At 35.5% G+C, this 54,757-nt stretch overlaps 5 protein-coding genes across 8 annotated transcripts; 4 read left to right on the forward strand and 1 right to left on the reverse strand.

Annotated features, from left to right (window-relative positions):
• Nucleotides 1-7,328: 7,328 nt before the first annotated feature.
• On the reverse strand, nt 7,329-10,679 carry LOC106382055 (ubiquitin domain-containing protein DSK2b). The gene is made up of 8 exons (XM_013822016.3): nt 10,111-10,679; nt 9,063-9,800; nt 8,700-8,941; nt 8,512-8,625; nt 8,303-8,358; nt 7,947-7,978; nt 7,728-7,817; nt 7,329-7,621 (listed from the first exon to the last, which is right to left on the reverse strand). The coding sequence occupies exons 1-8, from the start codon at nt 10,343-10,345 to the stop codon at nt 7,473-7,475; spliced, it is 1,656 nt and encodes a 551-aa protein (XP_013677470.1). The 5' UTR covers nt 10,346-10,679; the 3' UTR covers nt 7,329-7,472.
• Nucleotides 10,680-14,472: 3,793 nt separating this feature from the next.
• LOC106382056 (troponin T) lies at nt 14,473-15,856 on the forward strand. Its single transcript, XM_013822017.3, has 2 exons — nt 14,473-14,745; nt 15,474-15,856. Exons 1-2 carry the CDS (start codon nt 14,530-14,532, stop codon nt 15,663-15,665), a joined length of 408 nt encoding a protein of 135 aa, XP_013677471.1. The 5' UTR covers nt 14,473-14,529; the 3' UTR covers nt 15,666-15,856.
• Nucleotides 15,857-23,460: 7,604 nt separating this feature from the next.
• Nucleotides 23,461-24,906, forward strand: LOC106382058 (homoserine kinase). The gene has a single exon (XM_048751193.1). It carries the CDS (start codon nt 23,532-23,534, stop codon nt 24,645-24,647), a length of 1,116 nt encoding a protein of 371 aa, XP_048607150.1. The 5' UTR covers nt 23,461-23,531; the 3' UTR covers nt 24,648-24,906.
• Nucleotides 24,907-27,048: 2,142 nt separating this feature from the next.
• LOC106382059 (mitochondrial phosphate carrier protein 1, mitochondrial) lies at nt 27,049-29,789 on the forward strand. Of its 4 annotated transcripts, none has more exons than XM_013822019.3 (7): nt 27,049-27,270; nt 27,393-27,536; nt 27,845-28,194; nt 28,275-28,318; nt 28,971-29,185; nt 29,286-29,410; nt 29,494-29,789. In XM_013822019.3, exons 2-7 carry the CDS (start codon nt 27,396-27,398, stop codon nt 29,546-29,548), a joined length of 930 nt encoding a protein of 309 aa, XP_013677473.1. In that variant the 5' UTR covers nt 27,049-27,270; nt 27,393-27,395; the 3' UTR covers nt 29,549-29,789. The 4 variants fall into 4 exon arrangements, with proteins under 4 accessions (XP_013677473.1, XP_013677475.1, XP_048607152.1 ...); XM_013822021.3 differs by having other exon boundaries at nt 27,054-27,270; nt 27,396-27,536; XM_048751195.1 differs by having other exon boundaries at nt 27,059-27,270; nt 27,365-27,536.
• A 697-nt stretch (nt 29,790-30,486) lies between these two features.
• Nucleotides 30,487-33,708, forward strand: LOC106389461 (calcium-dependent protein kinase 6-like). Its single transcript, XM_048751194.1, has 8 exons — nt 30,487-30,798; nt 31,025-31,782; nt 31,900-32,043; nt 32,247-32,399; nt 32,485-32,600; nt 32,682-32,849; nt 32,934-33,158; nt 33,239-33,708. Exons 2-8 carry the CDS (start codon nt 31,080-31,082, stop codon nt 33,347-33,349), a joined length of 1,620 nt encoding a protein of 539 aa, XP_048607151.1. The 5' UTR covers nt 30,487-30,798; nt 31,025-31,079; the 3' UTR covers nt 33,350-33,708.
• The last annotated feature ends 21,049 nt before the right edge of the window (nt 33,709-54,757 follow it).

Here is a 54,757-nt window from a genome sequence, read left to right on the forward strand (position 1 = left end):
GAGTAGATCGTGTAGCGGTTGAAAACTTTCTCCCTTCAATGAATCCAGTGAAGATGGAGAGGTACGCGAGCCGCTTGCGATCTTCCCTGGACCAATCCCCGCATCTCTTCAGTGCTGCTATTATCTGATCAGTAGTTGGCCCAGCTTCCAGATGAACTCCCAGCATCCCCCAGAAAGAAACCATCTCTGGGGTAACGTCACATTTTGGTGTCTCAAGGTCCTCGATGTACTCGCAGTTTAGACCAGTGAGGTTTTCAAACTCTAACAGTGAAAACCTCAAAGGTTCTGGACCAACGAGAGACCACATCTCATACTTCTTCTTAATGTCCAGCTTGAAACTGAGCATGTAGTGAACCAGCCTTGAAGCCCAACCAAATCCCTGCTCCTTGAACTTGATGAAAACTCCCAAACTCGACTCCTTGAGCTCTTCAAATTCGTCATCAGTAAGAGCTTTCCTAAGAGCAGTATGCAACTTGCTGTTATCCGTATGATACGAAATGCTATTGTGGGCTTCTGGCTCTTCCCCTGATGTGTATAACCTACGGGGGAGTTCTGGAATATCCATCCTTTTTGTCTGCAAAATAATCAAAGACAACAATATAAGTCCAGACGACTTAGTAGACGACTTAAATTACTTACAAGTCTTCCAGTCGCAGAAGGAGTTGGAGTACTCGTCATTGCGGTTATAGATCTGAAAAAATAAACGTGAAACGGTGAGAATGAGTAAATTGATAGAGACAACGTTTTATGTTCATCTTTTCCTCGAGATTGATGACTTAGCGGCGTTAGGGTTTACAGAGAAACGGCGCTAAGGTTTACAGAGAAGAAGCGGCGGCGCTAGGGTTTAGAAGAAGCGGCGGCGCTAGTGTTTAGAGGAAGCGGCGGTGAGAACGTTGGTGACCACGGTGGCGAGGGCGACGGTTTGTTCGGAAATAGTGGAAGCGGCGGCGCTAGGGTTTAGAGGAATCGGCGGCGCTAGGGTTAGAAGAAGCTGCGGCGACAACGGTGAGAATGAAGTGAGATAGATAGCTGACGTTGAGAACGATGGTTTGTTCGGAAATCGTGGGAATTCGAAATCGCCTTTGAGAGAGAACTGTTAGGGTTTCTGAATTTCGCGAAAAATGAAACAAAAAAAAAAAATCACCTTATATATTGGGTAAATAATCCGGTTAGCTTTAAAAGTACATTGGTAAACTTTAAGGTTTGGTCCGGTTTAGACGACTTATTCTGGCTGATAATGTACAACAGACGACTTAATATTTAGTCGTCTGTTTTCAGACGACAAAATATTAAGTCGTCCTAGACCCTAAAATGAACCCCTAAACTAAAATGACTAGATTAACTAACTAACCACGTTATAAAATCAAATTATACTTAAATAGTGTTTACTATACACAGAAATGAACACGCATAAGTAATTTTAAAAATTTTCAAAAACGGTTTTAATGCTTTCCAAAATCTAACCCTAAGAACACATACAATACTACAACATATGTTGATGAAACATAAACTAAAGAATATCATGACTCACTACTTTCACTCATCTATGCTGAAAACAATTGAAATTTGTTATATCTTAATTTATACCTCCTAAGACATATGTTAATTACATAATTCCCATTTTTCACTTATCAAAATATTTTTTACAAAATTTTTAAATTATGTTTAAGACTAACTGTCCAGACGACTTTCAGTTAAGTCGTCTGGACGACTTATTTTCAAGTCGTCTAAACAGACGACTTGCGAGGGGTAGAAACGTAAAAAAAAATTCCGTTTTTTTGTTTGGTCACAAGGGGATAGTTGTAATTTCAATAGCCTTTTAGGTTACTTTTGCCTTTGACCCAAGTTGGGGTATTGTTTTGGTTTGACTCCAAGTTTTGAGTCACACTTGGCAATTCTCCCTTAATAATATTCTAGTGTATGAATTAAATGTGAACCATATCATGCAAAGTGAAGTTTAAAACAAAATTGAGCAACGATGTAGTAAAGGTAGTAGACATGCTCTAGTCTCCAATCGGACACTAACACATAGCATTCTTAAGTAATTTCATATCAAAAGTGTTAATGGCTACATTTGTCTTATATCTGATGAATATGTAATTGGACACATTACAAAATCTCTAAAGGGTCACGCTTAATCAAATGACTCTCAATGATCTGGGAAGCCGTCGTCGTCCTTGTTTATCGTAAGATTATTCTCTGTTAGTCGCGTCCAGGACATGACCAAACCAAAGGCCACTGAACTTTTTAAATAATCTTCACTTCCTTTATAAGACTTAGTTACATGTGTAAATATTGTTAGTTGAATCCTCGTGTACATCATATATTTTAACATTATATACACATCCTTATCGCACGATGTATGATGTATCTCTCTCTCTTTCTCTTTCTGTTTTTTCTTTTTCCTTTTATAATAAGGATAGCTTTCGGATCAAAATCTGGATTAATCCCGAGACATGGACAAAGTCGGATAGTGTTGGCATTTTCCGATATCTTTAGCGACAAGAAAAAAAGACAAAGCGATGTTCATAAAACAGTAACCTCGATCGATCCTTAATCTTGACCCACGTATAACCAATCTTATACTCATTCGAAGCTAACCACTGGATCATGCGCTCTTCGTTGCCTCTCTCGTGCCTATTTGTTAATTAGATATGTGTTAAATTTTCTGAACTTCCAACTTAGAACCAGTTGACGGTAAATGGAATGGATTAAATTACTGTTTTTAAAAAAAAAAATTTGATGTGGAATTTATATTGACACACTCTTTAGAAATTAAAAGGTTATGATCCATTCATTGCTACATAATTATATACCCTTAAAAAAAACGGAAAAAGCCTAGAGAGAAAAAAAAAAAAAGTAGCTGCTGCTCCTTCGACATGGCTTACACAGCATTGGAGCCGGATCTCTAGTTTTCTTTTGTAGTTTGATCTGTCTTTCCCTCTTTTCATCATCAGTTCCTCATGTCTTCTTATCAGATTTAGATTTTTAGGGTTTTGATTTACTTTAGATTTCTAGATCTGGAGTTGTCGATCTCTTAGAATCCGGTCCAGATGTTGTTGTTTTGGGTTAACCTTGTCTGATTGCTTCAGCTTGGTCTGTGTTTCATCATTTATTTCATCTGATGTTTGTTAGTTGACAGAGAAAGCGAATATGAGGCGTCTTTGGTGGTTTTTACTGTTTGTCTTCTGTCTGGGTTCAGCAACGGTGTAAGTGGAGGTATGATGGTGGCATGGCTGTGTGTGGTGAACAGAACATGCCTATTGTTCTTCAGAAGTTTCAAGTTTCTTGTTACCTCTCTATCTCTCAGTCTTAAAGGAGTCCTTCTCGCGACCTTTTAATAAGTTTGTTCCGGTTGTTCATCTGATTCGCTCGTCCCTCGTTGGCTTCTGGTGAAGCAGTATAAGGAGGTTGGGGTTTTAGGCCTTCCGATGAAGGTTTCGCTGGAGGAGGGGGCTTTAGTTTCTGGTGCTGGTCTCTTCTCTTTGTGGAGTTTCGTGTTAGGCGTTTTGGTTCTGGCTTGGTACCGTGAACGGTGGGTTCAAGTATGTTTGGTCTTGTGTGTGTTGTGTTGGCCACCTCTTCGCTTACTCTCTCTTGTGCTTGGTTGGTTCTTGGCAAGAGTGCCGGCAGTTCTAGGATTGTTTGACTTACTGCTATTTTTCTTCTCAAAGATTGTCTACGGATTCTGATGTATGAATGTAAGGTTTAATTAAATGATTGCTTTAGTTGTTGTATGTGTTGCCTTTTGTTTGGGCTCAGGATTACTTTGTATGGGCTATGTTTCTGGGGATGGTAATATGTATCCGCCGGCCGTTGAATTTCAACTTGTATGTTTAAGTTTCATCAATCAAATTCAGATGGGGAAAAAAAATTATATACCCTTCATCGAAATAATAGTTCTTCTAGTCATTAATATTGCAGACCACATCGTCGCATCCGAGAGCACAAGCCACTTTTCAACCGAATTATAAGAGCATGTGGATCGATTATTAAGACATTTGACAATGTTAAGTTTTATTGAATTTCAACTTAAAACCAATCTATGCTATTATTTGCGAAATAAATTTTAGCAATAGAGCTCTCACGTTAAAAGTTAGATCGGTTAATAAATATATTACCCTTAATGAATTTATATATAAGTAACTATATAATCAAAACGAATTTTTATTTATAATATTAATTTTTATCTTAAAACATATTTTTCAGTTATAAATTTAAATAAGATATAAAACTCTCATGTTAAAAGTTAGAGCGGTTAATATTTATATTACCTTTAATAAATTTATATATAATTAACTATATAATCAAAACGAATCTTTATATATAATATTAATTTTTATCTTAAAACATATTTTTCAGTTATAAAATTTAAAATAAGATATAAAACTATTTAAAATAATTAAGCGGTTAAAGTCATTGTTACCCTTAATGAACTTTATATATAATTAATTATATAATTAAAAACAAATTTTTATTAATAATATTAAATTTTTTAAAATAAGATAATTTTTATATATTGTGTTGTTATCTTAAAATTTATTTTTTCAATTATAAAAGTTAGAAAATAAAAAATAAACAATCTATAATTAAATATTAATCAACAAAATTTGTATAAATATATTTACTAAAATATTTTTAATATGTGAATGTTTTCTTTTAAAATTTCAGCACAATAATAAACATATATATTTTATTTAAATTTACGTCATATATATATATATATATATATATATATATATATATATAATTTGATATTTGATTTAATGTTTTTGAAAACATAAATAATAAGTTATCATGCTGATTTTTGAATTAATAAAATATAAACTAATATATATTTGTAAAACGATTAAGCCCGCATGTGCGGGCAAAACATCTAGTTGGTGTTAATTAGAGTGACTCAAGTCTTTACATACTACTTTTCTCCTATTAAAACTCATGTAAGAATTTACATTAGGGTTGGCAATTTGGAAGACCAGTCAGGTTTCGGTTCGGATTCAGTTGGGTTTCGAGTGAAATTTTCGTATATTATAAAAGTTTGGTTCGGATTTAGGTATTCAATGAAATTTTAAAGTATTTTAAATACTTATTCAAGATTAAATTCAGATTTAATATGAATATTTTCTGAAATTCTGAATATTTTCATTTTCCAGGTATTCATTCGGGTTCGGATCTGATTCAGAAAAAAATCCATGAAAAATGATTTGGTTCGGTTTAAATTCATTTTTATCGGACAGAATTCAAGGATTCTATTTATATGCCCACCTTTACTATTCCAAGTGAGTATTTTTTTTTTGTCAACCAAATTTCATTATAACAGCCCAATGGGCATGTTTATAGAAGTCGGGCTTTAAGACATCGAGGCCTAATAACAAAATTATAATTTTACAAACGTAAATCCATCGTGAACCGACTACTCTAGACCTAAGCAAGGACATATATTGAAGTCGCCGGCACCGCTCTACCGTTTGGAATACTCCTCCGCCTTGATGGTCGTTGGCAACTATCCATACTCAGTTTTAGTGCCCCAGTCTTCCCGATTTTAAGATACTTCCACCACAACCGTGACCTCCTAATCAAAATTGCTCTCTTTCACCGTTGAATTAATAGCAAAGAAGCCTTAGTCTGCTTGAAGAAAGTTCATTCGTTGGACCGCCATAAGCGCCAACTCTTCTTGAAACTCCTCCGAAGTGACCGCAGAACTCCATCAAACCCAACCAATTCCCAAACAGAGATGCTTTCCTCAAACGCCATATAAGGCTATAATCAACAAAGAAAGACTGATTCCCTTGAAAATTAGTTAAAGTGAAACGGTGAAAACAAAGATTCCGATTCGTTGGCCATCGGGATCCAAATAAAACAAGTGGAAAGTAATCTGAACGTTCTTCGTTGAAGAAAGAGGAGTTGATTGAAGATCAACTTCAACGAAGAAACAAGGAAACACAAAAAAAAACATCGCCATAGCGAAGTTATTAGATCCGCAACGAAAAAGAAATTCGGCTAACCGAAAAACATGGATCTTTATATTACAAAAAACAAAACAAACAAAAGGGGTGGCGACCGGCGGCGAAATTGCTCGCCGGCCACCGAGCGCAACTTTAGATTAGTTGAACTTAAGTATTAAATATGCTTCCAATCTTTTGATTTTCATAAATTTTTTTTGATTTTTGGTAAATTCGTTCATTTCCTCCTCGTTCATAAAAGAAAACTTTTTGGAATAAACTTAAATTATAATGGAAGAAATCAAGGGCAAATCTCTAAAATAGCATCTTTCTAAGTTTATATCACAAAAATAGCACTCAAAAACTAAAATGACCAAAATAGCACATTTCTAAGTTTATCCTTTGAAAATTTTAATTTTTTTATTTTTCAAAATTTGAAATCTTATCCCAAAAACCTCATTTCTCAACTCTAAACCCTAAACCCTAAACTCTAAACCCTAAACCCTAAACCCTAAACTCTAAACCCTAAACCCTATCTAAACCCTAAACCCTAAACCCTAAACTCTAAACCCTAAACCCTAAACCCTAAACTCTAAACCCTAAACCCTAAACCCTAAACTCTAAACCCTAAACCCTAAACCCTAAATCCTAAACCTCACCCTTTAACTCTAAACCCTAAGTTTGTGACTTTTGATAAAACATTAAGTGTTATTTTTGTGACTTTTGACTTTGAGTGATAGTTTGGGAACAAAAACTTGATTTAGTGCTATTTTTGTTTTTTTCTCACAAATCAAGTCAAATCAAAAGTCAAAACTAAACTTTTTGTTGTTTGATTCGGTTTCATTTTGATTACCCACGATATTTATCCCAAAGTGCAACAAAACCTCATTGGAATCTCTAACGATTAAAAACGCATCACAATGAACTCTATAAGATGGACGTAAATGGCCGTGTTCGTTTACATCTCGCGCGACCTGCGACATGCGACTGCGATCAGTCGCATGTCGTTGTTCGTTTTGCTGTCGCGTAACATGCGACCTACGATTGGTCGCAAATCACAGGTTGTTGTTCGTTTTGATGTCGCGCGACTGATCGCGGGTTCCCATTTAAGTCGCCCGAAAAAACAGCGACTAAAAATTAAGAAAATTTTGATCGCGCGACTGGTCGCAGGTCGCAGGTCGTGCGATACGTAAACGAACATAGTTTTAGTCGCAGGTCTGCGCGACACGTAAACGAACGTAATCTTAGTCGCAGGTCGCGCGACACGTAAACGAACATCGCCAATGTAGTCATTCCAAGTTCCGAAACATGTTGCAACACAACTCAAATAGAACTGAAAGATGGAACAACGACGACCCAAAATTATCTATCCACAAGTTTCACAAATCCTATCATAAAATATAGATTTATAAGAATTTCATAAATATCATCATCATTACTGAAACACATTTTCAAAGGCTGTTTATTCTATAATCGAGAGAATACGACAGACATGGATGAAACGAGACAAATCAGTTCACGAACCTTCTGCTACTGGCCAATACTTCCCAAGAGTCGTTCTACAGCAGCGTTAACGTTTCCATTGGTTGCAAGCAAAGCCCTTATGTTCTCTGCTCTGTCATAGAATCCCATTTCTTGCAGCTGTTGCAACTGAGTCGCAAAGCGTTCTTCAGGAGGAACTGGGAATCAAACAAGAAACATATGCTTCAATTGGTGGAACCATCTCAACAGATGCATAATAAAACCAAAATAGAAAATGGTATCACTCCAGTGAGTGAGTCTAACCATTGGGTTGGTTCGTGCTACCCAGGCCACCAGCACCAAGACTGCCAAACATATTCATCAATAAATCCAGCCCTGCGTTATTGCCTGCCCCTATAAACATTGCCAACGTACTCAATAAGCTACAACATTAAAATAGAAGCAAAGTACAAAAAATATCAATACTAAGTGAAATAACTAAAGGCTTTATACTTCAGATACATATAATATCTATAAGAGTACCTGCTGCAGCAGCACCAGTTTGCCCCGGATCCCTACAGAGAAGATGTATTGGGAACACAAGTACGTAATTAATGGAAAAAAAAAAGAGATATCAACAGCTTCTGTTGAAAGGAAGAGCCAAAACGAAAGAACAATGTTTATGTTTCTATTCAAGTTTATTTTCAACAACTGAAATGCTTTACAGCCCTTGCTAGCGGTTACCAAATGTTCATCCTAGTAAAACATACAAGAGTTGCTTTGATGCATCACTCATAATTTTATCCATATCATGCTTGATATTAAGATCGTTCACACTATTGTCTAAACACAATACAACCCAAAATACAAGGAATCCATGTAAATGCTTTAACACTTACTGGGTGGTCGTATTCCTATTCTGAGAGAACAACGATTGCTGTAGAGTCATCATTTGCTAAAGACCAAAAAAAACAATCAATAACATTAGGCTGAAGAAACTTCATCATTTGATAATTGCATAGAGATACAAAAATGAGAAATGTTTCTTTGGAGAGACAATATTTTCGAAATTCAAATGCATAAAGACAACATAAGTGCCCCAACTGACCTGCATCATCTCGGGGGAGCTAAACTGACGAAGGAAATCTGGGTTCTGCATCATTTCCCTCAACTGAGGATTCGAATCTAGCATGGTTCGGAGCTGTGGGTTGAGATTCATAAGCTGAAATAAAGGGACACCATTAAAATACATGTTCACAACAGCAGCAATGTCTTAAAGTTTCTAGGTCTTCTTACCTGGTTCATGTATTGTGGATTGGAAAGGACGCTTTGCATCATCTGGGACATGGCTGGATTTTGCAATATCTGGTTCAACTGAGAAGCATCTGGAGTGGCACCAAGTGGTGAATCCGCTCCAAGCATACCCAGTCCACCAAGGCCTCCAAGACCACCAAGTCCACCAAGACCTCCAAGTCCACCAAGGCCAGTGCTTCTTGTATCCCCACCAGAATTTGTAGTTCCAGGGGCATTCGTCTGGCCTGTCAAGTAGCCCCACAATATGTTTTAATAAATTAGGAATCGAACCTAAATTAGAAACAAGCAGCCAAGTAACTTCTTCATAAACAACTAATAACAAAGGATGAGAATGAAGTTTCTTACCAGCCGTTGCACCCCAAGGATTAGGAAGTGGATTTGCATTCGGAATACCATTTCCTGTCCCCGTTTCAGCATTTTGTGTCGTAGAATTATTAGAAGCAGCATCGGTAGTAACCCCTTGGTTACCAAGGAGAGCAGCAAACGGATTAGAAGCCGCATTGCTTCCACCGTTCCCAGGCATAGTAGTGGCATTCATGAGCGGTTCCTGGACATTCTCATACATACGCCTAAGATGGTTAAACCCCTCAGGCATAGACTCAATATTACTCATAGCCCTATCCGTATTCCTCATCATCTCACGCATCAGCTCCGGGTTCCTCGCCGCTTCCAAAGTCTGCCGAAGTATGCTGGGGTCATTGAGGACATGACCGAGCTCAGGGTTGCGATCCACAAGATCACGCATCTGAGGGTTGCTCATGATCATACTCCTCATAAACTCAGGGTTGTTCATTAGACTCTGAATGGCTGGTTGGTTCATCATATCTCTAATCATGTTAGGGTTCTGAGCTAGCTGTTGCTGTGCCTGCTCAAGATCCGGAAGACCAGCTCCGAATAGTCCAGACATAGCGTTCCCACCACCCAGAGGATTGAATCCAAGACCAGGGATTGAGCTGTCGTTTGAACCAACACCTCGAGTAACACCAGGTGCAGTGGTTTGGGTTGTAGCTGGAGCCGAGGGTGGTGGTGATGATGAAGGCGCAGAGCCTCGAACCATATGAACGGTGTGATCAGCCTGCAAACCTAGATATACATAAGGGAAGGATCATGAGACAATCATTTCAGACAGAACATAAATGGAACATTGTATCCATCCAATCTAATTGGGTCATTCCAAGATTGAAACTTTATGCGATTTCAATAAAATTAAATCCACAAACCAATTAAAATCCATATGAACGGTGTGATCAGATAATAGATACTGAGACCATCATTTCAGACAGAACATAGCTAAACATCCATCAAAATGTAATTGGGTCATTCCAAGATTGAAACTTTATGCGATTTCAATAAAATTAAATCCACAAATCCTCAAGAAGGTGAGAAACCCAACCATAGCTGAGAAGCGTCTGATCGTCTTTGAGGATCCGACCCTTGTAAATCAGACGCTGCTGATTCGCTGGCACTTCGCTGTTCTGAGCCACCAGCTCTTTGAAGGCCTCCACCGTGGAATCAAGACTCGTGCTCACGCTAAATTTGGATCCGTTCGAGCACCTCACGTTCACGGCCACCACATCTCCTCCGTCACCAGCAGTCTGCGGCTTACTCGAATCTCCTTCTCCACCCATTTCTAAGTTTTAGATCGTCCGCGAAATCGATCAATAGCCCTAACTCTAGGAAGAGATCCGACGAAGAGGAGGAGAAGAGTCGAGGAAGCTCTTAAAGTCGGTTTGGGTAGATTTCTTGAGGAAAGGGATATAATTTTTCCTTTTCTTTTTTTTTTTGGTCGAATTAGAAAAGAGAGAGAGAGAGAGAGAGAGTATGGAGAATTGATGAGAGTGACGTAACGACCAATCAAATGACTTCGGTTTCAGAGAACGTTTCCACTAGAACCGCTCCGGCCGGGTCGGATTCAACATTCAGCAAAAAACCAGATTCCTTTTTTTGATCCGAATCTGAGAGTACAAGCTTGGTCTGGTCTGGCCGGGTATTCGGAGGCCTTGGGTAAAAACCAATCGGATCCGCAAGTATTTCCCCACTCTTATCGGTTCTACTTGTTATTTTATCTTTTTGGGTCAAATCTGTTCTACTTGGTTAAGGTTTCAATTTTAGAATGAGAAAGTCACCAAAAAAATACCAGCTTAATTTCCATTTGCTATAACAATACCTTAACTATTTTGGTTTTCAATTAATACATAATTAATAGCCGATTAATACAAAACTTTTGAAAATCGAAAGTTTTACACCGCCAAACTAATGACGTCAAACCGTTAAAACATCGCTAGTTTAGTGGTGTAAAAATTTTGATTCTCAAAAGATTTTTATTAATTGTGCATCGCAAAATAGTTTGGGTATTAAACAATAAACTAAAATAGTTTAGTTATTTTTATAGCGAATGAAAATTATGTCAGGTATTTTTTTGGAATTTTTTCTAAAGTTTTAAATCATTAAATTAATGACATCAATGATTTATGCAAAATCAATAAAACTGTTGATTTTATTAACCATGTGAGATATAATTTAATTTAGTGAAAAAAAAAACTAATTTACAAAATGACCAGGTGTTGTGCTTGATAAGCAAGACGATTCAAAAGTATATGATGTGTTCGAGATCTTGTCAAGTAGGTGATAGCTATTAAGTTTTAACTATAGTTAGAGTGGAAAACAATCTCTTGTATATTAAAAAAAAAACATTCTAATAAATGCATTTACATTATAATAAACATGTCGCAATCTCACAATAATTTGATAATAAGTATGTTAACGCGTTCACACTATATTCATAAATGTGTTCACACTATGTATTTTGCGTTTTTTTAATATAAAACTCACATACATGGTTCCAATAAAACTCTGGATTTTTTTGATTCTAATAAAAATAGATAATGAATCAAAAGCCAAACTATATATATATTATTTTTATTGTTTACGGATAAAGTTGAACAAAATATTCATAAATTTTGATTTGATTCATTATATGTTTTGATTTGAACCAAAAAATCTGGATATCCATAACTCTACGAAACAAATCAAATACTAAAATACAATATCCAAAAAGAAGCAAATCACAAATACCAATATTTTTAGGACCTGATATCTAATTCGATTTGTTATATGCATATATATACATATATGTAAAGAATTATATATATACGTTATATATATTATACTTTATATATTTATATATTTGTAAACTATTTTATATATTTTTTACATACACATACATGTGCACCTTGATGTGAGCACCTTGTAACTAAATATTCACCACAACTAAAGTATCTAATATTTTTGAAAGTTGAAATATTTTTTCTTAATGCTTCTTTCACTACCGACCAATTGTAGTGAAATGATTTGTCTTAATATTTTTTTTTTTTATTAAACTATTATTTGTTTAGAAACTATAATATAAAACTATTGGTTCGACATGACGACTATCTAAAATTCACAACATAAAAATAAACAAATAATATTAATTTTCAGCTCTTTTTGTTTGTTTTCAATATACATTAGTTTCTTGTTATGTATGCAATGTAATATTCAATTTTATTTTCATCTCTTTCTATTCGTTTATTTAATTTCGTATAAGAATTTTGATTTTAAAAAATTTAGGTATTAATTTGGTATCAAAACATAGATTGGGTATTAAACGGAGAACCAAAATAGTTTATGTATTTTATAAAAAATGAAAATTAGGTCAAAGATGAGAACTTTTTCTAATTAGAAACGGTATTTAAAAATTATGTTTAATGGGTTGACATTTTTAACTTAGCAGTGTAGTTTTTTTTATTTTCAAAATTTAATGTATTAATTGGCTATCAAAAATATGTAGTATATTAAACGGAAAACTAAGTAGTTTAGATATTTTTATAGCAAATGGAAATTAGGGAGTTTCAAAAAAAAAAAAAAAAAAAGCAAATGGAAATTAGGTCAGATTTTTTTTGGGGATTTTTACTTTTAGATTTTTTAATACTCATAATTTTTTTTCATTGGGTATAGTTTAGTTTGGCTATTTAATACTCAAATAATCGAAGTGTACCAATATATATATATATATATATATATATGTGTGTGTGTATGTATCTATCCAAAAATACACATGAAGACCTAATTATATATATTCAAAACTCGACAATATATTCCAAACACCAAAAATATATTTTAAAACCGAAAAACTAAAAACTATTTAATACATATAACTAGATGTTTCATCCACATATATAGGAGGCGATTGGTTGATATAACAAGTGTCTTTAACTTTAATTTTATTTGCAATCATAAAATTACCAATCATGCTTTATATAGTTTTCAAAAGTCAAGTATAAATAAATAAAGTTGTAACAATCCTTTTCTAAAGTATTTTTAAGTAAGGTGTAGAAAAAAAATGTTAATGTAGGAATTTCTTTCTGTTTTTATTCTTTTCTCATTTAATTTTTACAGTTACATCATATATAAATGTATCAATAAATTATACAGACTAAATTATCCATAATTATATTTTGGACGATCTCCTAATCTCTGAGATCTCCTAGTAAAGACCGAAACATATTTGATGCAAAACGGTTGAACAAATGTGTTTACATATGTTCAATTCAAGATGATGATTTAATGAGGGATTTGACCTTAGACTTGCACAGTGGGCAGAAGTACTATGAGGTTCTTGGCGTTGCTCTATCAAATGCACGCTTTGAAAGGGTTCACACTTATAATGAGTGCGGTTTAGCCATTGATCATGGCGAACGGTGGATTTCCTTCAACATATCCCACTTTGGGTCTAGATCAGTAATATCCCAATGTCCGTGAAATGGTGACATTGGGATCTTTGGTTGTCAAGCATGTTTCTTCTTGCCATCAACTGGATGACATATTCACTAAATCTCTTCCCACAACAGTTTTATCTTCACTTCGGTTCAAATAAGGTGTTGATGTGCACTTACACCAAATTCGAGCAGAGATATTAGACAATCAACACCAGTGGTTCAAACAGAGAAAATCAATTCAGAGAAATCGAGCAAACGATCCTTTACAACAGAAGAGAAAGGAAAAGGCCAAGGTTGCTTACAACATAGAACCAGCCAAGTCACAAAAAAAAAACACCAAGCACAATCAGTTAAGCAGTCAAAACAGCCAGCAATGGTCACAGGCGGATATGCTCTTTAAAGGCAGAGTACCTCAAAATGCAGTGACTACGGCTTGTACTAGAGAAGTGTATGCAATCGAACTGTCTTATCCATTTGCAGCCCTCGTTTGTGAAGATGACTCATGATCATTACACCTGTCCATCTAGCTAGGGCTTACACTCTTTTGAATAAATAAAGACGCAATGTAATCCAGTAAACATTAATAAAACACATTTACAAATGGCACTTGAGGGATAATCCTAATACGATGAACCCGCAGTTCGATTCCGTTGGCCACTAAAGAATTTATAAATGTCGGCATCGCTGTGATCCACAGATTAGTCGGTTGACTTCGATCGCGGACATAACATTTCATCTTCTGTGTTTCAAGGTCTCTCTTTATTCCACGGCTCTTCATCCACTGGATACTAACGAACTGGTATATTTGATCCCCTTCGAAAGCTCCTTTTAAACTTTACAACCCAAGACACTCAAAAGTATACGTACGAAGGCACGGCAAACGAATTATATGACTTGTGTTACTATCCAGTCTGTTAAGTTCTTTTGGGTCGACAAAGCGTAGTATTAATGGGCCGTACAGAATTTAAGCCCAGAATCTGATAGGCCCACGAAGAAGCATAAAGCTTTTATGAAGCTTGACACGATAATTCTTGGTTGGTGGAAAATCGATTCCCATGGCGTCGCTTGGCTCTGCAGGGTTGCTTTCTTCGATACACGACTCGTGTTCGCTTGTTTGCTCCTCGTCGCGTGCCCTTGGTTCCTCATCCGCCAGCTGGCGTTCTTCACCTGGCAATAGGAAGGGTAGAAAATCGAATAATCAGCTGCAAGTTGTGGCTATGGCACCCGAAGAAGAGAAGCTCACTCGTCGCAATCCTCTAGATTTCCCTATTGTAAGTTCCCATCAGTTAGAATTTGGATCTTTCCCACAGTTTCACATTTCAGTTCGCCCTAACATTCGGTGACCGAGAATAAAGAGGAGTTAGGGTTTTAAAGTAGCTATTGGTCGAACTGTTGTGCCATGGTATGATTATTGCCATTTCCTCCATATTTGTGTTACACCTCCATGTTTCTATTACATCGACCTCTTACATTTGTCTGATAAATATAAGAAAACTATATTGGGGAGCTTAAACTATGTTTCTATTTTGAAGCATTTTTGAAATATAATTCAGTTTCATGTTTGTAGGTTTTCAGTTCTGGTTGCATAATACTGTGTTTCAATTTTATTATAAATGAGCTCACTGTTTGGTTATTTCTTTGTCTATCAAGTGTTAACAGTTATATCATTTGTTCTTTGTCGGTGTAAAAACTCCCCCTATTCTTGTTTCTAAAGTGATAGTTAATATTCATCATTTCGTTGCACTGCTCCAGTTGTATTAGAGTGTTATGTAGATTCTTAGTTATAAGGAATCAGTGTACATTCTTTCTCTGTAGTTTTGGTTATGAATACTTGAGAATCTACATGTACGTTAAGAGCATGTTCTTATCGGTTCGAGGATTTGTTCTTGACATTCTCATAATAGAAAATGACACTTGACTTGAAATGCATGCTCCTTTGTTATCTTCTTTAAATTTTTCCTCCATAACTGACGTTAATTTGATTGTGATCTACTGTTAGGAGTGGGAGAGGCCTAAACCTGGGAGAAGGCCTGATATTTTCCCCAAGTTTAGCCCGATGAAGACACCATTGCCACCGCCAATGCCTTATGATCCTCCAGCAGAAGACGAGGAAGAAGAGGAAGAGAAGAAAGAAGAGGAAGAAGAGAACCCTGACCAAGAAGAAGAGGAACAACCTGAGAAGCAGCAATAGATTTCTTATAGTTTGGGAGAAAATAAAAAGGGTTGGAACGTCGAGATCTAAAGAGACTTTCTGTTTCTGATTTTTGTAGTGTTTTTGGAGGAGAAAAAAAGGAACTCATGGTTCTCGTATTTAGTTGTTAGTTTCAGATCTCATACTCATGTACACTATATTTCGTGTAATAATGTCAGTTTTGTCTATCATTCGCAAGTGTATCGAACTTGTTTGTAACTTCGTGCCTAGAAAATGTATCCGGAAGGGTAGAAAATCGAATAATCAGCTGCAAGTTGTGGCTAGAAAATGTCAATTGTAAGAATGTCAAAATAAGTCTAAAAGAAAAAGGCACTCTAACAAGTTTTGTTGTTGATCAATCTATATATAATAGCAAGCCCACAATTTGTGTCCGGTGACATCACCTTTTTTTTATAGGAAAAAAAAATTATAATCTAACGGTGAAGTTATTTAATGGATACAATTTTGTATTAGATGAAGGGTATGACATCATCGAGTCATTTTAGCAAACAACGTCTTCTTCATATCTCTTCAGAGGCGTCCCCTAAATTGCAAAAATTATCTTCACTTAACAGTTGTATCTTTTCACTCTCAGGGTTTCACTGGAACGTCATCATCTTCCTTTAGGAGTTATTTGTTTTCTAAATTTTATATATTGAAGAGATTGTATAGTTTTTCAAACTTGTTTCAAGTTTTCGATGGTTCTCTCTTCTGCTTCTTATCTCCATCCGTCTCCTTTTACATTCAAACCCGTTAGTTTTTTTATGGCAGCAGATCTTTGTGTCTATAGCCCTCTCTGTTTTAGAGATATTTTCAGATTCAGATTAAGGTATTGCTATTTCTCTGTAGTTTGCTTATTATTAAATTTATTGTTCGAGTTTCTCCAATTACCAATATTTTTGCTTTGATACCCTCTGGTTCATTGTTTGATTAGTTTCTGAAGATGTCTTTGGTATCTTTTCAGAATCTTAATTTTTGCACCTATATATAATAGATGGATGGAGTGTATATTCTGGTGTTTTAAAATCTTTCTGATACGTGAGGAGGTATTTCTTCAAGAGAACCAGAGGACATACAAGTGAAAATTACTAATCAAACAAGGAATCAGAGGAGGTATGTCTTCAAGAGAACATTTTTTTGGTACATTATGATTGTTAGTATCTCCACTCAAACATTGTTCTTTAATTTTAAATATTGATCGTGTGGAAATACAAACAATCAGAAAATATATCAGCCGCATCTCCAGAGTGCGCTACCGCCGACTACGGCTTTGCTGCTGCTTCTTAGATGTCCACACGATCAGTATTTTTGCTTAGTTGTCCTATGGTTCATTGTTTGTTTATCATTTCCCTTAATCATTGTTCTCCCATCCAATTTTATTGTCCTACATCTTTTTGCGTCACTTACTGTGGTTTTTTTTTTTGTTATGGAAACAAGTGACTCCCTCTCCAATTTTTTTCCTTGTCTGTTTTCACCACTACCAACTGTCACACTCTCTGAACTTTTCCCTTGTCTTCACCACACCGTAGTCTTGATTTTTCTCTCGCCATCTCTTCTTTTATACGGTCTCCCAACCCACTAATATCCTAATTTACCATGTGGAGTTATTTAATATGAGAAAACATTTTTTTCTTAAGAACTTAATGATCTTCTTTAGTACCGTTTCGCCAAATCAAAAAGGTAATTTTCTTGACCGAATCATCGTTGAAACACAAACAAAAGTAATATTTACAACTCCTAAACTTGTTTCATTTAACAAGAGATTCAAAGAGAAGGGTTAAGATTTTCTGTCCATATGAAGCTGATTGTACCAAGTTTGTTTTGGTCGTCGTCCACGTTAGATAGAACAGATGTGATATAACTGGTTGCATAGAGTGTAGATATGTTTAGTCTAACGAGAGTATAAGATGTTTTCTTCTCACCGAACAATTAGGGTTTATTTCGCGCTTTGGGACCAGATTCAGTCGGGTAAGTGCCTCCTTCCTTTCGTATCATCTGTACATGCGAGAATATTGGTCTTACTGATAATAATTAGGTAGGAGAATTTACTTCTGGTGTATCGAGAGCCTCTTAAATTTTCGGCAAAAGCTGTCTTTAGTCCAAATCATTTTCTTTTGTTATTTTGTTGGTAATCTTAAGCTCAGGGGGAAGTATGGGTTGACTTTTGAAGTTTCGAAGAAACATGTTCACAATTTATGTTTGAATGCCAAGTCTACAGAGATGTGTGTTGAAAAACACAAATATTTTTTGCAAAAATCTTATCAATAATTAATACGAGTGTCTTTCCTTTAATATTTCTTTCTTGATGTTAAACATCTACGTTTATTTCAATCTGTATAACATCTATGTTTATTGCAATCTGTATAACATCTCATTCAAAGATCATATTTTGAATCTACTCAAATTGATTTTTTTATATAAAATTTTATATCAGGCAAACAAAATATGCCAAGAAAAAAAAAATCAATATATTATTTTTGATGAAATTTCAAATTTATTGATCTATAAAAAAATGTTATTTACAAACGCATAATGCTTTTAAATAAAAGAATAGCCTTAGTGTGGTCTGGACATTAAAGTGTGACTTGGAACCATCCTCTTATTAACCCCTCAAATTTGTGGCCCGGTTTGTATCTGAGTGAACACATCCGATTTCTGACTACTTTATCTATGCGTCGTCGCAATTGATCAATAGAGGTCCAATTCTGTTGATGACGCCGTGCATTTCTCTCTCGCCATATGTGATACACTATAGTTTGGAATATCATCTTTGCAAAAATGTAGTCGAGACTCTTCCCTCCCATTTGCTGCAATCGGTTCACACTCCAGATTAATATTTCTTCCCGCAAGCTATCGTTCCAAAGGCTCCCAGATCGTGTATGAGTATGGACATGCGAAGAAGAGATGGTCTCTTGTTTCATCTCTCTCCCCACAAAGCTCACAACCCTGCATTATACCCCATTCTCTCATACGATCTTCTGTTGACAGCCTGTTCCGGACAGCTAACCAGGTGATAAAGAAGTATCGAGGGACCCCTTGTGCGAACCAGACCATTCTGCTCCACTCCGTTTTAGTTCGCTTAACTCTGAGTTGATCCCAAGTCCTAGCAGCTGAGAAAGTAGGTCTGTAGTCATCATCCCCATGTTTTCACATTATAATATTTCTTCCTTTATTAGGTGAAGGGATGCAATTGCCAAGATACTATCGTAAAGATCATGGAATCTCCGGCTTCTCCTTCCTCTAATGTTCCACTCATTACCTGTCACTGCATCACAAACCTTGGCATGTCTCAGTACACCCAGATAAGTGGTGCCAGCTGCTCCTGTGACATCAATAAGTCTCCCCTTAACTAACCAATCATCAAACCATAAATGATTTGTCTTGCCATCTTTAATGTCAATTCTAAGAAACTCACAAGCCACATCTCTTAACTTCAAAAATCAATATATTTAAAAGAAATGAAAAATTGTAATTCAAAATTGCAGATTTTTTTTTTTTTGGAAGCTTAAGTGAATAAGCGAAACCATTTAAATGAATAATTGTAATATATATACGAAAATTTGCGAAAGTTCAAGTAAACCATTGCATTCGTTATTAACTAATGTAACAGTTGTTGATCGATTTTTCACCATTTGATAACAGCCATTGCAGCATGATTAAACATTTGCGCTCTTTTGTTATTTGTAATTTCAAACCGGTTTGTAAATATTGCTGAACCACACGTATTGTAAAAATATTTTCCAGTTTAATTATCTATTATCTCCCAGCTTGAAGGTATAGGAAAATAATAGGTTGTTAGTTAACAAATACATTTCATATTATCTCTCAGCTTTTTTTTTTTGATAAACCCTATCGGCTGATCCGATCGGTCTCGGGAGGAACACACTTAGTGCTACAGAGTGGACTGGCTACCACACTGCCTAATCCGAGTTTGGAATACCTTCCGACTAATGCCAGAGGATGAACCGATCATCTGTTACGATCCACCATGTAAACCACTTGGGCCAAAACCCAAGCCTAGACTAACCAAGTGATGTTAATTTCAATTTACCTAAGGTTTTAATTGGTAACAATCGGAGCCTATCTATGGGAAAACAAGAAAGGATACTGTTTGAGCAGCTTTGACTTGAGTTAAAATCAGTGAGTATTCCACTTAGATCTTACCAAATTTTAATAAGACTAATGCAATAAAAGATGATATGTCTTCTCAGCATGCTTCTTGTACAGCACAAATCTTTGTTCAATCCCGCATTTTTACACTGGACGATCAACGTTGATGAGCAGAAAATCATATCTCTAACATCATATGATCACATCATGAACAAATCACGTGTGGTTATATTTTCAATAGATAGGAGATTGTTTTGGTGGAGACATTGTGTTTTTCAAATACGTAAACAAAAAATAAAATAAAAAGAAATATAAATGTGATTAAAAACCATCTTCGACAGTTTATTATAGAAATATTTAAAAGTTAATTGATAATATCTAATAATTTATTGAACTTCACCATAAATATAATGTGAGAGTGCCGTATAAAATGATTTTAAAATGGTGTAGTAATTTTTTTAATTTATCTTCCTTATACAGTTTATTTTACTTTTGTTTGAATTTCTATGATAGTTTATCAAACAATTGTAAAGTTTGAAACTTAATAAGGTAAATATTTTTAAAATTTTATATTACAATATAATTTAGTAACTAAATGTGGTGAAGTCAATGAAAAATAAGATTTTAAAATATAAAATTTTAGCTATTGTATAAAAATGAAACCTATCTCTAAACTGAAAAAAAATACATTTAGAGTTCATATTAGAAATAGACGAGATTGGTTCTTAGGAAAATTTAATTTAATTTTCTAGGTTGATACTCCCTCGTTTTGTTTTACATCACGTTTTCGAATAATTTTTTTGTTTCTACATATTTGACGTTCTCAGAAAACAATGTAAATTATAGTGACAAAAGACTGCTTTGCCCTGTATTTATTATATCTCATGTGTTTACGATACAAGGTATTCAATTAATATATTCAATTAATAAAAGATATAAAAGATAATGGACTGAGTGTCTTAATCGGTGTGCAAATCTATATAACGTCAAATAAAGAAAAACAGAGGGAGTATTACATATGTGAATTGTTTATGTAGGGTTCATATCAAAAATAAAAGCATATGTTCATTGAAATAATTTAATCTCGTTCTTTTTTTAATTATGCTTTTCTTTTTTTGGTCATCTATAAAAATAATAATAATAATAATTTAAAATATCTTATCTATGGAGAACTCTATGCAACATATATTTAGTATTATAATATTTTATATTCCTATTATTTTTTGCCTAATCATAATTTATTCATTTCGTATTTTTGGATTAGAATACGAGGGAATCTCACTTTTAATGTCTCATCATTCTCTATAAATTTATTTAGTTAAGTGTTTTAGATTATTTTATTTTAAATATGAATTACTTACGATTTACGAAAGAATTGAGATTAAAAAATTAAGGCTTCTATTCATCTATGCACATCTCTTAAAATAGCCTCTTCATTCCCTTAATTACTTTCAACACAACTTGTTCTTCTAAAGTTGTCATTTGTCAATTATATATTGGTAAAACTATCAAATTGTATAAAACTCTATACTATTTGTAAGGCACTTTGTTTCTTTTTTTTTAACGACTGGCACTCTTCCGTTTCTTTAACATAATATACTAACATTAGTCGTCTGCTATTTGATTCTTATATTTTTATAGATGTAAAGATTATGCCTGAGACTTTTATCCGAGATCCAGATTCGATCCAAGATTTTATCCGGATCCGATCCGAAAATCCGGATATCTGGAGGGGCCGAATCCGGATCCGGATAGTAAACTGTTGGATCCGGATATCTTAATTTTTTAGTCCGGATATCCGGATCCGTAAGTTTTATTAATAAATATTTCAAAAATAGTAATACTTATATATAAAAATTAATTTTATTTAATATATTTTCATTTTTATAATAGTATATATAAATTTTATGTAAATTTTGTAATATTATACATAGAAATAATTAAAAACATTATATATATTTTTATTTTTTAATTATTGTGAATATTTTATATATATTAATATTATTTTTTTATTTATATTCAGGATCCAAATCTGGATCCGGATATCCACCGGATATTACAATTTTTACAAGGATATCTGACACCCGGATATCCGAGAACCCCGGATCCGAATAAGGATAGTAAAATTATGGATCCGCCGGATAAGGATCCGGATCCGGATACCTTAAAATTGCCCGTATATCCGATCCGTCCAGGCGTAGTAAAGATATACATTGTAATAATATTCCGGTGGAAACAAGGTCAATACTGATTGTTTACAAATTGTTATTTTGGTTTTTGTTATTTTGCATTTCTTATTTTTAGTATTTAATTTTGTCAATATTTGTTCATAAATTTTTAGTTGATCTGTATTTTAAAATAAAAAAGTAATGTAAAATTAAAATAAGTAAACTTTAAATAATTCATATTAATTTCGTATATGTATATTATATTTCAGATAAAAATATATAGTTAATAAATGTGGGAAATAAATAAAAAAAATAATATTTTTTAGAAAGTAAAAATAAATAATTCTCTCAAATAACTTTTTTAAGTTTTTGTCACAAAAATATCTCTCAAAAAAATAAAATGACCAAAATAGTCTTTTCTTATTTTGAAAATTTTAATATTTATTTTTTATTTTTAAAAATTTGAATTCATCCCCTAAACTCCACTCTTAACTCTAAACCCTAAATCTTAGATTAATTAACTCTAAGGATATAAATGCATATTTAGCCTTTAATAAAACATATTTTGGTTATTTTCCTTCTTAAAGAGTTATTTCTCTGAAAATAAACTAAAAAAGTTATCTAAAAGAATTTTTCTTATATATATTTTATCAAAATAAATAATTTAAATTTTTAATAAAAATATTAATAGCTCGCGCGGATGCGCGGGTTTGTTTCCTGAATTAGTTTCTCATGAACCACGAAACATAACATTATTCTAGAGAAAAACATAACGTATGCTATTCAAGAAACATTGATCATGCATGCATGATCCTTGTCCCCCCCATCCCCCACCCACCTTTCCAAAGTCACAGCGGTTAGGTGGGCAGTTAAGAAATCAGAATATAAAAGAAACTAAGAGTTGTTTATAAAAAAAAAACTAAGAAGAACAAAGATAAAGAAAAGGTGTAGAAAATCATCTAAGTGCTTTCTCACACACATTTGTGTCTTTTACAGTGTTTTGGAGTTCGGTTTCTTCAAATAATGGGGGTAGCGGATTGCCAGTATTGGCCACCCACATGTAGAGACGTGGATATTCTCTCATGGAAATTGTGTGTGGGTAGCAAATACAGACAATCCGTTCTCGCCGTGGTGGCCAAATGGAATCATTCACGTCTTTTCAGGATCTTAATAATCCGCTGAAGGTTGATTCATCTGGGACTCGGATTATTTACGTTCACCAAGTCCGGTTTAGAGGTTTTGTGTGGCTAAGCCGTTGAGTTCTGAATCTGATCTCACTCTACTCTAATCTCTACGCCTATCGTTTGAACCAAACCAGAACCAAACTAAAAATTTTGGTTTTTGATTTATGTTTGGTTATTGGTTTAAACCGATCAACAAATTTTCAAATTAACTTGGTTATGGTTATCTGTTCAGAAATTGATTGGTTCAGTTTTTTTTTAACCAATACGATTCATACCAATTTTTTGAAATGAAAAATAACCAAAATTGCCCAAAATCAAGTAAATTTATACCACTAGTGGTCACGTTTCTTATTCATCTCTGGCTTAGCTTGTTGTTGCCCTCACTTACTTGTATTCCTTCATCAATGGCCACCAATCTCTCCTTCCATTCTCCATCCAAACCATCTTCCCATTTCCAGCTCAAACCCAAACTATCTCCGCCGTTATTCGCGAAAATCTCCTCCTTTCGATGCAGAGCCTCCGTACAAACCCTCGTCGCCGTCGAGCCGGAGCCCGTTTTCACCTCCGTCAAAACTTTCGCGCCGGCGACCGTCGCTAACCTAGGCCCGGGCTTCGATTTCCTAGGCTGCGCCGTCGACGGCCTCGGCGACCACGTGACTCTCCGCGTGGACCCCTCCGTTCGCGCCGGCGAGATCCTTATCTCGGAGATCACCGGAACCGCGACGAAACTCAGCACGAATCCTCTCCGGAACTGCGCCGGAATCGCGGCGATCGCGACGATGAAGATGCTAGGGATCCGATCTGTCGGGCTGTCGTTGGATTTGCACAAGGGGCTTCCTTTAGGAAGCGGTTTAGGTTCTAGCGCAGCTAGCGCCGCCGCAGCCGCCGTGGCGGTTAACGAGATCTTCGGCCGGAAGCTAGGGAGGGAGGAATTGGTCTTAGCCGGTTTGGAATCGGAAGCGAAAGTCTCCGGTTATCACGCCGACAACATCGCGCCGGCGATCATGGGAGGGTTCGTTCTGATTAGAAGCTACGAACCGCTTGATCTGAAGCCGTTGAGGTTTCCTTCGGACAAAGATCTCTTCTTTGTCCTAGTGAGCCCTGAGTTCGAAGCTCCGACCAAGAAGATGAGAGCTGCGTTGCCTACAGAGATTCCGATGGCTCACCATGTCTGGAACAGTAGCCAAGCGGCTGCTTTGGTCGCGGCGGTGCTAGAGGGAGACGCGGTGATGCTCGGGAAGGCTTTGTCGGCGGATAGAGTTGTGGAGCCGACGAGAGCTCCGTTGATACCGGGGATGGAAGCTGTGAAAAAGGCGGCTTTGGAAGCTGGAGCGTTTGGATGCACGATTAGTGGAGCTGGACCGACGGCGGTTGCGGTGATTGACGTGGAGGAGAAAGGAGAAGAGATTGGAGAGAAGATGGTGGAAGCTTTTACGAAAGTGGGGAACTTGAAGTCTGTTGCTTCTGTGAAGAAGCTTGATAAGATTGGTGCTAGGCTTGTCAGTAGCATCTCCAGGTGATGTTTGAGATATTCATATGGTAATAAAGATTCTAAATTTAAACTTGTACCCACTCAAGAGAGAGAGAGAGAGAAAGTATAGAGAGGGCATTGTAAAAATGTGGGCGTCATGGGACGTTTGGGTTCTTACTTTCTTCTGAGACTTTGATTTTAGAGTGGGCATTGTAAAAATGTGGGCGTCATGGGACGTTTTGAGGGATTGGATGTTCAATGATTTACAGGTTTGTGATTTCAAATAAAACTTTTGCAGTTTTCGTGTATTTGGAATATATTGGCTTACGAGTTAAGTTTTGGTTCTCGTTTCAGTTTCTGTTCTGCAATTTATTTATAAAAAAGTTTTGAACTTGAATCTATGAGTATTCTTTAAAATATGCAAAAGCAGACCGTTGGCAACACTTCTGGAGTTCTGGTCTTTGGAATGCGATCAATAAGTGACATTGTCACTATCAGGCCTGATCAATACAAGACTAGAGAGCTAAACGACCTGAAGTCACAGATCACAGCTTTGGACAGGGCCGGCTCAAAAATTTTTACGGGCTCGGGGGCAAAATAAAAAAAGTGACCCTTAACAAATAAATTGAAAATTTGATATTATGGGTACAAGGTAAAATATAATCCTTTTCCTTTGAAAAATAAGCACAACCATAAAATAAAACAGTCTTGCTTCTTTTATAACTTATTTTTTCCTGATAATGAGATTATTTGCTTCTACAAAACCTTCAAAATATTACGTTCAGCAGGCCTTCTTTCAAGGTCAAATTAATTTCTAAAAGTTAAGTAAAATGAAAAGCACACGTGGATTTAAGAATCAAAAATTGAATTGATGAAGCTTAAACTGAAATGGATACCTGGAACAAGAAAACAATCCTCGGAGGTTTTAGAAACGAAAAAAATATTTTGCTCTACCCGAAAAAAATCAGTGATCTTTAAACAAAAAAAAACAGGATAGTAAACAAAATATTATAGATCACTTAGAGAAACTAATCAACTATGCAAGAATCCTTGAAGAATCAACAATTTTCAAATCTTTTAAAATTGTATAGTCACCGGAAATACGAACAATTTTTTTTAGAAGAGAAGAAGACTCTTGATGAAATATACTCATGCTTAAAAAAATTCACATTATGGTAACTACTTTTAATGTTGATTATAATATTTTAATATTAATTATAGTTTGGTAAAAATTTAAACAGATTAACATAAGTAAGATTTTGTTTCCATAAAATTAGATTTTTAATTTTCGTATTTAATAATTTCGTTTTACTAAAGAGTTATATGTCTAGTTTACAAAAAAAAGTTATACTACAACATTTAAAATAAAAAAATTACGGGCCTCTTCCAGCAAATGGGCCATGGACGGTTGCACTGCTGGTCTCTGGTCTTCAGCCGGCCTGGCTTTGGAATGTGATCAACAAGTGACATTGTATCATGTGTAGTGAACAACAAAATAGGCACCAATTGGCATGGGCGTTCGGGTACCCGTTGGCATTCAGATCGGGTTTTTTGGATTTCGGTTCTCTTTTAAAACACCTCCTAGGTCCTTTCTAGTAAATTCGCAAGTATGGGTCGGGTTCGGATATAACACATCGTGTTCGGGTCGGTTTTGTATCACATCATAGAACTCATAAAGTAATCATGTATCATTCGGATTCGGGTTATATCGGATCGGTTCAGATATACCCGAAATAAAATCAAAAATTTAAATGCAAAACATAAGAAATATATACTTATTTATATATAATTAAGTATTTAAGGTAGTTATTTAAATTTTAAATACTTATTGTTAGATACCATATCAAAATAAATATGAAATTGAATATTTGAAGTATATATTCATGTTTCATATAATTATATTGTATATTATTTTGGATATTCGAATCGGTTTTTGTGGATATTTTTTCGGATTTTTCTGTTTTTCGGGTTATCCGTTCGGGTTTGGTTAATAACACTTCGGGTTCGGATATGTTTTGTACCACATTACAAGATCCATTCGGATATTTTTTACATTTTGGACTGGGTACGTATCGGGTTCGGTTTAGATTTCGGGTTATGGATTTTATGCCGAGGCCTTGGCACCAATGTGTGTTCTTTTCGATATCTTTGTATTAAAATCTGCCCAATCTTATTGTTCCTTCTACATAGTTGATTAGTTGAGCAATTTTATAAAGAAAATATCTAGATTTTGGGATTAGGTTTACACTTTTACTTCATAAACAGTATCTAAAAAATATTTAAAATCCAATTGTGTGATTCCACTAATCACACTATAGTCAAAGCTGATATTATATTGGTATCTCATTATTTTGATCTATGATTATTTTCGTAAACAGTGCAGATCTAAAAGGCCCATGGAAAGCCCAACTGGAGAGAGGAGTCGTTATTAAATTCCGGCAACAGTAAGCAGCGAATCATCTGTGCGCCGGCATGGAAACCTAAATAGAAATCAACTTCTTAACACAAAAAAAAAAAAAAAAGATTCGATTTTTCCGCCTAAACCCGTTGCCGAAAGCATGGAACTTTCTTTTCTAGAATTAAAACAGAGCGTTCTGTTTCCTTCTGGGCCTTGTCTTTAGCGTCCGTGAGACGTGGACAAAGGATCGCCATCAGACACGAGAACCCTCCACGTAAGCTCTTTCCCCTTCCTCGTGACGTGTTTCTTCATTTCTGGGTTTTGGGGTTTCCCCTAGAAAACGCCAATGAGCAACTTTTTTTTCTGAGGGCTCACGATTCGAAACGGTCATTATAGAAGATGACAAGTGTCAAGAGGAAACTAGACGATGAACTGGCGTCTCCTTGGTTCTACACCGTTTGTACCATGGGAGGAATGCTCAGTGCTGGAACAACACATCTCGCTATTACCCCTCTTGATGTCCTCAAAGTCAACATGCAGGTTCTTGATTTGTTTCTCTGCTTCTTGATTTCTTGATATGGGTCTTGACCTAATTTGATTTTTGATGCTAAAGATTCTTCAGTCTTGTGTGCTCGAATTGGATCTTCATGATTGAACAGTCTCACTCTTTGTTTCTTGAAATTGGTAATTTGGTAATAAGTCAATTTAGTTTTGAAGCTAAAAATCTCTAATCTTGTTTATTGATCTTTGTGTTGTGTAATGATGTTTAAAACTGCTATTTTTGGCTAGCTTCATTGGTTCATCATGATTGAACAGTCAATGACAGATCACACACTCTCACTTTGCAGGTGAATCCTGTGAAGTACAACAGCATTCCCTCAGGTTTCTCCACACTCTTAAGAGAACATGGCCGTTCCTATCTCTGGAGAGGTTGGTCAGGGAAGCTCTTAGGCTATGGCGTTCAAGGCGGATGCAGATTCGGACTCTATGAATACTTCAAGAGGCTTTACAGCAATGTCTTGCCTAACCACAACAGAACTTCCATATATTTTCTCAGTAGCGCTTCTGCTCAGATATTCGCAGATATGGCCTTGTGTCCTTTTGAAGCTATTAAAGTTAGAGTTCAGACGCAGCCCATGTTTGCAAAAGGGTTGCTTGATGGGTTTCCAAGAGTATATAGAAACGAAGGTCTTGCTGGGTAAGCCCTTGTTCTCAGAATCATTTTGCTTGGCTCTCACTTTGTGTTTGTTTTTTGAGTCTTTATCTCTCCAAATGCAGCTTTCACAGGGGGCTTTTCCCGCTCTGGTGTCGCAATCTCCCATGTAATACATATTCTGCTTTACTCTCTTCGTGCATTGCTTCACTATTTCATTCTGAATATTACCACCTCTCTGTGTCAGTTTGAATTTATTCTATTTTAGACATTAGCTTGAAGATATGAGACAAATATTTGAGCTATGGATGCACATTAGCCTTTTTGGTAAACTTGGTTGTGTTCTCTACCAAAACAGTATCTTATAATTTAGGCCTGCTGTTTCGGTTAGTTTTGTTTTTTTCGGTTTGGGTATTTTTCGGTTTCGGTTAATTAGGTTCGGCCACAATCCCACTGAAATTAACCGCAACTAATTCGGTTCGATTTTTCATTATTTTTGGTTTTATATATTTCCGAAAATAAAAACTTTTTGGGGTTTTGGTTAGATTTCAGTATATATAATTATATTAAAAGTCTGGATAGTTGTGGTTAAATTTGGTTATTTTTGGTTAGTTCGGTTCAGTTATTTTTGTTGATTTCTGTTATTTTCCGTTTTTGGTTTTTCATTTTTATTTTTTTGAAATAGCAAACCAAACCGAAAACCGAGTTATTTTGAAAATCATACCGAACTCAAAACCGTAACCCAACCAAAATTCGGTTCGGACAAAATCTGCAGGCCTATGGTGATATTCTTATTGATTATGTCTCCTATGTGGTTTCAGTTTCTATGGTGATGTTCTCAACGTTTGAGCAGTCAGTGGAGTTTATATATAAGAACATCATCCAGAAAAGGAAGCAAGATTGCTCTAAGTCGCAACAACTCGGTGTCACATGTCTAGCTGGGTACACTGCTGGAGCCGTAGGTACAATCATCTCTAACCCCGCTGATGTGGTTGTTTCGTCTCTCTACAACAACAAAGCCAAGAATGTGTTGCAGGTAGACTCTTAACCATCATTTGATAAATCAATCTTGAAAATCCATTCCACCGAGAAAGTATTCTTGATTGACATTTTGCTTACTGCTTGATGAGCTTCAGGCTGTGAGGAACATTGGGTTAGTTGGCCTTTTCACCAGGAGTCTTCCTGTTCGAATCACCATAGTGGGGCCTGTCATAACCTTACAATGGTTTTTTTATGACGCCATCAAAGTCTTGAGTGGATTGTAAGTAGTCTTCTCTCCAAATTTTCATATTAGAAGCTCTGATTGTCATCTAACCAGTGATTATACGATTGTTGAAAACGTAGCCCTACAAGTGGAGGAGTTGAGAAACCGGTGGATGCAACTAAATTAGCAGTGTGAGGCTTAGAAGAGTAGATTTTTCATGTCAACTTCAGAACCAGAAACTCAAAACATATTATTATGTAAGATTGTTATGCAAGTAGATATCATCTTGTGAGTGTGTCGTGTAGCGGTTCAATGACCGTTTTGATCTGTTTTTTCTTTCACTGCAAATGCATTTGTTCAACCTCTGGATTTGGATTGTAAGTAAAGTGCCAATAATGATATTTTTGAACTTATATATTGGTTATGTTACGGACCATCTCGGCTATCAAAAGAAAGATTTGAGAGAATACTAAACTCCTCTTCATTCATTAATGTTATAGTGCTAAATAGATGTTTGTGTTAGAAATGATTAAATGAATAAAATTTTGGTTGGATTTATGAGTTATCTTCTACGATCTAGATCCGTAATAACAATGTTAATACTGTGCATATATTTATATTTGTGATAACATGAATCTATCACAATTAGGTGATGGTATTATTTCTATATTTTGTATAATAAGTATGTATAATTTGACTTTCTATAAAAAAAAGGGAATGGCAATAATTATCTAAGGAAACAACTGTAGTCCGAAACTAAATTCGTGGTCACGTGCGGAGACATGCGATCATATAATCACTAGCCGACAGTGACATGTCTCACGTCTCTGTCATTCATTGTAAGAAAAGAGAGGATGATGCAAAAAAGGCAAAAAGTGACAATCTTGATCAACCAATCTGAAAAGTCAACATAATAAGTCTTAATTTCTCTTAAAATCAATAGTCGTCAACTGTTTCATTTTGTTAGTTGTTAACTAACTCTTAACTATATGCATCTAACAATAGGTATTATTGTAGTTAAGCTAAGTTGGGCGTTATAAGCACATTCCAACTCTAATAAAGCTACAACGTTTGGCTTATAAATCATTCTCACAAAAATAACTTTTCTTGTTTACAAGATTAACAATTTTAAATTCGCTACTTTGCAAGTTGCAACTATCATTAGACCCAGATGATTAATTAATAATTAAATGGGAAACGAATGAAGAAGGTGAGACGAAACAACGTTTAGGTGATGAGCACTAAGACCCTCTTTCCTCGTTTGCACCAACCTCTCTCCTCCATCATCATAACAAATCCACAAAAGAATAAATCTTTACACTCTGATTGTTGATTCAACGCATCTGCTTACCCATTCTCTCAACAACAGTAATTAGAATTCTTAATCTTAATCCTCATCCTCTGTTCTGCTATTTTGGTACAAGATCCTCTGTTCTGCTATTCAGGTACAAGATCCTCTGTTTTTGTTATGTTTCTTTTTATTATAGATTCCTCATTTATTTTTTCTTTTGATTATTTTTGGTAAATGGTCGATGAACAAAATTTTATGATTTATGATGCTTGATCTGATGTGGGTGATCTGATCTCATTCCAAGTTCGAAGCTTCTGAAAAACATTGCTTCTCTTTTTTTTGATTTGGGTTTCTTATCTATTTTTTTTCTCCATTAATAGTGTTTGTTGGATGAAGAGAAGAAGAAGAAGCTGAAAATTGTGAATATAAAGTTTCATGGGCAATTCATGTCGTGGTTCTTTCAAGGACAAAGTCTACGAGGGTAATAATAGCCGTCCCGAGGAAAATTCAAGAACCACCACCAACGATCATTCTCCGACCGCAGAACAAGACTTCCCCAAAGAAGATTCGAACAACAATCCAGCTCGTGTAAAAGAACCTTTTATACGGCGTAACATGGACAATCAAGCTTACTACGTTCTTGGCCACAAGACTCCTAACATCCGCGATCTATACACCTTGAGCCGCAAGTTAGGACAAGGACAATTCGGGACGACGTATCTTTGCACCGAGGTCGCCACAGGTGTTGACTACGCTTGTAAATCTATATCCAAGAGGAAACTGATCTCCAAGGAAGATGTTGAGGATGTTAGGAGGGAGATTCAGATAATGCACCATTTGGCGGGTCACAAGAACATTGTTACGATCAAAGGAGCTTATGAGGACCCTTTGTATGTTCACATTGTGATGGAGGTTTGTGCTGGTGGTGAGTTGTTTGATAGGATTATTCAGAGAGGGCATTACAGCGAGAGGAAAGCTGCCGAGCTGACCAAGATTGTTGTCGGTGTTGTTGAGGCGTGCCATTCTCTTGGTGTCATGCATAGAGACTTGAAGCCTGAGAATTTCTTGTTGGTTAATAAGGATGATGACTTTTCTCTCAAGGCCATTGATTTTGGTCTCTCTGTTTTCTTCAAACCAGGTAATGTCGTATCTTGTTTAGTGTCAAAGCATCTTAGGTAAACTGTAGAGCTTGATCTATAGAGTTTTCATTTTGCTTTGCCTAAATGTGTTATTTATTTATTTATTATAATTTTAGGCCAAATATTCAAGGATGTAGTTGGAAGTCCATACTATGTTGCTCCAGAGGTTCTTCTAAAACATTATGGTCCAGAAGCTGATGTGTGGACTGCTGGTGTTATTCTCTATATTTTACTAAGTGGTGTCCCTCCCTTTTGGGCAGGTATGCGTTACGCTAAAAATGTGCTTCTCTTAATTCCATAAACTAGATTTTTTTTTTGAATTAATGTTAAATTGATTAAAAGTGAAAACTGTTTTTTTTTCCAACTTTATTCCTAGAAGATTTCTATATCTTTCCTTACAAACTTAGATCACCATATAAACTAGGATTTCCTGAAGTTTGTTTTTTGTGTGTTTTGGAATCAGAAACACAACAAGGAATATTTGATGCTGTCTTGAAAGGGGATGTCGACTTCGAGTCAGACCCATGGCCTGTTATATCCGACAGTGCTAAAGATCTGATCAGCAAGATGTTATGCTCTAGACCCTCTGAACGCTTGACCGCTCATGAAGTCTTGCGTGCGTATTCATTTTATCTTGAATGAGTGGTAACATTTGTTTGGCAACCACACAATATAAGACTATATATCTATCGTTTGTTCAGGCCATCCATGGATCTGTGAGAACGGAGTTGCACCAGATAGAGCACTTGATCCGGCTGTTCTGTCTCGTCTCAAACAGTTTTCTGCAATGAATAAATTAAAGAAGATGGCTTTAAAGGTGACTGAGCTTTGTGTTTTGGAACTTCGTCTTCCACATTCATTTGAGATTAACTAATATTACTTAATTATGGTTAATCAGGTGATAGCTGAGAGCCTCTCGGAAGAAGAGATTGCAGGTTTAAGAGCAATGTTTGAGGCAATGGATACCGATAACAGCGGTGCAATCACTTTTGATGAACTCAAAGCTGGATTGAGAAGATATGGCTCAACGTTGAAAGACACTGAGATCAGAGATCTTATGGAAGCGGTAATAGTGCATCCTTTTATTATACACTACTTCATGTCGCTATATAAGACAGGTAATGACAATAGTCTTGTTGTTGTATCTTAGGCTGATGTTGACAACAGTGGTACAATAGACTACAGCGAGTTTATTGCAGCTACTATCCATCTGAATAAACTAGACAGAGAAGAGCATCTTGTCTCTGCGTTTCAGTACTTTGATAAAGATGGAAGTGGTTATATTACCATTGATGAGCTGCAACAATCGTGCGTCGAACATGGGATGACCGATGTTTTTCTTGAAGATGTAATCAAAGAAGTCGATCAAGACAATGTAACGCTTTGATTCTTCACATGTTTTTGTCTTCACATGTTTTGTCTCTTTTCAAGCTGGCATGTTCTTTTTTGTTACAGGATGGAAGGATTGACTATGGAGAATTTGTTGCGATGATGCAAAAGGGAAATGCTGGTGTTGGGAGACGTACAATGAAAAATAGCCTAAACATCAGCATGAGAGATGTGTAGGCACATAGACAATACATATCTGTCTTTGGAACATTTTCTCGGTGAGGAGGCAAATGTTTCCACGGAATCAATGTTTGCAATCTTCAATCATAGAGAAGGCTGAAGGGAAAACTGGATTCATAGGTGCAAGAAGGCAGCTTAATCCCTTGAAGGTTTGAGTTTAAAATGTAAAAGAAAAACAACTGTTTCATCAGTAGCTGGGAGACTGTTTCTATTGTCTCTCTGTTTTGTTTGTTTGTAACGATTGTTAAAAGTTTGGTGAGCTTTGTTTCATCTCCATTGTTTAAAGCTTTGACCAATTTTAGGGTTTTGAGAGATCAATCATCTTCAATCTAATAACAAGTGTGAGTGTTATATAAGTTGTGTGATTTCTAAAGCATATTTCTAATTTAATTTATGTAACGACACGGCAACGAGAGTAATATAAAGTATAAACAGTGTGCTTCAAGCCGAGGTCTACAGCCGAATACACAAAACATATACCTATGAACACACAAACATATTACATGCATATGCATGTATGAAAAGAACAATAATTGAATGTGGAATATTATAGAGCTAATAAGTCTCAATAATGTCATCAAAGTGATGTCTTGGAACCAAAGTTCAAGTTGTTCGAAACAGATCAATCATACGTTTTCTCCCAATATGGTTAGATTGGAACGTGACAGGGAAACCGGAAACCCGTGTGCTCCCACTGGTTAATAATCTACTGTAGCATGTTATACTCTTCACGGTTCTTCACACTATATCATTGAATTATTTTATGTTACCTTTCATTTGGTATATATTCCATAAAATGGTCAAATTGAATTCACCCTTATACAATATATTAAAAAAAGGAATATTATTAACAATTAACCTTAAACATCCTACTATATATTAATTGAGAACTCACTTAATTGACTTTTGCTTAGATGTCATTCATACGTAAAATTTAGAATTAATTATCTTAATTTGATTGGTTGTTGGTATTTTTTAATTTTCATTTATTTAATTATAATTTTAAAACGGAAACTAATCCTAGAACTACCTAACCTAATCTATATTACCATATATACAATTAAACATTTTAAAGATAGAAGAATTAACATAATTTGTTTATAGAAACAATTCAATATCATAAATTACATTATAGAAATTTAGAATATACATATAATACATATGATATGATAAAAATAATTATAAAAACGATTTAAAAAATATTTCTTTTATAGTCGATACAATAAATCATATATTACAGAAAAATAATTAACCTAAACCTAATAATATTTTTATACTCACTATATATATATATATACTTTTCTAAAAAAATGATTAGTTTTGATACTTAATATAAACTTAATCTTAATACTTAATATTAATGTGAGTATATAAATAATTAACCTAAACCTAATAATAGTTTTGATTATTATATGATTATAATAAAAATGAATCTCACATTAATATTAAGTATATATGTCTAAGATAATGACATCATGTTATTTACATTTTAGATATTATTTCCTGATATAATTAGTCAATAGTATTTAATTAAAATAGGTATGTATTAAAGTAACTTTCTAAAAAATGGAAGCAATACTTTTAAGAGATAATACTTTTGAATAAATCAGTGTTTGTAAAGAGAGTGTGATGATTGAAGAGAATTTAAAGATGCATGTTTTGGTTAACCAATTTTGAGTGTTATGTTAAACACTAAATCAAAAATGTGTGAGAAATTGTGATTTGACAAAATTATGGAAATTTTGTAATTTTTTTACTTCTGAATAAAATAAAAATGGTAGAAAAAATAATGCGAATATAGAAAGAAATATGAAATAACTTTTTATTCATTAATCTTTGTTTTTTTATTAATCACAAATTATGTCATAAAAAGACATTTGGAAACTTATATTAAAATTTATAGAATATTAGAATTATCACTATATCTCAATAATCTTCTAACATTATACGATATCAAGATTTTTGATTTTCAAACTATTTAAAATGAAAATGTTATTTTTAATAGCTATTATTATTACTCAGAATTATAAAATTATAAACATAATATATAATTTTTATACAATATTTATACCCGCGAAATCGCGGGCAACCACCTAGTAAATTATTATACTGAAGTGTGAGGATAACATGCTTTCTCACTTCTCTAAACTAAAAAAAACATTTTTTACTAAATTAATTACTAAAAATATCATTGGTCAATACCAATTATACATAATATTATATAGATGATACAAAACAGAGTTAAAATGATCAAATTAGATTTCATTAAAAAATCAAATAACAATTATACTTCTTTACTATAAATGTATTTACAAGCATCATGGTGGGTGATGGAGTTACACTTGGAGCATTCGGACAAGGGTTACTGAATTTTCTCGAAATTATTATTTACTTTAATTCACGTTACAACAACATACCCTTATAGTAAGAAATCATTTACATCGAAGTGAGTTCTACAACTAGAAGAATGAACACAATCTAAAGAACAGAAACATACATCTTTCCCACTGATCATAAAAACCAGTTTGTCTTGGCAGATACGGTGACATGTATGACAAATCGACCGAGAAACACTACTGTTTGTAGTAATCTGTATAGTGAGACCATCCACTTTGATCCTATGACTAGGTTTCAGATAAGGATATTTCCCTATCATGCATCCAATATGTAGAGTGGTGATGCAATCGTGGCAGATGTAGTACAACATCTCTACATTTATTTTTTCTTCGCATATCTCACACCATGATAATTTCTCAAACCTAGTGTTACTTTTATCACAATATAGAGTGAGTGGATGAAAGTCATGCTTGTATTTTACCAATCTTGGTAAAGTCACACATTTGAAATCCAAAGGAAAATAGCACGTGGGACAGTGTACCACATTCTTTAAACGTTGATCACAACCCATGCACGAATATTCAAAATTTGAAAATGTATAAAAGAGAAGGTGTGGAGGGTGGGCTATATGGTTCAATGGATCCGCAAATGAAGCACAAATTACATCCATCTGGAACCCACAATCCTTTTGACTACACTGATACATGAATCCACAAGATTCTCGGAGGCATACAGAGCAAGTGAAGAATCCCTCTTCGATATTCATCATGTCAATTTGTAAGAATCCCTCTTTTGTATGCTTTTGCTTTACTTGGACAAAATTAAAGGTCCCAAATATACTATATACATGGACTCACGCTATCGAAAGAATAATTTTCTGTAAATGCCTATTCTTTACTCAGATCTATCACTACAAGAAAACAACGACATACTGAGGGAAAAAATCGTCCGTATGTCGTCGGAATAACGTTATTCCGACGACATACCGACGAAACAAGTCTTCAGAAATAACTCCTCGGAAATTCATTTTTCCTCGGAAATCCCTCGAAATTTTCCGACGGAATTCCGAGGAAACAAATTTCCGAGGAAATTCCGAGGACCACTAGGTCGTCGGAAAGCTCCTCGGAATATACCGAGAGAGAACTTCGTCGGGATATTTCGATGGACTTTCCGATGGTCCAATCCTCGGAATTTCGTTGAAAATTCCGAGGAAAGGGTCCCTCGGAAAATTCCGAGGAACGTGGTCCCTCGGTATATTCCGAGGAACATGTCCCTCGGTATATTCCGAGGAACGGGTCCCTCGGTATATTCCGAGGAAGATGTTCCTCGGTATATTCCGAGGGTTCATTTCCTCGGAATTTAAAAAAATTAATTTGTTTTTAAAAAATAAAATTTTTGAAATTTAAATTCGAAAATATAAAATTAAAATTAAAATTGAAATCATATTAATTAATATTCAAAGTTTCACAAATAAAAATAAAACATTCCGAGTTTTTGGAAAAAAAAAACTACGGGTCTGACACGTCCGGGAACACCTCGTTCGGGTACATCCTCTGCATCATCTCCATCATTTGCTGGTTCAGCCTCCTCTGTGCCTCATAGCCCGCCTGTTGAGCCGCCATCTGGGTCTCCAACAAAGATATGCGATCATCCTTGTCCTTCAACTGAGCCGTAAGTACTTCTGGATCAACAAAGGGCGGTGGTGCAGAAGAAGGAGGAACCGACCGGGTGCGACGACCCAAACCGACCAAACGTCCCTTCTTCTTTGGAACCGACTGAAATAGAAAATAGCCAAATTTAAATCAAGAAATAAATAAATTGAACTTTAAAAAAAAGAACTTACGGATTTAACGATTTCGTTGATTCGAAACCGGGACAAGTTGGTCGAAGCCGTCGAAGCGTCATCCTCGGTTTGAAGCTGAGACACTTCGTCCTGCACCTGAGTTTGGACCAGGCTGACCACTTCCCTCACAAGACCGTCATCAATCTGGCCGATCTTCTTGTTGGTATACGCCCTCTTCATTAGGGCGAGATCATCAACCGGCTCGCCATCATTTTTTTCCGCCTTGAAAAAAACATAAATTAAAGAAACATTAGAAATTAGAAGAAATGCACAAAAAAATAAAATTTCAAAATTTAAAAAATTGAAGAAAAAGCAGCTGAACTTACCATGCGATCTCCTAGAGAGGCAATAGATTGAGCACCCAAGTTATGCTTGAAGATGTCCTTCCCTTTACGGTCGCTCCTGCGGTTGGTGGAGTTGGTGGAAGAAGTTTCTTTCGTCTCTTCCTTATCCCAATGCGCACACAACTCCGTCCAGACCGTGTTGTTTATCGACTTTGGGACCTTTTGATAAAAAAAAAGAAAATAGTTAAATAAATTAAAAAATCGTTTAATAAATTAAAAAAATTGTTTAATAAATTAAAAAAAAACCTTGTTGATTTCCCATTTCTTCTTCCACTCGTGGATCTGCTTCCCATAGTTGTCCATAACTTTATGGACGAAGTGTTGATAGATAAAGAGCTTCTCATCGGAATTCCAGTTGAACTCTTGCTTAAAAAAAAAACACAATTAGTAGAAAATTTATATTAAAGATTAAAAATATAAGTAAAAAAATTAGAATACTTACCGCAAACTGACGAAACCACAGATGCTGCTTGTCGGTAGGGAAGTGAGTGAAAGTCGAATGTCCCCTGTCGAGGGCCGAGTACATCATACGGTTGATCTATGCGCTGATCCCGTTCCCGGATCGGTTGAACCTAACAAAAAGAACAAACGGTTAATAATGAATCAAATTTTAAAGGAAAAAAAATATGTTTAATTACCATGTTTGACCCCGTCAATGTGGATACGGAGTGAGATAAGGAAGATAGTCACGACCGGGCTGTCGAACCAACTCCGCAACACTCATCACTCCCGGAGGACCCGGAGGAGCAGAAGCGGGTGCAGCATCGGGAGCGAGAGGAGCATGAGCAGCAGAGGGAGATGTATGGTAGGAGCTGTGGGGCGAAGGGGAATCCTGAAAATGACTGGAATCCCGAGACTGGCTCCTCGTACCACCACGACCACGACGCTGTCGAGGCCGGGTCTGATCATCATGAGACCTGTAAATTAAAAAAAAAATACTTAATAAATATAGAAATATATAAATTAATTTTTTAAAAAAAAAATCTCAAATAATAGTTTTTAATCACAAAAAAAGTTTTATAGATATTAAAAATGTTTAATAAAAATATAAAAATAGTTCTAATAAACAAAAAATAGTTTTAATAAATAAAAAATAGTTTAATAATTACAAAAAATAGTTTTAATAATATTAAAAATGTTTAATAAATATAGAAATTTATATAATATAAATATATATTTCTTTTTTTTTTAAAAAAAAATCTCAAATTATAGTTTTTAATCACAAAAAAGTTTTATAGATATTAAAAATGTTTAATAAATATATAAAAATAGTTCTAATAAACAAAAATAGTTTTAATAAATAAAAAATAGTTTAATAATTACCAAAAATAGTTTTAATAATATTAAAAATGTTTAGTAAATATAGAAATTTATATAATATAAATATATGTACATTTTTTTAAAAAAAAATCCCAAATAATAGTTTTTAATCACAAAATTTTTTTATAGATACTAAAAATGTTTAATAAATATATAAAAATAGTTCTAATAAACAAAAAACAGTTTTAATAAATAAAAGATAGTTTAATAATTACAAAAAATAGTTTTAACAATATTAAAAATCCCAAATACTAGTTTTTATATACAAAAAAACATTTTTAAAATCCAAAAAATCGAATTTATATACAAAAATTTATAAAAAAAATTCTAAATCAATTCAACAAAACAAATTATTCAACCAAATCACAATTCAAAACCTATTATACAACCAAATCACAATCCTAACCAATCACCCTAACAAAAATCTATCAAATCTACACAAAAACCTAACAAATAGAACATAAGAGAGTGGGATAGGGTCCTTACATGAATTGTGTAAGAGAAGGGGGAGATCGCCGGAGATATCGTCGGACAGAAGGTGGAGATCGCCGGAGAGGAGAGATGAGCCGCGCAGAGGAAGAAGAGAGAAATGGGGAAGAAGAAGCGGCTCGGGGTAATAAAACCTAGGGTCCGACGGATACTATCCGTCGGAATTCCGTCAGAATTCTAATTTCAATTTTCGCGACATATTTGCCCGGTTAAATGAAAAAATTCTGAGGAAATTCCGACGGAAACATAGATATTCATCGGAATATTCCGAGGAATTTCCGAGGAACTAGTGTTTGGGGTTTCAAAACATCGATTTTTTTTGCCGTATTTCATTTCTTATACAATTGTAATGCATACCATTGAGGATTCTTTGTATGGATGATCATAAACCATGAAATAACAAAATTTCAAAACGAATTGTAAGTATTCCCTTTACCGTTCATTAAAGTGTATGTGTTTCTCTTATGTTGTGGGGATTTCGTTCATACAATCGGAAAAGTGTTTATTATAGGGTAAGTAACAAATTTTTGACTTCATAATCAGTCTAAGACATTTAATAAGGGTTATATAAGTGTTATTCAAACCGCAAAACGTCGTTTTCGGTTTAAAAACCCTACTTCCTCGGAATTTCCTCGGAATATTCCGAGGAAATTCCACGGAAACATAGATATCCGTCGGAATTCCGTCGGAATATTCCGAGGAATTTCCGAGGAACTAGTGTTTGGGGTTTCAAAACATCGATTTTTTTTTGCCGTATTTCATTTCTTATACAATTGTAATGCATACCATTGAGGATTCTTTGTATAGATGATCATAAACCATGAAATAACAAAATTTCAAAACGAATTGTAAGTATTCCCTTTACCGTTCATTAAAGTGTATAAGTGTTTCTCTTATGTTGTGGGGATTTCGTTCATACAATCGGAAAAGTGTTTATTATAGGGTAAGGAACAAATTTTTGACTTCATAATCAGTCTAAGACACTTAATAAGGGTTATATAAGTATTACTCAAACCGCAAAACGTTGTTTTCGGTTTAAAAACCCTACTTCCTCGGAATTTCCTCGGAATTTCCGACGGAAACATAGATATTCGTCGGAATTCCGTCGGAATATTCCGAGGAATTTCCGAGGAACTAGTGTTTGGGGTTTCAAAACATCGATTTTTTTTGCCGTATTTCATTTCTTATACAATTGTAATGCATACCATTGAGGATTCTTTGTATAGATGATCATAAACCATGAAATAACAAAATTTCAAAACGAATTGTAAGTATTCCCTTTACCGTTCATTAAAGTGTATAAGTGTTTCTCTTATGTTGTCCATCCAGATAACATACCATATGCTGGAAAATCACTTATTGTCCACATTAGTACTGCCCGCATTTGAAAGTTTTCTTTACACGAAACATCGTATGTTTCAGCACCTTGAGCCCATAGTTGTTGCAACTCATATATTAGTGGCTGAAGAAACACATCAAGTGATCTCTTAGGATGCTTTGGTCCGGGAACGAGAATCGAGAGAAACAAAAACTCTCGTCGTAAGCACAAGTTTCGGGGTAGGTTGTATGGTGTAAGAATGACGGGCCATAGAGAATATTGTCTTCCACTCTTGCCAAACGGGCTGAAACCATCAGTACATAATCCAAGGTAGACATTTCTTCTCTCATACGCAAAGTCGGGATACTTTGATTGGAAATGCTTCCACGCTTTTGCATCTGAAGGATGTCTGATCTCACCATCTGTTGAGTGCTCCGCATGCCATCTCATTGGTTGCGCTGTGCGTTCAGACAGATACAACCTCTGCAACCTTTCCGTCAAAGGCAAATACCACATCCTTTTATATGGCACTGGAACTCTTCCACTCGTATCTTTATAACGAGGCTTTCCACAAAATTTGCATGTAACCCGCTGTTCATCCGCCCTCCAATAAATCATGCAGTTGTCGCTGCATACATCTATTACCTGATACGATAAACCAAGACCAGCTACGAGTTTCTGAACCTCGTAGTATGAACCAGGAGCTATATTATCCTCAGGTAGAATACCTTTTACAAAATCAGCAATCGCATCCACACAGTCTTCAGCCAAATTATAATCTGTTTTAATGCCCATCAATCTTGTAGCAGATGATAAAGCTGAATGACCATCTCTGCAACCTTCGTACAATGGTTGCTTTCCAGCATCCAACATATCATAAAATCTCCTAGCTTGTGCATTGGGTAAATCTTCCCTTATAAAATGATCATTTACCATCTGCTCAGTACCTACACCATAATCTACATCCGTTCTAATTGGTTCTTCTAATCTAACCGCTGGCTGAGGTTCGCTAGTACTACCATGTTCATAATCAGTTTCCCCATGATGATACCAAATTTTGTAACTTCGTGTAAACCCACTCAAATATAGATGAGTCCAAACATCCCACTCTTTAATAACCTTTCTATTTTTACAATTAGAGCAAGAACATCTTAACATACCTGTTTTTGCTTTCGGTTGTCGGTGAACTAACCCCATGAATTCGGTTATACCTCGTTGGTATTCTTCCGTAAGCAATCTCGTGTTCGGATCCAAATGAGGTCGATCGATCCAAGAACGAAAATAATTTGAAGAAGACATGTTTTTTATGAATCAAATTCGTGTGTAAAGAGAGTAAGAGGGAGCATGAAGATATGTAGTGAATGAAGAGGAAGAGGGGTGCTTGTATTTATAGTTGAAATCCTGCCGACAGACCGAGGAAATTCCGACGGAATTCCGACGGAAACAGCTAGTTCGTTGGAATTTCCTCGGAATTTTTAAAATCCCCCAACGGCTCTCTAACGGCTATAATATATCCTCGGAATTCATCGGTTTTTTCCGAGGAATACGTTTTTCCTCGGTATTCCATTAGAATATTCCGACGGATAAGTATTTCCTCGGAATTCCGTCGGTATATTCCGAGGAAATTCCAAGGAAACCAAATTTTGTGTTTCCTCGGAATTTCCTCGGAATTTCCTCGGAAATTCCTCGGGATATTCCGAGGATTTCATTTTCCGTCGGAATGTCCGTCAGAATACCGCTGTTTTCTTGTAGTGTATAAGTTTCACATTTCATCAATTTTTATTTTTATTTTTTCAGTGGAGTCTGTTATATTAAATAATTAATATTCAAACAACAAATATTTGGGAAATTCTCTATATTAACCTCTTTTTAGTTTTTGTCTCCTAAATAGTTCATAAAGAAATAAATTCCAAAATTTACCAAATGTCTAAAAAACAATCATATTCTTACAATTTTACTTAGTTATTTATTAAATATATAAAATAATATAAATATTAAAAACTGAAAATAAGAAAATCGAAATATTTTTTTCAAATTTTGTTTTTGGAAAAATCTCCTAAATACACTACAAAAAAACATAAGTTTAACGACGGCAATATTCCTCGCTAATTCCTCGCAAAAGAGACTTTACGAGAAATTAGCAAGGAAACACGTTTCGTCGTTACTCGTTCGTCGTTACGCATATTTTCTCGCCAATTCGTCGTAACTTAGCGTGGAAAACATTTCATCGTAAAGACGAAGTACCATATTTCGTCGTAAAGACCACGTAAATATTTCACATAAGAATGTCGCTATATTTCCTCGTAAATACATCGAAAGCAGTTCCTCGTAAACTACACTTATTTATCTCGAAAGTCTTTCCTCGTAAAGTACACGTAAATACCTCGAAAATAATACCTCGTAAAGTACTTTTGTTTAACCTTCCTCATCATTTCCTCGTAAACTTTCCACGCAAATAAGTCGTAAATTAGCTACGAATTCACTTTGTTTTATTATTTTACAGAATTTAAAAATATAATTAAAAAATAATTAAAATTATTTAATTTATTAATAAAATTAAAATTTGAAAACAAAATCAATACGAAAATATTTTATATATAAATAAGTTTTGAATTTATAAATACAACAACCGAAAAAAAAGAACTAAGAGTCGTTCATCGTCTGGTAGAATTCATCACTCATCCTCTCTACATCGGCCTTGGCATGTGTGTCGGATGATGACTAGCCTGGAATGAGATTTTGTCGTCGCATGTTCCTCAACAAGGACTCCCATTCCGGATTTGTGGCCGCTATAGCGTCCAAGAAGCCCTCGACTCCACCCACACAAGCTATGAACGCAATCGCGTCGAGTCCAACTCGTTACGCAGCTGAGCGGACTCTCTACGCAGCTGAGTGACTTCATCTCCCGCGTCTGACCATAAGACGATGTCGCTCTCGGAACATCGTTGACGGAACTAATCCCCAACGTATGTCCTTTTTTCTTAGGGACAACCTTAAAAACAAAAAATAAATATTGTTAGTAAAAATTTGAAGTTAAATTAAATGGATAATAAAAAATATAAAATTTTAAAAACTTTACCTCCTCGTAAATCTTATCCACTTCAAGTGTAGATAAGGTGACGGGTAATCCGTCGGTGGACTGCTGGGTCAGCTGGGTCTGGCGGTCGTCAACCTTAGCAACCAAGTCGTTGAAGATTTGCTCGGACTTGCCATCTAGAAATTAGCCCGCCTTATTCTTGTGGGTCCTCTCGTAAAGTTGCATGAGTGACGGGAGTTGTCCCGTCTCTTTGGCCTAAAAAAATTTACGAAAGTTAGAATATACATATATATATACTAAAAAAATTAAATAAAATATTTTATTATCATTTCCAAACGGACACCGGCGTGGGATTTTTGGCCGGTAGAGTGAAGCATCGGCCCGTGGCCGTGCTCATCTACCGTGTTACGGCAGGCAGAGCAAGACTGGGCGATTTTAATGGACTCCGGATCCCGCCAATAACGGATGAGGCTATCCCACACATCCGTGGTGAGCTCAGCGGGTTTGCCATGTTCATACCCCTTCACGATCCAGCCACCCTTCCAGTTGGAGACCGTGTCCAACAAGCGAACTTTCGCCTTCGCGTAAAACGCTTTTCTCACCCTTTCATTGACCCCCATGGACCAATGATATTTTTGCTGTAAAAAAAATTATATTAATAATTAGTTTAAGAAAAAAAAAATATAAGTCGTGAAAAAATTAAAGTATATATAACTAATAAATAGTAACTTACAGCATAAATTTTGAACCACGTCTTTCTGACGTAGATCGGCGTCTATTTCTAGTTTGGATGTGGCATGGAGAAGTAACATTTCATCGTGTCGTTTACGTCCGATGCAAGACATCCGTCAACCCCAAAACTGAAAAAACAAATTTAAAGTATAAATTATTTATTAATGTTATAACAGAATTTTAAAAGAATTAAAAAAAAAATAATTAATGTAACATACCACAAAGTTCCGTCCGGTCGGTCGGGGTCTATGACTGGTAAACCTTCTATGCCTGGCTGACCGAGAATGTCCTCGACAGTGTACTGCGAGTAAGGAGCACTCGGAGGCACCATCAAATCGGGATGAATCTCGGCGGGCATCGGAGGAGCCATCTGAGGAGGCACAGGAGGAGGCATCGTCGGAGGAGCCATCAGAGGAGGCACATGAGGAACCGATGGTGCACTAGAAGAAGGCGACCGAGAGACTCTCTGAGAAGGCTGAGTCTCGGGGACAGTCTCCAGATCCGAAGAACCGGGAGCTGAAGAAGACGACAGGTCTAAACGAGTACCAGACTCACCGAATATCTGTCTGTAATGGGGAGTAAGTCTGTTCTTTCGAATCGTCTGGAAAAAAAATTTAATTTTTAAAATTAACATCAACAGTAATTAACAAATTCTATAAATAACAAATTCTATAAATCTAGTTAAATTCCCTACATTAACCATCTAAACAACACTAATTAACATAAAATCAGTAAACCTATCAATATTCCCTACACCAACGACCTAATCTACCCTAAACTAATCAAATTAGAGAGGAAATAGAGAGAAAACGTACCATAGCTACGAAAGAGAGAGGAAGTGGAGAGGAAATGGGAGAGCGAAGCTCGCGTGTTATATAAGAAATTAGTAATCGTCGTAATTTCCTCGTAAATTTACGAGGAACTAGCAAGACCCGTGTTTTTCCTTATGAGTAATTAGCGAGGCCCGCGTTTTGTTTCCTCGTAACGTCTTCGTTGATTAACGAGGAATTAGCGAGGCCCGCGTTTACCTATTACGAGGTCTTTACGACGAATTGTGCTTACGTGGAATTAATGAAGAACTCGCGAGGCCCGTGTTGGGTTTCCTCGTAATATCCTCGTTCACTTACGAGGAATTAGCGAGGCCCACATTTTTATTTACGAGGAAGGAGACGAAGGTAATTGGTCGTAAAACCTTTCGAAATTTCCTATAAATACGTGGAATTAACGAGTCCCATGTTCTTTTCGTCGTTATTTCCTCGTTATCTTACGAGGAAATTACGAGGATTATGTTTAAATCCCTAAAATCTGAAACCCCAAACCCCATCTTCCTTATCTTCTACTTCATATATTCCAAACCTCAAACCCATCTTCCCTTTAACCTCAATCTATTCTTTCCATTCCAAACCCCAAATTCTAAAACCACAATTCCTTAACTTATAATCTCAATCTCTTAATTCTAATACAAACTCTCATTACCTTACACAAAGTCAAAATATATAAATAGTTTTTCATGATTAAATCCATCAAATCACATGCATTAAGTCTGCAAATCAATCTTATTAAAAACAAATACATCAATCGGATACATCGACATTCTCGTCATCACTAGAAACATCATCATTTTCATTAAACTCGTCTTCAACAACTTCGTCTGTGACATCGTCGGTAAGATCTTCGTACTCATGATTATGCGGATCAATGAGAAGGATGTCATCAATTTCTTGTTCTGGTTCCTCGACTTCATTTATCTGTTCTTCTTGCAATGGTTGTTCTTCTCCACTGATGATTCGTCCTCGAGGTGTTTTGATCACAGCTAACCAATTTATTCCCGATTCTCTCATCCGAGGGTATGGGAGGAAGCTAACTTGGTCTGCTTGTGAAGCTAAGATGAAAGGCTCGAATTTGTTTTACCTGCAAAAATAAAGAAAACGTAGAAATTAATTTATTTTGCTCATGTATGGCAAAAAAAAGAATTTGTTGTACCTTCGTCCATCATTGACATCAACTACACCGAATTTGTTAAACCGAACACTTCTCTTGATGACGGGGTCGAACCATTCACATTTGAACATGACACATTTCAGCTTCAATATCCCTAGGAATTCGACTTCAATAATCTCCGTCAAGATCCCGTAGAAATCTGTTTCCCCTTTCACACATATTCCATAGTTACTGGTCGCCCGTTATCTACCATACTCATATGTGTGAAAAGTATAACCTCGTATGAAATATATCTGTGATGTGGTGACCTTTACAAGTGGAGATTGAATTACTTCGTGTAACCACTTAGGATAATCTGCATCATTGTCATAATCAACCTGCAAAATTAAAGAGAACGTTGAAATACAGATCATGTATGAAAAAAGAATTTGATCGACCTGAAAAAATTAAGAGTTTGAGTTAATACATGATTCTTCAACCACTTAATAAAGTGTTGATCTTTCCTTTTGTCTACGTCACTTGTGGATATACCTGGGAATGTTTCTTCGACTTGAGAAACAAATATGCCGTAAAATTACATTTTATATTAATTAATCATTGGCAATTATATAATTTATACTTATAGGTGTTTAGAAGTGTCCATATATGTTACCTTTCAAAATAACGCATCAATGGATCCTCGCAATTGAGTAGAATATAGGTGTGTGCACAATGAGCGTCTTCTTCACTCGACCACCAAACCTCTTTTAATTTCCCACTGAGTCGCCCAATCTGGCTAAAGATGTCTGGAACACCAGCAACTGCATATGATGGCGCAATACCACCATCATCATATCTTCTTGGAGCTCTTTTCCGGGTACGTACTTTTGACGCAAAGTAGTACGATGTGAAGTGAGAAGTTTCGTCCGTCAAACTTCCAGCAATTATAGAACCTTCAACTTTTGCGAGGTTCTTTGCTTTTCCCTTCAAATATTTCATGGCTCACTCATACTGATACATCCATCCGTAATGTACAGGTCTACGAAGCAATGCCTCATATGGGAGGTGGACAGCTAGATGCTCCATGACATCAAAAAATCCCGGAGGAAATATCTTCTCCAAGTTGCACAATAAGATGAGAATGTTCTACTGAAGCTGTTCCACGACTTCTTCTTTAAGAGTGTGTGTGCTCAGATCCCTGAAAAATGCTCCAATGCCTTGTATATTCCAAAAACAATTAAACACATTATATTAATCATATATTGTTGCAAACTAAACCATTATAAAATTATTGCGTTATAATATACTACCTGCAAGTGCTTCATGTACGTTTGTTGGAAGTAGCTCCGCAAATGCAAAGGGAAGTAGTCATTGCATAAAGAAATGACAATCATGACTCTTCATCCCAGAGAACTTTTGACCCTTTTCAACACATCTAGAGAGATTTGAAACATACCTATCGGGGAACTTCACTTCTGATGCCACCCAGTTGAACAACACCGACTTTCTTTTTGAAGACAATCTGAATATCAGAACGGGAACTTGTCCGTTGCTTTTTATATGTAACTCACTTCTTGAGCAAATATCCGGCAAGCCCAACCTCGATTTTATGTTGTCTTTTGTCTTTCCTGGGACATTCAATATTGTATTCACGATGTTCTCAAAGAAATTCTTCTCTATATGCATCACTTCGAGGTTGTGGTACAGAAGAAGATCCTTCCAATATGGCAACTCCCAAAATATACTCTTCTTGTGCCAGTTGTTATGAACACCGTAAGAATCATGCATATTACGAGGGACATGTCAATTACCACCACAACAAACTGTTTTGTTAGCTCCGTAGTAGTCGATTTGCACTTCAATTTGTTCTCCGGTTTGATATGGAGGAGGAGTGTCTCTCACAACCCTTTTGTACCTAAACAAATTCTTGTTTCTTCGGTACGGATGGCCAATGGGAAGAAATCGACGGTGACAATCGAACCAACTAGTCTTCCTACCATTCTTCAGTTGAAATGCATCTGTCGTTCCATTACAATATGGACAAGCTAATCTCCCATGTGTAGTCCATCCAGAAAACATCCGATAGGCAGGTAAATCACTTATGGTCCACAAAAGCATCGCCTCGCATCGTAAAATTTGTCTTCGTTGAGCAGTCATACGTCCTCACCCCTGTTGACCACAAATTCTTCAACTCTTTTATCAGTGGTTGTAGGAAAACATCCAGAGACCTATTTGGATGGTTCGGACCAGGTATTAATATGGTCAAGAATAGTAACTCCCGTTGCTTGCACATCTCCGGTGGCAGGTTGTATGGCGTAAGAAAGACTGGCCACAATGAATATTGTCTCCCTGACATTCCGAATGGACTAAATCCATCTGTGCATAATCCGAGATACACATTCCGGCTATTGCTAGCGAAATCCGGATGTACTTTGTTAAAATATTTTCAGGCTCTTGCATCTGATGGATGAGTCATCTCACCATATGTCTGAGTATGCTCGACATGCCATCTCATCTTTTCAGCAGTCTGCTCTGATTGGTACAATCTTTTCAATCTCTCTATAATTGGTAGGTACCACATCCTTTGGTACGGTATCCTATAACGTCCCCGTCCTTGCGGCTTGAATTGTGGCTTCTTGCAGAATCGACATTCTTTTAACCTCTCATCATCTCCCCAGTAGATCATGCAGTTGTCGATGCAAACATCTATCATCTCCGAAGGCAATCCAAGACTATAAACCAGTTTCTGAATCTCATAATAAGAATCAGCAGACACATTGTCTTCCGGCAAATACTCTTTAAACAAGTCTGCCCATTCATTCATGCAACTTTCAGGTAGATTGTGATCAGTTTTAATATTCATCATTCTAGCAGTCAACGACAATTTACAGAGACCTTCTCTACAACCAATGTAAAGTGGCTGATTCGCCGCATTTAACATTTCATAAAACCTTTTTGCATTTATATTAGGTTCTTCATCTTCATCATGAGCTACGAATGTATCAGCTACCATATCATGAACCCTATCATAATCTACCATCTTCTCTTCCTGCTGGTAACTATGTTCATTATGCAAATGATGATCAACCGGTTCTTCCTGAAAATTGCTATTACTACTACTAGCTTCATTCTGATCATAATTATAACCTTCTCCATGTTGAAACCAGATATAATAATTTGGCGTGAAACCTCTATTTATTAAATGCTTCCAAACATTTTCACGATTTGCCAATTTCGAATTGCTGCATTTCCGACAAAGACAGAACATCTTACCACTTTCTTGGGTGAGCGGTGTGGAATCTGCTTGATGCATAAATGTCTCTAGCCCCGCAAGGTATTCTTTCGTCACTCCCGTTAGCATCTCTATGCATATACATCTACCTCCGCAACTCAAAAATATTCCCGGAGTCCGATATTTTTTTTTCCTTGCACGTTTTTTTTTCTTGTTGGTGTGTTTAAAATGATGTTCAAATGTCCATATTTATAGGAAATTTTCGAATCTGGAGTTGTAATTTTCCTAGGAATTTACGACGAAATTTAGTTAGGTGACCGAAAAAAACGTGTTACAGCTACAAAGTTGGTGGATTCAAAATTTCCTCGCTAAGTAGACGTAAAATATTTCCTCGTAAAGTACATGCTACATTTACGTCGAGTTTACGAGGAAATCATATTTCCTCATAAAAACCACGTGATATTAGCTCGACTTTACGACGAAATGATTTCGTCGTTATTTTACGAAGAAATAACGCTGATTTTATATTTCCTCGTAAGTTCCTCGTAAAGTAAACTTACGAGGATTACTTTTCCTCGTTAAATTTACTCGCTAAACTTGTGTTTTCTTGTCGTGATAAACTTTTTAGTTTTTTTTATATCCCTAAGTAGCCTCCAATTTCTTTTTCAAAACTACCATTTATTAATAGGTAAAAGGCCAATTATATCCGTATGGTCAAATCTTCTAAATAATTAATTTTAATTTATGTTCTCTAAACAGCCTCCAAAGATCAAAGTGGCCAAATTATGTTTCATTAATGAGTAAATAACAATGTATCATTATTTATAATTTTATTCAATTATTTATTAAATATATCAAAATTAAAAAAAAAATTCGGAAAACCTTTTTCTGTGAATTTTTTTTTGAGGAAACCTTTTTCCTAGAAAAGGTTTAGGAAAACCTTCTTAAATTTATATGATAGTTTCCGAAATTTGTAAACAAAAAAAAATACCCAAGTTGAGGAGAGCCTTCATTGATTTGTAGTTAGACTTATTAAACGTAATTTGTATGTATAATTAGAAAGGTTTTTCAAAATATATATATGATATCTTATAAATTTGTCTTGTATGCATAATTAAATATGTATAATATTTATATAAATTTTAGATATAAAATTCAGGAAGATCTTCTAAACATTTTATGATTATGTTACACATATTCAAGAATATCTTACTAAATTTATATATATATATATATAACTTTTTTTGTCAGCGACGTATACAGACTCATACTGATTCTGTAAACCAAGTAGATAACTATGCATCCATGTGAACGAAAAGACTTTTGTTTTCTGGCAATGCGTGCTAGACTATCCATTTTTAAATTCTTCGTCTGAGGTACATGAATGATCTTTGAACTGAGGAAGCAGTCTTTCAAAGTTTTGATGTCTGCGAAATAACACCCAAACGCTGGCCATTTTTCTAGTTTTGAAACCATCTTCACCAATTGAGAACAATCCGTTGCAAACGTGACTTGAAAATGTCGCAAGTTCCTCATACACTCTATTGACCATATTAACGCCTCCATCTCTGAGTGAAGAGGTGAGAGACTTGTCCTAACATTTCTTGTCTCCATCAGTCCGTCAAAACTCTCCAGAGTGCTATACCAGCCTTGTCCTGAATAAGGTTCCTTATCTTTTCACAAACTATCTGTAAAGCACCAACGCCCCGTAATTGATGGTAAGGTCTGGACCTCGAACTGTCCTGCTGCCCTCTGAGTTTTCAACACGTGTGCCTCTGCCCAAAGTATTGATTCTGCCTTCGTTAATTTAAGCGTGTCAGTGGGATCAATGTCTAAATTACTAAAAACTTTGTTGTTTCTTCCTTTCCAAATATACTATAGTATCCACACATATTGATATTCATCCATTTTCGGAAGAACTTGCCAAAAGAGGTGATCCATATTTGTGAAGAGAGAACTGGTAGGGAAAAAGGCCGGATTTGATGGGATCTTTGAGAGCGCCCAGACTTGACGCGCTGGAGGACATTCAAAAAACACATGGTTTATTGATTCCTCTGTAGCTCCACATCTTTCACAACATATTTCCCCTTGAATCTCTCGCGCCGTTAGATTTTTATTGACAGCTATACACCCAGATACCAATTGCCATAAGAAATATTTTATCAAATTTATTTAAGAATGTATTTTTATATACATATTTATGAATGCTTTCATAAATTTATGAAGATATTATTCATATTTGTCAATATTTTCCTAAAATTTAAGATTTACTCATTCATATGATACACATTAAGGAATGCTTTTTTTTTTATAAACTTTTGTAAAAGAAAAATCGTTTCTTAAATATTTGGAATTTTTTATCCAGAAAAATAATGTTACGAAAAAAAAGTTTTGAAAGCAAATTCAAATTTTTATTTATTTATTTAATATATCTGTAATAGAAAGTATAGTTTTCATTTACCCTTTTAGTAAAACATATTTTAGTCTCTTTTACCCTTTTGAACTAGTTTAGGAATAAAAGCATATTTGAGGCTATTTGAAGTCATTTCTCAAAAATATATGTACAAATGAGTCAGTTTAATGTAATAAATATGCTTTAAAATGCCCTAAATATAAATGGGGAATTTTCCAAAAAGACTCAAAACTTAATTTTAAATGCAAAAGTATACCCTAAACTGAATCAAATGTAAAATTAACCGAAACGACTATTGAAATTACAACCAGTCTCTTATGACCAAACAAAAAATGTGTATGCACTTTTACGAATATAACCCCATGAAGTATTCTCTTTGGTTAGTGAAGTCTTCTCATGTATTTGATCTTAAAAATAATTTAGAAATTTTAAACAAATATTTTGATGGAGAAAAATTGAATTCATGTAATTATAAACATTTCAGAATGATGTAAATTCATATTTATTAAAACTGAAATATTTTTAACGTATATGAGTGAATGTAGATCTAATCATGATAGTCTTTAATTTGGTTTAGGGTTTGGTTAACATATGTTATAGTATTGTTTGTATTTTTAAGGTTAGATTTTGGAATCTTAATTTTTTTTAAATAAATAAATTTGACATATATGTGTTAGGTTTTGTATATAACAAACACTTTATAAGTTGATTTTAGGATTGATGAAGTTTTTTTGCTATTTAACTAGTAATTTGATTATAAGGTTTAAAAGACTTCCCATGAAGTCTGAAGCCTTCTAACATATGATGCACTAGAATACTTCCTCTGAAATATTAATTTTTAACTCCACAGTCGTCTCAGACTAAGGAGAGCTGATTATCCATTACTCGCCTGTGGTGGATCTACAAGACGGTGTTGCAGTTGTAGACCTCCCTGAGGATATCACTGTTGACCCCAAGCCTCTATGGTCATCATACATCGTGGGTTACTTCATAGGTGACGCACCACCACATATAGGGAAAGTTCATGCGACTGTTAACCGGTTGTGGTATTTAAAGGAGAAGCCTGCAAAGATCTACGCTCAGTTCATTGCCCCGAAAACAATTGTGTTTCGGATTGAAGATCAGAATATGAAAGCTAGGGTTCTGAGGCGCCACTTCTGGCACATTGCAGACATCCCACTGGTGGTCCAGGAATGGACTCCAGATACAGAAGCATCCAAACCGGATCTTACAGCCATCCCTCTATGGGTTGACCTCAAGGGAGTTCCAGGACACCTCTTCTATCACAAGGGTCTTACATTCTTTGGTGACACAATAGGCAAGACTGCAAAGCTTCATCCTAATACAGTTCGATGCACTCGACTAGATGTCGCTCACATCCTAGTGGTTCTACACTTGGAAAACCCATTACCGGAACGCATTTCGATTAAGGGTACTGATCATACCATACAAGTAAGCTACCCCTGGCTTCCTCCTCGGTGCCTGATATGTCATCAATGGGGCCATGCGGAGAAAGAGTGTGGTAAAAAGGAAGCTAGTAACAACAAAACTACACATATGGTGAAGAATGGAAAACAAAAGAAAGATAAGTCTGTTGTTACTGAGGAAGCACAACCTGAAGTAACTGTTGCAGAACAAAGTGTGATGAAGGATGTAGAACAGAGTGTGGGAAATGACGCTCCACATGATGAGCACGATACGGCTTTGAACAAGGATGATCCTAAACCTGCTGTAGAGAACAGTGAGATGGTTCCAGGAGCAAACGAGTGGCAAGATGTAGAGAAAGCTCACAGTGCATCTCCAAGGCGAGAGACTCAAAAAACTGTATCTGGAAACAATACACACACGATTTCTCCATTATGTTACCAGGCGCTCAATGATATAGAAGAAGGCAAGCTGGAGAGTAGTAGTTCAGACGAGGATGACGAACCTGAATCTTCTGATCCACCTCAAAAGGAAATAAAAACCATTCCTCAGAAGGCCGATAAAGCAAAGACCAGTTCTCGCAACAAAGCAGGAACAAACCCTCAAGTCCAGAATGATAAAAAGAAGAGTGCCAAACCAACCAAAAACAATAACGCCCCCAACCGGAGGCACTAAATGATGATATCTCTCTTAGCGTGGAATACCCGGGGCTTCAACAAAAAGCGCAAACACTTATCATTTCGTTCTTGGATTCAGTCTGGTACACCATCATTTGGTTGCTTAATTGAAACCCGTGTTCAAGAGAGTAAGTGTGATGGCATTATAAATACTACTCTTCTGGGATGGCACTGATATCTTTTTTATTGTTAAGTTTTATAAAATGTTTTCAAAAAAAATTATTGAGTCAAGAAAGGGATAATAAACTTTACAATTTCACTTATTATCTTATCACTCTCTAGCACCATTCTTAGATTTATTGACAGCATAGTGTATTA

The sequence above is a fragment of the Brassica napus genome, chromosome C3 (genome assembly GCF_020379485.1).
Source record: "Brassica napus cultivar Da-Ae chromosome C3, Da-Ae, whole genome shotgun sequence".
Classification (NCBI taxonomy): domain Eukaryota; kingdom Viridiplantae; phylum Streptophyta; class Magnoliopsida; order Brassicales; family Brassicaceae; genus Brassica; species Brassica napus.

What these genes read in the sequence shown, in the direction of transcription:
- LOC106382055 (XM_013822016.3), bottom strand. Translation starts at nt 10,345, where the DNA reads ATGGGTGGAGAAGGAGATTCGAGTAAGCCGCAGACTGCTGGTGACGGA. An exon ending in GCTCCCCCGAGATGATGCAG is followed by an intron (nt 8,359 to 8,511) that starts GTCAGTTGGGGC and finishes TTTGGTCTTTAG; the next exon opens with CAAATGATGACTCTACAGCA. An exon ending in TAGCACGAACCAACCCAATG is followed by an intron (nt 7,622 to 7,727) that starts GTTAGACTCACT and finishes TTTGATTCCCAG; the next exon opens with TTCCTCCTGAAGAACGCTTT.
- LOC106382056 (XM_013822017.3), top strand. Translation starts at nt 14,530, where the DNA reads ATGGCGTCGCTTGGCTCTGCAGGGTTGCTTTCTTCGATACACGACTCG. An exon ending in ATCCTCTAGATTTCCCTATT is followed by an intron (nt 14,746 to 15,473) that starts GTAAGTTCCCAT and finishes ATCTACTGTTAG; the next exon opens with GAGTGGGAGAGGCCTAAACC.
- LOC106382058 (XM_048751193.1), top strand. Translation starts at nt 23,532, where the DNA reads ATGGCCACCAATCTCTCCTTCCATTCTCCATCCAAACCATCTTCCCAT.
- LOC106382059 (XM_013822019.3), top strand. Translation starts at nt 27,396, where the DNA reads ATGACAAGTGTCAAGAGGAAACTAGACGATGAACTGGCGTCTCCTTGG. An exon ending in AAGCCAAGAATGTGTTGCAG is followed by an intron (nt 29,186 to 29,285) that starts GTAGACTCTTAA and finishes GATGAGCTTCAG; the next exon opens with GCTGTGAGGAACATTGGGTT. An exon ending in ATCAAAGTCTTGAGTGGATT is followed by an intron (nt 29,411 to 29,493) that starts GTAAGTAGTCTT and finishes TTGAAAACGTAG; the next exon opens with CCCTACAAGTGGAGGAGTTG.
- LOC106389461 (XM_048751194.1), top strand. Translation starts at nt 31,080, where the DNA reads ATGGGCAATTCATGTCGTGGTTCTTTCAAGGACAAAGTCTACGAGGGT. An exon ending in GACCGCTCATGAAGTCTTGC is followed by an intron (nt 32,400 to 32,484) that starts GTGCGTATTCAT and finishes TCGTTTGTTCAG; the next exon opens with GCCATCCATGGATCTGTGAG. An exon ending in AAGAAGTCGATCAAGACAAT is followed by an intron (nt 33,159 to 33,238) that starts GTAACGCTTTGA and finishes TTTTTGTTACAG; the next exon opens with GATGGAAGGATTGACTATGG.